We start from the raw sequence: 72,089 nt of genomic DNA, 5'->3' as shown, positions 1-72,089 counted from the left end.
ATGAAGGCGGGGTCCTTGGCGTCGTCGAGCGCCGCCGGGGGCGCCGCCGTGCTGGGCGAGTTCTGGCGCATGCGCTCCCACTCCCCCAGCTTCTCCTGGAACTCCAGACTCAGCTTCTTCTGCAGCTGCTTGTAATTCGCCTGGACCTCCTCCTCGGCGCTCGGGGGCGCCGCGTCCGGCAGGAACGCCTTCTTCACCCGCGTCCACTTGGACACCTGGACGCCGTCCTCGGCGGCCTGGCGGTAGCGCGCCACCACCTCCGGCGGCACGTCGCAGCCCTCCTCGAACACGTTGTCCTCGTCGGAGCAGAGCTCCACGTCGATCTGGACGTCGTCGCTGTGGGCGCTGAGGCGGTGCTTCTTCTTGAAGCTGTTGCGGGTCTGGATGATGTCTTTCATCTTGGCCCATGGTGTTTTATGGGATTTATTTGATTTTTGGGATCCCTCCTAAAACGCGCCGGACTATTGTTTATTATGGTTAGGCTAAAATGAAACAAACCTTGGAATGTGGAATGTAATTATGCGAATGTTCGTCATCTGAGCTCTTGGGGTCCGAGCAGTGGCGTGCGTCTGCAAGGGAAGGGGAGAATTCGCACTCGGGCTATTTTTGCGGTATTTTTAGGCGGCGCGGACGAGGATCGCGGCGTTTTCTATTTTTTACGACGCATGTCACTGAACGAAAGTGTGTTAGGACGAGAATAGGCGCAGTGGCGGCGCGGGGGGCGGGGGACGACGGCGGAATTTCGCCCGCTGGAGAAGAGTTGGGGACTAATCTACATCATTTCGAAATTCTTAATCGAAAAAAAAAAGGGGCAGGTGCAAGCATGCGCGGGTAAACGGTAGGATTAATTTCGACACTGGGGACTTCTCGTCCCGGAAGTGGCACTAGAAGATGAAAATATTTAAGAAGAGGAGGGCAAATTTCTACACAAAATAAACCAACACAGATTCTTTGAAATTAAGAAAAATACCAAGATTTATTTAAATTCATTAAAAAATAAACCAGGGGTCCCCGAGATTTTTATACCTTTCTAAAACATAAGTGGTCCCCAAAATTCTTTTAAATTCCTTAAAAAAATAAATCACTTGGAGCTCAGAGATTCTTTTAAATACTAAAAAAAAGGAAACTTCGTAATTCTTTTCATTTCTTAAAAAAACACCAGTGTTTTCTGAATCCTTTCACAAACAAAACACGAGGGGTCCCTGAGATTTAAAATCTTATAAAATACTAGGAGCTCCCAAAATTCTTTAATTTTTTTTCAGAAGCAAAACACCTCGAGATACTTTTAAATTCATTCAAAAAAGCACTAAGGACTTTGAAATTCTTTTGAACTCTTATAAAAGGCTTCGAACATTCTTTCAAATTTTTAAAAACAAAACAGCAGAGACCTGAAGATTCTTTTTAATTAAAACACTGGGAAATTTATAAATTGTTAAAAAACTTGAAAACACGAGATTCTTTTTAATTTTTTGAAAAAAAAAAACACTTGGAAACCTGGGGTTCCTTTTAATAAAAGAAAAAAACACTCGGAAACCCAAAAATTCTTTCAATTTAAAAAACAATAAAACAACAGGAGCCCTAAGGTTTTTTTAGTTGTTAAAAAAAAGATTCGGGAACGTGACATTCTTTCAAATTCTTTCAAAAATAAGACCTGAGGGATCCCCAAGATCTTTTAAATACTCAAAAATAAATAGACTACGGGTTCCCGAAGTTGTTTAAAATTCTTTCAAATTAAGTATAACAGCGGTGCCGAGATTCTTTTAAATTACAAAAAAAAAAACGCTAGGAGCCCTCGAGATTCTTTTTATTTTTTTGAAAAAACATTTGGAGATCTGGAAGAACCCCCAAGATTCATTTAAATACTTAAAAAAAAAATACGACGGGTTCTCGAAATTCTTTTAAATTTTTAAAAATAAACACTAGGAACCCCAGAAACTCTTCAACATTTTTTCAAAAACAAAACACATTAAAACTCTTGTATGATACTCGTGTGAAAACTCCATTGCATTACTCACTTACATACAGCGCTCGACTGCGTCTCGCGCCGTATTCCCGTTCGTAATGCAATGGACCGTTTTCAACACTTGTAACATAAATAACTATTAAAGTCATTCAAAAAAGCTCTAGAGAAATCTTTTAAACCCTTTAAAAAAAACTAGGCGCCTCCGAGATTCTTTCAAATTTTTCAAAAACAAAACACCAGAGATGTGGAGATTCGTTTTCATTAAAAAACATTGAAAAACCCAAATTATTTTTATAAAAAACACTAGGAAACCCTAAGATTAAAAATAAAATAAATTAAACGTCGTTTTTTCTTCTTTCAAAAAAAAACACTGTACCTGCTAAGATAAAACTGATTTTGGCAAATGACCTACTCTCTAAGAAAATGAAGGGTACAGGCTATACCATTTGGTAAAATCACTCTTATCTAGGCAAGGATTAGCCCCGCCCACCCACCCTTCATTTTCTTCAAAGATATGACATCTGCCAAAACCAGTCTTATTTTGGCAAGTACTAGCCCCACCGTCCTCCCTTTATTTTCTTAAAGGGTATGTTATTTGGCAATATCAGTCTTATGTTGGCAAACAATAGCCGCACCCACTCGCCCTTTTTCTTGGGGGCTTAGTACCTCCTTAGATAAGACTGATTTTAGCAAATGACATATTCACTAAGAAAAGAGAGGGTGGGTGGGCGGGGCTAGTACCTGCTAAGATAAAACTGATTTTTGCAAATGACATATCCTGTAAGAAAAGACAGGGTGGGTGGGCGGTGCTAGTACCTGCTAAGATAAAACTGATTTTGGCAAATGATTTACTCTCTCAGAAAATGAAAGGTAGAGGCTATACCATTTGGCAAAATCACTCTTATCTAAGCAAGGATTAGCCCCGCCCACCCACCCTTTATTTTCTTCAAAGATATAACATCTGCCAAAATCAGTCTTATTTTGGCAAGTACTAGCCTGTGATGCTTTGAATTCTTTCAAATTCTATCAGAAACGAAACACAAGAGATCTCTGATACTTTTCAATTCATTCAAAAAAAAACATCAGAAACCACGAAGTTCTTTTAAACTTTTTAAAAAAACATGAAAGTCCTTAGAGCTAATGATAATAATAAGAGACCTAAAAAGATTCTTTTAAGTTCTTCAAAAACAAAACATTAGTGACCCAAGATTCTTTTAAAATAAAAAAAATACACTTGGAAATCTAATATTTCTTTAATTAGAAAAAAAAAAACACTCAAAAAGCCGAACTTATTTTATATAAAACAAAAACACTAGGAAACCCTAATTCTTAAAAAAAAACTCTCGGAAACTCGAGATTCTTTCAAATTTCTTCGCAAAAAAAAAACACGAGAAATTACAAGATTTTTTTTCATGCTTTTAAGTTCCTTCAAAAAATGAACCTCGCTCCGAGATTTTTTCAAATTTTTCAAAAACAGAACACCAGAGATGTGGAGATTCGCTTTCATTAAAAAACACTGAAAAACCCAAATTGTTTTTATAAAAAACACTAGGAAACCCTAAGATTCTTGCGATTAAAAATAACATAAATAAATAAAACGTCGTTTTTAATTCTTTCAAAAAAAAAAAAAAAACACTTGGATCCCCTGTGATGCTTTGAATTCTTTCAAATTCTATCAGAAACGAAACACAAGAAATCTCTGATACTTTTCAATTCATTCAAAAAAAAACATCAGAAACCACGAAGTCCTTTTAAACTTTTTAAAAAAACATCAAAGTTCTTAGAGCTAATGATAATAATAAGAGACCTAAAAGCGATTCTTTTAAAATAAAAAAAAAAAACACTTGGAAATCTAATATTTCTTTTAATTAGAAAAAAAACACTCAAAAACCCGAAATTATTTTTATATAAAACAAAAACACTCGGAAACCCTAATTCTTAAAAAAAAAGTCTCGGAAACTCGAGATTCTTTCAAATTTCTTAGCAAAAAAAAACACGAGAAATTACAAGATTTTTTTGTATCATGTTTTTAAGTTCCTTCAAAAAATGAACCACTTGGAACCCCCGTGATTTTTTAAATACTTAAAAAGGCGCTAGGGATTCCCGAAATTCTTTCAAATTCTTTCAAAAATATAACATCAGGGGTTCCGAGATTATTTTAAATAAAAAAAGAACGCCAGGAGCTCCACGATTTTTTTAAAAACTTAAAATAGACTAAGGGCAACCGAGGTTATTTTAATTTTTTTGAAAAAGCACTTGGAAACCTGGGATTCCTATTAATTAAAAAAATTCAAAAACCCTCCGAATGTATTAAAAAAAAAACCGAAAACCCTAAGATTCTATCATTAAAAAAAAACAGGAACCCCCAAGACACTTTTTAATTCTCCCAAAAAAAGACCCAGGAACTGTTTTTTTTCCTTTAAAAAATAAACCACTTGGAGATCCACTAAAGGTCCCAAAATTGTTTTTAATTAAAAAAACAAAAACAAACGCTTGTAAACATCTAAAGATCCTTTTTATTTTTTTGAAAAAGGAACACTTAGAAACCTGGGATTCCTTTTAATAAAAAAAAAACCTGGAAAACCTAAGATTCTTTCAATTTAGAACATCAGAAGCCCAAAGTTCATTTAAGTTAAAAAAAAACTCAGGAACTTGAGATTCTTCGAGATTCTTTTAAATTTTTAAAAACAAACACTAAGAACCACCGAAATACTTTAAAACTTTTTCAAAAGCAAAATGCCTTGAAATTCTTTTAAAGTCATTCAAAAAAGCATTAGGGATCTTGAACATTTTTTCAACTCTCAAAAAACACTAGGTCCTTTCCAGATTCTTTAAAATTTTTCAAAAACAAAACATCAGAGACGTAAAGATTCGTTTTCATTAGAAAAAACACTGAAAAAAATCGAATTTATGTAGGTAACCTTAAGATTCCTTCATAAAAAAATAAATAAATAAAACATTGGGAGCTAATAAAGCTAATTCTTTCAAAAAAAAGCCTGGGGAACAAAATCCTTCAAAAACATGATTTTTTAAAATTTTTTCAAAAAATAAACCACTTTGAGCCCACTTTGAGCTCGTGTAATGCTTTTAATTTTTTCAAATTCTTTCAAAAACGAAATACAAGAATTCTCTGAGATTCTTTTAAATTCTGTAAAAAAAAAAAAACGCAGGAACCCGCAAGATTCGTTGAAACAAAATTTCACGTATACTCCTTTTAATTAGAAAAAAAAAAACACTCAAAAATCTGAACTTATTTTTATATAAAGAAAAACACACGGAAATAGTAATTCTTAAAAAAATCTCGGGAAATTAAGCTTCCTTCAAATTTTTACTTAAAAAAAAGTTTTCAAATTCTTCCAGAGGTAATAAGAGATTCTTTTAAAATAAAAAAAAACACAAGCTAATATTCGTTTTAATTAGAAAAAACAACACTCAAAACCCGGATTCATTTACAAAAAAAATTTTAAATTGAAATGTTTTATAACAACAAAACACCAGCAGCCCCTAGGGTTTTTTAATTATTTCAAAATGGGGTTCTTGAGATTCTTTCAAATTCTTTCAAAAACGAAACAGGGGTCTTTGAAATTCTTTTAAATTCTTTAAAAAAGCGCTATCAGCCCCCAAGATTCTTTCAATTTTTTTTAATGAAGCCCGATATTATTTCTAAATTTTTAAAAAACAAAACAAAAGGAACCAGCGAAATGTTTTTAAATAAAAAGACCTCGGAAATTCGAAATTCTTTAATTTTTTTCAATGAAACTACTGTTTATGTTTTGCTGATTCAAGCATGCGTGGGTACCCAGCAACCCAAATAAACATAAACAGTTCTATAGTGATAAATTGATAGCAGTCTAGTACGTACTTATGTTTCACATAAAACACTTAAAACGGAAAATCGGAAAATAGTTCCGCCGCCACTGCGTGAAATTTGGACTTTTCCGGTGTAACTCGACACTGCCGAACTTGCATCCATTTTTACCGTCAAATCGCCGCCCAAAAATAACCCAATGTTTCAGGAAGTGACATTGCTATTGTACCAACATAATTCCGTAACGGAAATTACGCTTTACGACCTTCTATTTAAAGTGCAAAAGCCGCTTTTTGAGCGGTCCTGTTTAGACAACGCCAGAAAAATGTGTCGAACGATCGAACCACGATCGATTTTATTTTTGACGGTGTCAAAGTGTTTGAGTAACCCAATTCCTCCAAGTAATATTCGCGCTTTATAAATACCCCAGATTCAATATTTATGGACTAGTTTCGGTCTTTTTGTCATCGCCTCGGACCGACGCTGATTACGGGTAAAAATAACTAAAATAACTAGGGTCGATTTTTTGTGCATCATCGTTTCATAGTTTGCATCCCGTGGGCTAAATTTAGACGTCGGATGATGAAACGGGTAATATTTTTATGATTTGGCTAGATTATGATTCGAGGTAAATTAATCGGAGTGGTGCAGGGGTTCGATGTCGGACCGGTTTGTTTCGCGTTTTACGTTAATGACGCTCTTACCGCCCCTGTGGAACTCCTCCACCGACGACGCCGCGCTCAGCGTCCCCGGCGTGGACACCTCCGCCGCCCCCGAGTCCCCACTGTGTCCGTGCTCGTCGCACGACGGCACCCTCAGGTACCTCGCCACCTCCAGCGCCGGTCCCACCCCCACGCCCCCGATGCCGCTGTCCTGCGACTTGGCGTCGCTCACGTTCGGCGCCGCCTTCTCCCACTTGAACGCCGCCTTCACCTTCGTCCACTTGGACACCTTCTTCTTGTCGCCGCCCACGCACTCCGACGCGCGCCGGCTCTCCTGGCGGTGGACCGCCGCCACCGACACCGAGCCGCTCCTGTTCCTGCGCATCACGCTCTGGCGCTTCGCCTTCTTCGGCTTGGCCTCCGCCAGGATGGACTCCAGGATGGTCTCGGCGAAGGCCGTGTCCTTGTCCAGCTCGGGGCACTCGGCGCGCTCGTCCAGCTCCTTGTGCATCTTCTCCAGGTTGTTGAGGTGCTCCAGGTCGCGGATGCGCCGGTGGAGGCGGGCGTTCTGCTCGCGCAGCTCGAGCATCTGCTCCATGAGGCGGTAGAGCTTGTCGAGGTGGTCGAAGGCATCCTCGACGGCGGACGTGGAGCGCGAGTAGAGGAGGGTGGACTTCTGCAGGCCGTCGAGGTAGACGAGGAAGTCGTCCTTGTCGGTGGGGTCGGGGGGCGGCGTCGGGAGGCGGCTCACGTCGAGGTGTCTGCGGGACCGCCTGCGAGGTAGTGAAGGAATGTTTTCACTCATCGTCACATGTTGCACGGTTAGACGCACGTCGGGACGCTCGAGAGACTGACCGGAGCGTCGCGACGCCGCCGGAGGGTTATACTTAGCATTGGCACACGGTACTAATGGGCGGCGGCGGGAGGGGGGCCGACAAAATATTAACGAGGGATAGGTAATATTCTCACCTTTAGTTTTTCTTATTTTTCATTTTTAACCTGTGTAAAACGGGTTTTCTCTGGTGATTTTTGATTTACCAAAATTCAAACTTGCCGCCTTAGTCGGGGCCATCTTGTCACGTGCCAACCACGTCACGTGTTGCTTTAAACCCCTGTTTTAAATGTAATTAATTAATAATTCTGTCTGAGTCAATTTTATCTGAAAATAATAAATCATTATTTAAAATTGCCGCCATCCATGCCATCTTGCCACGTAACGTAGTACACACTTTCAGTTGGCAGCCCTGCGCGATCCGCGAAAAGCGAAAATGTCAACGAATCCGCGAACTTTTCCAATTTTCAGAAAATTCTGCCGGAAAACGCGTCGTGAGTGCGTGAAAATGAAAACTGGTGCTCCCTTTTCTTTCTGCGTGCATAAGTTTCAGTTTAGTTTACGTTCCGGGACTTAGGTGACCAGTTTTCGGTATGACGTCATCATGGGTATCCGCGAGCTGGAAGGTCGTTCAAGGAAGTCCAGAATTTTTTAATGTTGAATGCTTAATTTGGGTATGTGATCCGAGATGTTTCTTTGTTGTTTGCATATACACGGTGTCCTAGAAATGGTTGCTATGGTTACCGTGACGTAGTGCAAAATTTCGTTCACTAACTATCTTCAGCATTGTTGTAGTATTTTTTAAATATACAGTGGGATTCATAAATATAAAACGCTTAGGATGAAAGCCTGCGATTTTGCATGAAAATGTAAAAAATGTGGAGGTTGTGATCTATATCTACAGGGTGGTCCATATGTAGATTACAGTTTTTTGTCACAATAAAAAATACTTCTGTTTTTGGATGTAAAAATCAATTTACCAGTCGTCGGTTTTTCAAGCTGAAAAAATTATAATTGCGCTATTTATATAATATACAGTGTGATTCAACTATATAGGCTGATTCGATTTGTTCGTTTTTATTTTCATACAACTCGAAATGTTTTTATTCCAGTTTGAAGAAAAAACTTTAGTTTTAGAAAAAAAAAATGTAAAAAAATGAGGCGATTGATCTATGTCTACAGGGTGATCTATTTATAGACATCTTTCTAAAAAACTATTTTTTCGTTTTTTAAAATGGAGGCCTGTATTGATTTAGCTTTACGAAAATTTTACAATAGTTGGGCATACTATCACAACTTATACAGGGTGTTCGTATTTCTATGTTTGCAGATGGTCTGAGTGTAGAATATATGACTATTTTCGTTTTCAAGTAAGAAAAATATGAAAAACTGAGCATTATTATTATATGAGATAAGCTATTTATACAGAGTGATCCATTTACAAATCGTCAGTTTTTCTGCTTTAAAAGAAAATTTACGGTTTATATATACAGGGCGATTCGGTTTATTCGTTTTTATCTTCGTACAAATCAAAATGTTCTTACTCCAGTTTGAAGGGTGAAGATCTGTCGTTTTACACCAAATTGTAAAAAACTGTGGAGGTTATGATCTATGTCTACAGGGTGATCTATTTATAGACCCCAGTTTTCTCTTACTAAATGACTATTTTTGCGTTTTTAAAAATCTGTATTGATTTGGCTTTACGAAAATCTACAAGGGTTGGGTAAACTATCGCCACTTATACCGGGTGTTCATATTTCTATGTGTACAGGTGATCTCAGTGTAGAATATATAACAATATTTTTGTTTTGGAAGTCTGTGTGGTTTTAGATTTAAAAGAGCATGAAAAACTGAGAAGTTTTATAATGTGCGCTATTTATACAGGGTGATCCATTTACAAATCGTCAGTTTTTCAACCTGAAAAATTTAATATGGAGCTATTTTCAAAATTGAAGTCTGTTATTTTTCAAAAATGTATGTAACTTTACGGTTTATATATACAGGGTGATCCAATTATACAGGCTGATTCGGTTTGTCTTTTATCTTCATGCAGATCAAAGTGTTCTTATTACAGTTTGAAGGATGAAAATCTGCAGTTTTACAAAAAAAAAAAAATGGAAAAAATGTGGAGGTCGATATATATTTATAGGGTGATTTGTTTATAGGTGACAGTTTTCTGTTACGTTTTTAAACATGGAAGTCTGCATTGATTGAGCTTTACGGAAAATCTACAATAGTTACTACAGCCACTTATACAGGGTGTACATATTTTTGTGTATACAGGATGATCTGAGTCTAGAATATATGATTATATTTTCGTTTTCAAGGTGAGAGTCTGTGATTGCTTTAGCTTTACAAAAATATAAATAACTGGGTATATCATATATATCATATACTTATACAGGATGTTTATCCCCATTTTCCACAAAACATTATGCTCAAAACCCTGACTCGTTTCGACTTCAAAAAAATATAAAAACTGAGTAGTATTATAAGATAAGCTATTTATACAGAGTGATCCATTTATAAATCGTCAGTTTTTCGAGTTAAAAAAGTTATAGCCACACCATTTTTAAAATGGAAGTGCGTTATTTTTGAAAATTTTAGCAATTTTACGAACTATATATACAGAGTGATCCAGTTGTACAGGATTTTTCAGTTTTTTCGTTTTTATCTTCATACATTCGATTTTTCGATCTTCAAATTTTACAAAGCAGTTCTACGATTTTCAAATTTTTCAGTTTTTCGATTTTTGAACTTTTGAATGTTTCAGTTTTGGATTTTCAGTTTTCGATTTTTCAAATTCTTCCTATTAAATTTTTCGCTTTTTCAATTTTTCAGGTTCACGATTTTGAGCTTTTCGATTTTTTGGTTTTCTTCATTTTAAAACTTGAATTTTTCAATTTCGCATTTTTAGTTTTACAAATTTACAATTTTTCGATCTTCAAATTTTACAAAGCAGTTGTACGATTTTCAAATTTTTCAGTTTTTCGATTTTTGAACTTTTGAATGTTTCAGTTTTGGATTTTCAATTTCGATTTTTCAGATTCTATTTAATTTTTCGATTTTTCAATTTTTCAGTTTCACGATTTTGAGCTTTTCGGTTTCTGGTTTTCTTCATTTTAAAACTTGAATTTTTCAATTTCCCATTTTTAGTTTTACAAATTACAATTTTTCCATTTTTAGATCTTCAAATTTTACAAAGCAGTTGTACGATCTTCAAATTTTTCAGTTTTTCGATTTTTGAACTTTTGAATTTTTCAGTTTTGGATTTTCAGTTATCGATTTTTCAGATTCTTCTTCTTTAGTTTTTCGATTTTTCAATTTTTCAGTTTCACGATTTTGAGTTTTTCGATTTTTTGGTGTTCTTCATTTTAAAACTTGAATTTTTCAATTTCGCATTTTTAGTTTTACAAATTTACAATTTTTCGATTTTTCGATCTTCAAATTTTACAAAGCAGTTGTACGATTTTCAAATTTTTCAGTTTTTCGATTTTTGAACTTTTGAATGTTTCAGTTTTGGATTTTCAATTTTCGATTTTTCAAATTCTTCCTATTAAATTTTTCGCTTTTTCAATTTTTCAGGTTCACGATTTTGAGTTTTTCGATTTTTTGGTTTTCTTCATTTTAAAACTTGAATTTTTCAATTTCGCATTTTTAGTTTTACAAATTTACAATTTTTCGATCTTCAAATTTTACAAAGCAGTTGTATGATTTTCAAATTTTTCAGTTATTCGATTTTTGAACTTTCGAATTTTTCAGTTTTGGATTTTCAATTTCGATTTTTCAGATTCTTCTCATTTAATTTTTCGATTTTTCAATTTTTCAGTTTCACGATTTTGAGCTTTTCGGTTTCTGGTTTTCTTCATTTTAAAACTTGAATTTTTCAATTTCCCATTTTTAGTTTTACAAATTACAATTTTTCGATCTTCAAATTTTACAAAGTAGTTCTACGATTTTCAAATTTTTCAGTTTTTCGATTTTTGAACTTTTGAATTTTTCAGTTTTGGATTTTCAATTTTAGATTTTTCAGATTCTTCTTCTTTAGTTTTTCGATTTTTCAATTTTTCAGTTTCACGACTTTGAGCTTTTCAATTTTTTGGTTTACTTCATTTTAAAACCTGAATTTTTTAATTTCGCATTTTTAGTTTTACAAATTTACAATTTTTCGATTTTTCGATCTTCAAATTTTACAAAGTAGTTCTACGATTTTCAAATTTTTCAGTTTTTCGATTTTTGAACTTTTGAATTTTTCAGTTTTGGATTTTCAATTTTAGATTTTTCAGATTCTTCTCATTTAATTTTTCGATTTTTCAATTTTTCAGTTTCACGATTTTGAGCTTTTCGATTTTTTGGTTTACTTCATTTTAAAATTTCAATTTTTCAATTTCGCATTTTTAGGTTTACAAATTTACAATTTTTCGATTTTTCGATCTTCAAATTTTACGATTTCAGTTCTACGATTTCAAAAATTTTTCAGTTTTTCGATTTTTGAACTCTTGAATTTTTCAGTTTTGGATTTTCAATTTTCGATTTTTCATATTCTTATTTAATTTTTCGATTTTTCAATTTTTCAGTTTCACGATTTTGAGTTTTTCGCTTTTTTGGTTTTCTTCATTTTAAAACTTGAATTTTTCAATTTCCCATTTTTAGTTTTACAAATTACAATTTTTCCATTTTTAGATCTTCAAATTTTACAAAGCAGTTCTACGATTTTCAAATTTTTCAGTTTTTCGATTTTTGAACTTTTGAATTTTTCAGTTTTGGATTTTCAGTTATCGATTTTTCAGATTCTTCTTTAGTTTTTCGATTTTTCAATTTTTCAGTTTCACGATTTTGAGTTTTTCGATTTTTTGGTTTTCTTCATTTTAAAACTTGAATTTTTCAATTTCGCATTTTTAGTTTTACAAATTTACAATTTTTCGATTTTTCGATCTTCAAATTTTACAAAGCAGTTGTACGATTTTCAAATTTTTCAGTTATTCGATTTTTGAACTTGTGAATTTTTCAGTTTTGGATTTTCAATTTAGATTTTTCAGATTTTTCTCATTTAATTTTTCGATTTTTCAATTTTTCAGTTTCACGATTTTGAGCTTTTCGATTTTTTGGTTTACTTCATTTTAAAATTTCAATTTTTCAATTTCGCATTTTTAGGTTTACAAATTTACAATTTTTCGATTTTTCGATCTTCAAATTTTACGATTTCAGTTCTACGATTTCAAAAATTTTTGGTTTATCGATTTTTAAACTTTCAAATTTTTCAATTTTTTGAATTTTCACATTATCCATTTTTATCTTTCACTTAACTTGAATTTCCCATTTTTAGTTTCACAATTTTATAACTTTTTGAGTGTTAAACTTAACATTTTTCAGTTTTTCGACTTTGAGAAACTTCTGAATTTTTAAATTTTTTCATTTTTTAAAATGTTATAATTTTTTTTCGATAGTTTATTTTATTTATACAGAGTGATCCATTTACAAATCGTCAGTTTTTCGAGTTAAAAAAGTTGTAGTCATACCATTTTTAAAATGGAAGTGCGTTATTTTTGAAAATTTTAGCAATTTTACGAACTATATATACAGAGTGATCCAGTTGTACAGGATTTTTCAGTTTTTTCGTTTTTATCTTCATACATTCGATTTTCCGATCTTCAAATTTTACAAAGCAGTTCTACGATTTTCAAATTTTTCAGTTTTTCGATTTTTGAACTTTTGAATGTTTCAGTTTTGGATTTTCAATTTTCGATTTTTCAAATTCTTCCTATTAAATTTTTCGCTTTTTCAATTTTTCAGTTTCACGATTTTGAGTTTTTCGATTTTTTGGTTTTCTTCATTTTAAAACTTGAATTTTTCAATTTCGCATTTTTAGTTTTACAAATTTACAATTTTTCGATTTTTCGATTTTCAAATTTTACAAAGCAGTTGTACGATTTTCAAATTTTTCAGTTTTTCGATTTTTGAACTTTTGAATTTTTCAGTTTTGGATTTTCAATTTTCGATTTTTCATATTCTTATTTAATTTTTCGATTTTTCAATTTTTCAGTTTCACGATTTTGAGTTTTTCGTTTTTTTGGTTTTCTTCATTTTAAAACTTGAATTTTTCAATTTCCCATTTTTAGTTTTACAAATTACAATTTTTCCATTTTTAGATCTTCAAATTTTACAAAGCAGTTCTACGATTTTCAAATTTTTCAGTTATTCGATTTTTGAACTTGTGAATTTTTCAGTTTTGGATTTTCAATTTTAGATTTTTCAGAGTCTTCTTATTTCATTTTTCGATTTTTCAATTTTTCAGTTTCACGACTTTGAGCTTTTCGATTTTTTGGTTTACTTCATTTTAAAACCTGCATTTTTTAATTTCGCATTTTTAGTTTTACAAATTTACGATTTTTCGATTTTTCGATCTTCAAATTTTACAAAGCAGTTCTACGATTTTCAAATTTTTCAGTTTTTCGATTTTTGAACTTTTGAATTTTTCAGTTTTGGATTTTCAGTTATCGATTTTTCAGATTCTTCTTTAGTTTTTCGAGTTTTCAATTTTTCAGTTTCACGATTTTGAGTTTTTCGATTTTTTGGTTTTCTTCATTTTAAAACTTGAATTTTTCAATTTCGCATTTTTAGTTTTACAAATTTACGATTTTTCGATTTTTCGATCTTCAAATTTTACAAAGCAGTTGTACGATTTTCAAATTTTTCAGTTATTCGATTTTTGAACTTTTGAATTTTTCAGTTTTGGATTTTCAATTTTCGATTTTTCATATTCTTATTTAATTTTTCGATTTTTCAATTTTTCAGTTTCACGATTTTGAGTTTTTCGCTTTTTTGGTTTTCTTCATTTTAAAACTTGAATTTTTCAATTTCCCATTTTTAGTTTTACAAATTACAATTTTTCCATTTTTAGATCTTCAAATTTTACAAAGCAGTTCTACGATTTTCAAATTTTTCAGTTATTCGATTTTTGAACTTGTGAATTTTTCAGTTTTGGATTTTCAATTTAGATTTTTCAGATTTTTCTCATTTAATTTTTCGATTTTTCAATTTTTCAGTTTCACGATTTTGAGCTTTTCGATTTTTTGGTTTACTTCATTTTAAAATTTCAATTTTTCAATTTCCCATTTTTAGGTTTACAAATTTACAATTTTTCGATTTTTCGATCTTCAAATTTTACGATTTCAGTTCTACGATTTCAAAAATTTTTGGTTTATCGATTTTTAAACTTTCAAATTTTTCAATTTTTTGAATTTTCACATTATCCATTTTTATCTTTCACTTAACTTGAATTTCCCATTTTTAGTTTCACAATTTTATAACTTTTTGAGTGTTAAACTTAACATTTTTCAGTTTTTCGACTTTGAGAAACTTCTGAATTTTTAAATTTTTTCATTTTTTAAAATGTTATAATTTTTTTTCGATAGTTTATTTTATTTATACAGAGTGATCCATTTACAAATCGTCAGTTTTTCGAGTTAAAAAAGTTGTAGTCATACCATTTTTAAAATGGAAGTGCGTTATTTTTGAAAATTTTAGCAATTTTACGAACTATATATACAGAGTGATCCAGTTGTACAGGATTTTTCAGTTTTTTCGTTTTTATCTTCATACATTCGATTTTCCGATCTTCAAATTTTACAAAGCAGTTCTACGATTTTCAAATTTTTCAGTTTTTCGATTTTTGAACTTTTGAATGTTTCAGTTTTGGATTTTCAATTTTCGATTTTTCAAATTCTTCCTATTAAATTTTTCGCTTTTTCAATTTTTCAGTTTCACGATTTTGAGTTTTTCGATTTTTTGGTTTTCTTCATTTTAAAACTTGAATTTTTCAATTTCGCATTTTTAGTTTTACAAATTTACAATTTTTCGATTTTTCGATCTTCAAATTTTACAAAGCAGTTGTACGATTTTCAAATTTTTCAGTTATTCGATTTTTGAACTTGTGAATTTTTCAGTTTTGGATTTTCAATTTAGATTTTTCAGATTTTTCTCATTTAATTTTTCGATTTTTCAATTTTTCAGTTTCACGATTTTGAGCTTTTCGATTTTTTGGTTTACTTCATTTTAAAATTTCAATTTTTCAATTTCGCATTTTTAGGTTTACAAATTTACAATTTTTCGATTTTTCGATCTTCAAATTTTACGATTTCAGTTCTACGATTTCAAAAATTTTTGGTTTATCGATTTTTAAACTTTCAAATTTTTCAATTTTTTGAATTTTCACATTATTCATTTTTATCTTTCACTTAACTTGAATTTCCTTTTTAGTTTCACAATTTTATAACTTTTTAGTGTTAAACTTAACATTTTTCAGTTTTTCGACTTTGAGAAACTTCTGAATTTTTAAATTTTTTCATTTTTTAAAATGTTATAATTTTTTTTCGATAGTTTATTTTATTTATACAGATTGATCCATTTATAAATCGTCAGTTTTTCGAGTTAAAAAAGTTGTAGTCACACCATTTTTAAAATGCAAGTGCGTTATTTTTGAAAATTCTAGCAATTTTACCAACTATATATACAGAGTGATCCAGTTGTACAGGATTTTTCAGTTTTTTCGTTTTTATCTTCATACATATCAAAATGTTCTTACTCCATTTTGAACGATGAAAATCTGTAATTTTACACAAAAATGTAAAAAATATACAGAGTGATCTATTTATAAATCTTAGTGATCCCTTATTACAATTATAATTTTTCAGTTTTTGAGGATACAAGTGTGCGAATTTGCTCCAAACTTAAAACATCACCAATTTTCGGGTTTTTTTTTTAATTAATTAATTTCGTTTTTATGACAAGAAAAAAATTAAACCTGACGTTCGGTACACTTGTTCTAGAACAGAAAAATATTTTTTTAACTATCAGTGATTTGTTTTTACAACGGAATTCTCGCTAAAAACAAAAAAACATTTCCGTAGCACAACACAAAATTTACTGGAGTTACTAAATTTAGTTGTGTGTATTTGAGAGGAGCGGTGTTTACTATACGAGGAGATACGTCATTTACAATAGAAAATCAAACGACAAATGTTTATGTGGTCATTCCTTCGTGATTGACGTGCGCCGTGTTGCAGGTAATCAGTTCGAAATTTATTTGAACTTCTCTGTCGACACTCGCGAAAAAATTCCTCTTCAACTTATCGAAAATAATGAGTCATATTCCGAGTCCTATTTTACTGCCGGCCATGTGTTTTCCATTTAACTCGTGTTTATTTACTCTGCATAGTTTAAAATTTGTCGGTGTAAAATATGGAATTTGTATTTAGTTATTGATCGCTGACGTCGATCGTAATAAAACAAATTCGATACTCTCTAAATTTAAACCCAAACACTCTCAAAGAACTTAAAATTTTATTTCTCCTTAGCCCAAAAGGCGATTCTTCTTCGTCGTCGCTCATTCCATCATGGGCCTTCCTCGCATTTCCGGCACGAAGCAAGCCAGCAAAGAACTTCCTGCGAACAAATTCTTCGAGTTATTCTTGTAACATATCGCCAGTACCATCGTCCATTGCAACAAGAGCACGTGCATTCGTAAAAATAGATTTTGGGTGTTTATATCGGGAAATTTTATACTCTTAACGATTTCAAAATGGTTTGGATTATTTTACTGTTGTGGTCGTGTTTGTGTGTTTATGAAATTGGGAGGGGCGTACCGAAGAATACGGCGGCGAGGATGGCGAGGAAGCTCTGGCTGCTGATGTTGAGGGCGTAGTAGCAGATGCAGGAGGTTACGTAGGTGTAGAAGCAGACGACGCCCATGGCGGTGCCCCTGCAAAATCGAAAAAAATGGTCAATTTGAGTCGAGATATACTGGGTTTACCGAACAGATGGAGTTGGAGAAGTGCTGATCTTCACGTGAATTTTTAAAGCTATGATGTTTTTGGTTGGGAAAATTTCGTGGTTGAATGGGGCAGGGTAGGACAGGTCTGGTCAGAAACAGTTAAGACAGGTTAGGTCAGGTCAGGTCTCGCCAAATGTAAAATTAGAAAACGGTCAGATCTGGTCAAATCTAATTTTTGGATTTATAAATTCCTTCATTTTGAATATTTCAATTTCTCGATTTTGAATTGTTCAAATACCCGTTTTTTACAATTTTGCGTTTCTTTGTAATTTTTTTAGTTTTCAATTGTTAGTTTGTCAATGTATCAATTTTTAGATATTGTAATTTTCGATTTGTTCGATTTCTCATTCCTCGATTATTAGTTTTTCAATTTTTCGTTTCGGTTTTTCAAGTTTTCCGATTTTTTAATTATCTTTTTTTATTTTTTGTTTTTACAATTTATCCATTCGATTACTACTTTTGGATCCATTCTATCATTTTTCGATTTTTTTGATTTTTTCATCGGTCTAATTTTAGATTTTTATTTTCCAATTTTTCAAGTTTTCGATTTCCAATTTCTTGGAAATTTAAAAAAACGAGAGACTGAAGAAACGAAAGTTTCAGTTTGTCGTTTTCTTAATTTTTCGATTTACAATTTTTCTAGTTTTCAATTTTATGTTTCTCAGATATTTTAATTTTCGATGTGTCAATTTTTCGATTTTGTTCCTTTATAATTTTCCAATTGTTCGATTTTTCAGATTTTCTTTTCCTTAATTTTTGGATTTGTGGTTTTCAATTTCTTCATTTATTAATTTTTCAATTTGTCAACGTTCCAGAATTAGTTTTCCATTTTTTTAATAATCTTATTTTTTATTTTTTCAATTAGTTCTCGATTTTTTCATTTTATAATTTTGAAATTTTTGGATTTTTGAATGCTGTGAACTTTTGACCGTTAGTTCCGCTATGTTTTAATTATTCTATTTTAAATTTTTCAGTTTTTCGATATTTATTTTGAAATCTTTTGTTTTTAAAACTTTTAAATATTTTAATTTTTGATTTTCTTCAATTAGTCCTCTATTTTTCAATTTTTCCATTTTATAATTTTGCAATTTTTCGATTTTTCAATTTTTAAAACTTTCCATTTTTTCCGATTCAATTGTTAAAATTTTAAATTTTTTGATTTTTCAAATGCGAAATTTTTCAGTTTCGACTTTTCGATTTGTAATTTTTTGCAATTGTTCGATTTCTCAATTTTTCTTTTCTTTAATTTTTGGATCTGTGGTTTTCAATTTCTTCATTTATTAATTTTTCAATTTTGATCTTCCTGATTTTTTAACTCCGTTTTTGTCTTTTTTTGTGTTTAGATTTTTAGTTTGCAATTTCCCAGTTTTTCGATTTTTCATTTTGAAGTTTTTATATTTTTCAACGTTCCAGAATTAGTTTTCCATTTTTTTAATAACCTTATTTTTTATTTGTTCAATTAGTCCTCGATTATTCAATTTTTTCTTTTTATAATTATGCAATTTTTGGATTTTCTAATTTTGAAATTTTTGGATTTTGAAATGCTGTGAATGTTTCAATTCCTGGATTTCTTAATTATCCTATTTTAAATTTTTCTGTTTTTCGATATTTATTTTGAAATTTTTGGTTTTAAAACATTTAAAAATTTTTATATTTGATTTTTTTCAATTAGTCCTCAATTTTTCAATTTTCCCATTTTATAATTTTGCAATTGTTCGAATTTTCAATTTTTCTTTCCTATAATTTTTGGATTTGGGGTTTTCATTTATTGATTTTTCAATTTTGATCTTCCTGATTTTTTACCTCCGTATTTGTTTTTTTATGTGTTTAGATTTTTAGTTTGCAATTTCTCAGTTTTTCCATTTTTCAATTTCAAGTTTTTTGATTTTTCAACGTTCCAGACTTGGTTTTCCATTTTTTTTTAATAATCTCATTTTTTTTTCAATTACTGCTCGATTATTCAATTTTTCGATTATTTCATTTTATAATTTTGCAATTTTTGGATTTTCCAATTTTGAAAATTTTGGATTTCTCAATGCTGTGAATGTTTGAATTTCTAGATTTTTAGTTCCCCGATTTTTTAATTATTCTATTTTAAATTTTTCAGTTTTTCGATATTCATTTTGAAATCTTTTGTTTTTAAAACATTTAAATATATTAATTTTTGATTTTTTCAATTCCTCTCCGATTTTTCAATTTTTCCATTTTATAATTTTGTAATTTTTCGATTTTTCAATCTCCATTTTTTCCGATTTAAGTCTTCAAATTTCAAATTTTTTGATTTTTCAAGTGCGAAATTTTTTACTTTCGAATTTTCGATTTTTCGTTACTTCAATTTTTCGACTTTTTCATCTTATAATTTTGCAATTTTTGGATGTTCCAATTTTGAAATGTTTGGATTTTTTAATGCTGTGAATTTTTGGATTTCTAGATTTTTAATTCCTCGATTTTTTAATTATTCTATTTAAAATTTTTCAGTTTCTCGATATTTATTTTGAAATTTTTTGTGTTTAAAACTTTTAAACATTTTAATTTTGTATTTTTTTCAATTAGTCCCCTATTTTTCAATTTTTCCATTTTATAATTTTGCAATTTTTCGTTTTTTCAATTTTTAAAACTTTCCACTTTTTCCGATTAAATTCTTCAAATTTTAAATCTTTTGATTTTACAAATGCGAAATTTTTCAATTTCGACTTTTCAATTTTTCGATTATTTCATTTTATAATTCTGCAATTTTTGGATTTTCCAATTTTGAAATTTTTGGATTTCTCAATGCTGTGAATGTTTGAATTTCTACATTTTCAGTTCCTAGATTTTTTAATTATTCTATTTTAAGTTTTTCAGTTTTTCCATTTTTATTTTGAAATTTTTTGGTTTTAAAACATTTAAATATATTAATTTTTGATTTTTTCAATTACTCTCCGATTTTTCAATTTCTCCATTTTATAATTTTGTAATTTTTCGATTTTTCAATCTCCATTTTTCCGATTTTAGTCTTCAAATTTCAAATTTTTTACTTTCGACTTTTCGATTTTTCGTGACTTCAATTTTTCGACTTTTTCATCTTATAATTTTGCAATTTTTGGATGTTCCAATTTTGAAATGTTTATTTTTCAGTTTTCCGATATTTATTTTGAAATTTTTTGTTTTTAAAACTTTTAAACATTTTAATTTTGGATTTTTTTCAATTAGTCCCCTATTTTTCAATTTTTCCAGTTTATAAATTTGCAATTTCTCGATTTTTCAAATTTTAAAACTTTCCACTTTTTCGATTAAATTCTTCAAATTTTAAATTTTTTGATTTTTCAAATGCGAAATTTTTCAGTTTCGACTTTTCAAGTTTTCGATTTTTTTTAAATCTTTCGTCTTTCTTATTTTTTTTATTCCATTTTTTGTTTTTAAAGTTTCGATCTTTACTTTGCAATTTTTTTATCAAATCAGGTCAGGTCTGATCACGTTAAATCAGAAAACAGTCAAATCTGATCTGGTCAGATCGGATTAGGTCAGGAACTGGTCAGGTCTGATCAAGTTATCTAAGAAATCGATCAGGTCAGATCAGGCCAGTCAAATTTGATCTAGTCAGGCCAAATTAGAAAACGGTCAAGGCAAGTCAGATCTAATCAGGAAGCAGTCAGGTCTGATCAAGTCATTTTAGGAAACAGTTAGGTTTTGAGCAGGTCAGATCGGGTCAGGTAATATCAGGAAATGATCAGGTCAGGTCAAGTCAAATCATAGTATGATCGCATCACGTCACGCCAAGAACCGGTCAGATCTGGTCTGGTCAAATCACGTCACGTCAGGTCAGGTCAGGTCAGGTCAGGTCAGGTCAATTAGTCCTTTATTTTTCAATTTTTCTATTTTATAATTTTGCAATTTTTCGATTTTTTAATTTTTAAAACTTTCCATTTTTTCCGATTCAATTCTTCAAATTTTAAATTTTTTGATTTTTCAAATGCGAAATTTTTCAGTTTCGACTTTTCGATTTGTAATTTTTTGCAATTGTTCGATTTCTCAATTTTTCTTTTCTTTAATTTTTGGATTTGTGGTTTTCAATTTCTTAATTTATTAATTTTTCAGTTTTGATCTTTCTAATTTTTTAACTCCGTTTTTGTTTTTTTTGTGTTTAGATTTTTAGTTTGCAATTTCTCAGTTTTTCGATTTTTCATTTTGAAGTTTTTATATTTTTCAACGTTCCAGAATTAGTTTTCCATATTTTTAATAACCTTATTTTTTATTTGTTCAATTAGTCCTCGATTATTCAATTTTTTGATTTTTTCTTTTTATAATTATGCAATTTTTGGATTTTCTAATTTTGAAATTTTTGGATTTTGAAATGCTGTGGATGTTTCAATTGCTGGATTTTTTAATTATCCTATTTTAAATTTTTCAGTTTTTCGATATTTATTTTGAAATTTTTTGGTTTTAAAACGTTTAAAAATTTTTATATTTGATTTTTTTTAAATAGCCCTCGATTTTTCAATTTTTCCATTTTATAATTTTGCAATTGTTCGAATTTTCAATTTTTCTTTCCTATAATTTTTGGATTTGGGGTTTTCATTTATTGATTTTTCAATTTTGATCTTCCTGATTTTTTACCTCCGTATTTGTTTTTTTATGTGTTTAGATTTTTAGTTTGCAATTTCTCAGTTTTTCGACTTTTCAATTTCAAGTTTTTTGATTTTTCAACGTTCCAGACTTGGTTTTCCATTTTTTTTAATAATCTTATTTTTTATTTTTTCAATTACTGCTCGATTATTCAATTTTTCGATTAGTTCATTTTATAATTTTGCAATTTTTGGATTTTCCAATTTTGAAAATTTTGGATTTCTCGATGCTGTGAATGTTTGAATTTCTAGATTTTTAGTTCCCCGATTTTTTTATTATTATATTTTAAATTTTTCAGTTTTTCCATTTTCATTTTGAAATTTTTTGGTTTAAAAACATTTAAATATTTTAATTTTTGATTTTTTCGATTACTCTCCGATTTTTCAATTTTCCCATCTTATAATTTTGTAATTTTTCGATTTTTCAATTTCCATTTTTTCCGATTTAAGTCTTCAAATTTCAAATTTTTTGATTTTTCAAGTGCGAAATTTTTTACTTTCGAATTTTCGATTTTTCGTTACTTCAATTTTTCGACTTATTCATCTTATAATTTTGCAATTTTTGGATGTTCCAATTTTGAAATGTTTGGATTTTTTAATGCTGTGAATTTTTGGTTTTCTAGATTTTCAATTTCTCGATTTTTTACTTATTCTATTCAAAATTTTTCAGTTTTTCGATATTTATTTTGAAATTTTTTGTTTTTAAAACTTTTAAACATTTTAATTTTGGATTTTTTTCAATTAGTTCCCTATTTTTCAATTTTCCCAGTTTACAAATTTGCAATTTCTCGATTTTTCAATTTTTAAAACTTTCCACTTTTTCCGATTAAATTCTTCAAATTTTAAATCTTTTGATTTTTCAAATGCGAAATTTTTCAGTTTCGACTTTTCAATTTTTCGATTATTTCATTTTATAATTTTGCAATTTTTTGGATTTTCCAATTTTGAAATTTTTGGATTTCTCAATTCTGTGAACTTTTGAATTTTTAGACCGTTAGTTACTCTATTTTTTCATTATTCTTTTTTAAATTTTTCAGGTTTTCGATATTTATTTTGAAATCTTTTGTTTTTAAAACTTTTAAATATTTTAATTTTTGATTTTTTTCAATTAATCCTTTATTTTTCAATTTTTCTATTTTATAATTTTGCAATTTTTCGTTTTTTCAATTTTTAAAACTTTCCATTTTTTCCGATTCAATTGTTCAAATTTTAAATTTTTTGATTTTTCAAATGCGAAATTTTTCAGTTTCGACTTTTGGATTTTTGTAATTTTTTCCAATTGTTCGATTTTTCAGTTTTTCTTTTCTTTAATTTTTGGATTTGTGGTTTTCAATTTCTTCATTTATTAATTTTTCAATTTTGATCTTTCTGATTTTTTAACTCCGTTTTTGTTTTTTTTTTGTGTTTAGATTTTTAGTTTGCAATTTCTCAGTTTTTCGATTTTTCAGTTTCAAGTTTTTTGATTTTTCAACGTTCCAGACTTAGTTTTCCATTTTTTTTATAATCTTATTTTTTATTTTTTCAATTACTGCTCGATTATTTCATTTTATAATTTTGCAATTTTTGGATTTTCCAATTTTGAAATTTTTGGATTTCTCAATGCTGTGTATGTTTGAATTTCTAGATTTTTACTTCCTCGATATTTTAATTATTCTATTTTAAGTTTTTCAGTTTTTCCTTTTATTTTGAAATTTTTTGGTTTTAAAACATTTAAATATTTTAATTTTTGATTTTTTCAATTACTCTCCGATTTTTCAATTTTTATTTTTTATAATTTAGCAATTTTTCGATTTTTCAATTTCCATTTTTTCCGATTTAAGTCTTCAAATTTCAATTTTTTTTATTTTTCAAGTGCGAATTTTTTAGTTTCGAGTTTTCGATTTTTCGTTACTTCAATTTTTCGACTTTTTCATCTTATAATTTTGCAATTTTTGGATGTTCCAATTTTGAAATGTTTATTTTTCAGTTTTCCGATATTTATTTTGAAATTTTTTGTTTTTAAAACTTTTAAACATTTTAATTTTGGATTTTTTTCAATTAGTCCCCTATTTTTCAATTTTTCCAGTTTATAAATTTGCAATTTCTCGATTTTTCAAATTTTAAAACTTTCCACTTTTTCCGATTAAATTCTTCAAATTATACGAAATTTTTCAGTTTAGACTTTTCAATTTTTCGATTTTTTTTAATCTCTCGTCTTACTCATTTTTTTAATTCTATTTTTTGTTTTTAGAGTTTCGATCTTTACTTTGCAATTTTTTATCAAATCAGGTCAGGTCTGATCACGTTAAATCAGAAAACAGTCAAATCTGATCTGGTCAGATCGGATTAGGTCAGGAAATGGTCAGGTCTGATCACCTTATCTAAGAAATCGATTACGTCAGATCGGGCCAGTCAAATTTGATCTGGTCAGGCCATATTAGGAAACGGTCAAGGCAAGTCAGATCTAATCAGGAAGCAGTCAGGTCTGATCAGGTCATTTTAGGAAACAGTCAGGTTTTGAGCAGGTCAGATCGGGTCAGGTAATATCAGGAAATGATCAGGTCAGGTCAAGTCAAATCATAGTATGATCGCATCACGTCACGCCAAGAACCGGTCAGATCTAGTCTGGTCAATCACGTCACGTCAGGTCAGGTCAGATCTCGGCGCGTCAGGTCATACTAGGAAAGGTCAGTTCTGCCAGAAGGTCATGTCAGAAAACGCTTATATCAGATTATAAAATGGTCAAGTCAGCTCAGGTCATGTTAGGAAACGGTTAGGTCTAGTCAGGTTATATCAGGAAAGAGTGAGATCTGCTTATGTTAAATGAGGTCAGCTCTGGTCAGGTTATTTTAGGAAATGATCATGTTTGGTCAAGTTACATCAGAAAATGATCAGGTCAGGTCCGGTCAGGTCATTTTAGAAAACGGTTAAGTTTGATCAGGGAAGTTCGGAACAGCCCAGGAAATGGTGAGGTTCAGTCAAGTTACATTCGAAAACGATCAGGTCAGGTCAGATCTGTTTTGGTCAGGTCATATCAGGAAACGGCTAGATCTGGTCAGGTCATATTAGGAAAAAGTGAGGGTTGATCAAGTCAGATCATTTTAGGAAACGGTCAGGTTTGATCAGGTCACGTCGGGTCAGGAAATATCAGGAAACGATCCGGTCAGGTCAGGTCATATATTATAAAGTGGTCAGGTCTGGTCAGGTCTAATCGGGAAACAATTAGGTCTGACTAGGGGAGGTAGATTGGAAAACGATCAAATCGGCTGAGGTTACGTCGGGTCAGGTATGTTCTGGTCTGGTCAGGTCATATCAACAACCGAGCGGGTTTGTTCTGGTCAGGTTAGGTTATATCATGAAAGAGTGAAGTCTGATTAGGTCAAATCAGGTTAGCTCTATCCGGTCATTTCAGAAAACGGCAAATCCAATCTGGTCAGGTCGGATCAGGTCAGGAACTGGTCAGGTCGAGTCAGGTCTGTCCTGTGAGGTCTTCTCAGGGAAAAGTGAAGTTTGATCAGGTCAGATCAAGTCAGTTTTAGTTTTATTCCAGCGTATTCTGGGTTTCTGCTATAACTATCAGTACCGGATCATCCGCAAAACCTATCTGGGTCACTCCAGGGATCTTGAGCCTTAGTAGATTGTCGTAGACCATCCAAAGCAACGGTCCAAGGACTGAGCCCTGAACTGACCCGACCCGACCTGACCTGACCTGATTAGAGATGACTCTAATTAGTTTGACCATTTTTGAAGCGAAAGAAACGGAAGAAAAAGCTTTTCGATTTCTAAATGAAAAAAAATCATACCTTACTGCAGTGGGAAAGGATTCGATCACGACCACGTAAATCGTCGACTCGACAAAAGTCAAACCAAAAATAAAAATCGACGACGCCACTGCCATCACAGTAAAATTTCGACTAAACGCCAAGATCAAACTTGTCAAACAACACGACGTGAGACCTGCAACTAAAAAAATCGTGAATTGTCAGTTTTCGAACGTAGTATCTTTTCGGAAGTTTATAAGTTTCGAGTTTATAGAAAATCAGTTCATATAAGCAAAAATCCTGGAAGCCCAGTCCGTTCATCATCTAATAGACTCGCGAAAGCCTGGAACTCATCCAGGCCATAACGTCTGTTTGTTTTTCTCCACTCCGCACAATTCCATTATCATTCTCCCATTTTCGCGGCCAATAAATCCCCATCTAGTATCTTACGAGCTATCAAACGCTCATTAGAATTCTTCCACAGTTAACGAAAACACTTAACTCCGCTCGTTTATAGCTCGCACACAGTGCAAATGTGCTAAAATATATCGCCGAACATTCGCACTCAAATTTCCAGAAGCGTTTATTTTACCGGCTATTTATAAACGTCGAAAACATACTAGTCCTGTGTACTTACAAATGGGAAATTTACGTCCGAATTTATCGATTATGCACACCAGGATTATTTGAGCTAATAAAATGTTTATGGAGATTAAGAGGAAGTACTCCAGTTGGGTTTCTTCCAGCGAGGTCGTGCAGTTCTTCTCGGTGACGAGGTTCAAGTGGATGAAACTGACACCAGTGATGGTCTGATTCGCATTAGTGAGGAGCTGCGACAGGAAAATCGTCGTCCCGGAAAGACTAAAATTTCGGTCAATCGTTAACCAACTACTTGTGGTACTACCAAAAGAGGGTTGGCAACTTTGCGACGCTCACAGTGACGACGGTACGAAAAAAAGGTTGCCGAAGCAAGAGACGCAGCAGGCGGATCATGACCTTGATCATAACGACGGTCTGCTGCACCATACCAACCGGTTCTGGGTCCAGGTTAATGTTATAGTCGGAGATTAAGTCCACGAGTTGCTGTGAGTGTATCTACAAAGAGCGATTTTTCGAAAAACTGTCAAAAGTGGTACTCACATCGAACGTCTCGCTATATTTCGACTTATTAATGGCGTAAAACTGCTTCAAGATGAGACTAGCCGTGATGATTCGTCGCCGAAAAAGCAAAAACCGAGGGCTTAGTTCCAAAAGTGCCGACGAACACCCCATGGTGATGCACAACCCTCCACCAATAGCGAATATTATTCGCCAAGAGGTCAACCTCATATCCATCCCTTGGTGTTCATTTACGTGACTACTAGTAGTACCGAAGTAGTAAATAAAAACTGAAACGACAAACATCTAGTTGCGGTTTTTGCAAAATCGGTGTAGTACTAGAGGTCGAAAAGTACCCAGCCGTCCAAAACAAGTCAGGTAGTACCGTATAGAACCCTCGTCTGTCTATTGGAAGAATCTCCGCCAGATAAATCTTGACCGAGACGATGTTAGCTTGAAGTCTAAAAGGACAAAGATATAAAAAGACAAACAAAAGAGAAGTTTCTTCACCCAGAACCTAGGAAAAATGCCGCCAGGTAGAGGGTGTACATGTTATGAGAGAACGCAGACACAAAACAGCTACCAAAAGTGATGATCAAGCTTTTCGAAATCATGCACCTTTTCCCGGTACTGTCTGATATGCTGCACAATAAAAACCCCCCGATGGCTTTACCTGTAGTCAAAATTTGGCGATTTTTCCAAAGAAGGTACTCACTCACCCGTCACGAAGCAGACGTAGATGTTAACTATGTCTTCCTGGGTCAAGCCGGTGTCGCAAGCTGATAAAGGAAGAGCGAAGTGGAGGCATAGGAGGACGAAGCCGTTTGTGAATAAGTTGGCCATTGAAAAGCCCACGAGGAATTTGTAGTAGAGCCCCCATCCTACAAGGCAAAATTAGCGGTTTGGAAAATTGCGGAAGTGGTACCTGTTTTTTGGAGGGCGTCTTCTAAATAGAGCAAACGTGACACTACGGGGCGAATTTGCGACATTTTTGACAAGTGTGACGCTTTGTCACTACTAAAAAATAGGTATCAAGAACTTATGCAGTACCTACTTCCCTCACACTTATTGGAGCGCTGGTCAAACTGATTTATTAATTCCTCGGACTTTTTCAGTTTTGTAATTTTTCGACTTATCTCACTGTCTCGATTTTCCGATTTTTCAACTTTTCGATTCCAGGATTTCTGATTTTTTCGATTTTTCGATTTATAATTTTTTGATTTTTCAATTTTTAATTTTCTTATTTTTGTTTTTAAAGTCGAAAGATCCAGAAATTGCAAAATCGAAAAGTCGAAAAATAGAAAAATCCAGAAATTCAAAAATTGCTAAGCCTAAAAATTGAAAAATCGAGAAATTGATGGAATTTTCGATTTCTCTATTTTTCAATTATCCAAATTTTCAATGTATCGATTTTTCACTTTTTCGCTTGTTCAATTATTCGTTGTCCTGGTTTTTTATTTTTTCCATTTTCCTAGTTTTACCTGATTATATAGATTTTTTCGATTTGTTAATTTTTAGATTTTTCAACTTCCCGAATTTTTGATTTTTTGATCATTCTTTTCCTCGATTTTTCGATTTATCGATTTCTTAATTCTTCCATCTTTCAACTTTTAGCAGTTTTTTAATTTTTCGAGTTTTAATTTTTTTGGTTTTTCGATTTTTCAATTTATTCGACTTTCCAATCTCCCGATTTTTCAAACTTATGGTTTGTTTATTTCCCGATTTCTAAATTTTTTGGTTTTCAGATTTTTATATTTTTAAATTTTTCAAAAAGTCGAAAAATCGAGACATTGAAAAATCGGGAAATTGAAGTTTGCGATTTTTCAGTTTCTCGATTTCGGTTTTTCACTTTATTGATTTTTTAATCTTTTTACTTTCCAGTTTTTTGTTTTTTTCAATGTTTAGACTTTCAGTTTCTCGAATTTTTACTTTCTCGGTATTTCGACACTATGATTTCTGATTTTTTCGATTTTTTGATTTTTAGATTTTTCGGTTCTTCGATTTATTAATTTTTCAATTTTTCACAACACATTGAAAAATCGAAAAGTCGAAAGATTAAAAAAATCCAAAAATTGAAAAACCGCCAAACTTAAAATTTGCAAAATCGGGAAATTGAAAATTGGGATTTTTCAATTTCTCCATTCTTCAATTATTCGTTTTCTCGGTTTGTTAATTTTTCCATTCCCAACTTTTCGATTGTACAAATTTTCGACTTTTAAATTTTTTGATTTGATTATTGTTGATATTTTAGTTTTCGATTTTCTGTACATCGATTTATTAATTTTTCCACTTTTCAGTTTTCGGTTTTTCAAATTTTTAAGTTTCCAGTTTCTCAAATTTTTTTGGTATTTCAAATTCTTGATTTTTTGATTTCTCGATTTTTCGACTTTTCCATTTTATGATTTCTCATTTTTTTCGACTTTTTGGTTTTCAGATTTTTCGGTTTTTCAATTTATAGATTTTTCAATTTTTCAATAAGTCGAAAAACCAAAAATTTTAAAATCCACAAATTGAAAAACCGCAAAATATAAAAATTAAAAAATCCAGAAATTGAAATTTGTTATTTTTCAATTTCTTGATTCTTCAATTATACAAATTTTCAGTTTTTATCCATTTGTTAATTGTTCGACTATTCGATCTTTTGACTTGTCAGTTTTTTGATTTTTCAATTATTATATTTTCGGCTTTTTTTTATATTTTTTGGATTTTTTTTTTGAATTTTTGATATTTCAGTTTTCGAATTTCTAAATTTTTGACTTTCCCATTTCTCCATTTCTCGAATTTTCAAAATTTTCAGGTTTGTCTTATTCGTTCTCGATTTTTCGATTCATTTGTTTTTCAGTTATTCAAATTTTAAATTGTTCATTTTTCAGTTTTTCTTTTTTTCGATTATAAAAAAATTTTCGATTTTTTAATTTTTAGATCTTTTAATTTCTCGAATTTTCATTTTTTTGATATTTCAGTCCCTGGATTTGTCGAGTTATCGATTTTTCAATTTTTCCACAATTTTTAGATTTTCAGTTTCTCGAATTTTCAATTTTTCGAAATTTCAATCTCTGAATTTTTCTATTTCCTGATTTTTCAAATTTTCCATTTTATAATTTGACTTTTTCGATTTTTTGGTTTTTGGATTTTTCGGATTTTCGATTTATCAATTTTCCAATTTTTAGATTTTTCAGTTTTCCAAAAAGTCGAAAAATCAAGACTTTCAAAAAACTAAAAGTCGAAAAATCCAAAAATCCAGATAATGAAAAACCGCAGAACCTAAGAATTGGAAAATCGAAAAATTGAAACTTCTTTATTCTTCAATTATCACTGGTCAACAAAATTTAATTTTTTCTCTCTAACTTTGACATAATTGTAATGTTTTCGTTCAATTTGTCTCTGTGTTTGTAACAAAGAGCATAAATCTTATAACTTAGCTCAATTAAAAAAAATATGCATATTTGATGTTAGAAACACAAAATCAGGTAAAACAATTTAATTTTTGTATCTTTAACGGCAAAAAGTGTAGTATTAACAAAAGAACAACCATAAATAAGAAAAAAAACAACGAATGTAGTTGAAAAAACGAAAAAAACAAAAGAAACAGCGAAGACCGACGTTTTTTCGGTTGCCTCCTATAGATTTTATTGGAGATCTCTCGCTTGATGGTCCCGCAGTATTCTGCGAGCATTTAGGGGTTCCATTGATCTTGGTAACGTTTTTCTATCGACAAAATGCCCAGATGGATGCGTTCTCTATGATGGTCACTCACGTCGTCACAATTTTTGGGGAAAAAATCAAGGTGCGAGTGTATAAAATGCACTTTTAAGAATATGTTAATTTTAAATTTTTTATATGATGATAACATGTCTTCTACTTACTAAAAGTAGTTTTCTTATTGTTTCCCAAGAAGTTTGTAGCAATTTGATTACAAAAAAATACACCTTATAGAAAGTTTCCTATTACTTAATAGTACGATTTTTGTATTTTTCAAGGATAATATTTTAAAATTACTTTTAAATGAGAGCTAAGTTTTGGCTTAGCCCTTTATAATATCATTTAAAATTGCTAATTAAATAATAATTGACTGCTATAATAAAAGTTAGAGCTTAGCTGTTGACCAGTGATTGTTGTCTCCTAGATTTTTTAAATATCGATTTATTAATTTTTCCACTTTTCAGTTTCCAGTTTCTCGAATTTTTTAGGTATTTCAAATTCTTGATTTTTTGATTTCTCGATTTTTCCACTTTTCTCTTTTATGATTTCTCATTTTTTTCGACTTTTTGGTTTTTAGATTTTTCGTTTTTTCAATTTATAGATTTTTCAATTTTTCAAAAAGTCTAAAAATCAAGACATTGAAAACTCGAAAAGCCAAAAAATTTAAAAATCCACAAATTGAAAAACCGCAAAATATAAAAATTAAAAAATCCAGAAATTGAAATTTGTTGTTTTTATACAAATTTTCAGTTTTTGGATAATTCATTTCCTCTATTTTTCGATTTATCCATTTGTTAATTTTTCGACTATTCCATCTTTGGACTTGTCAGTTTTTTGATTTTTCAATTATTATATTTTCGATTTATCCATTTTTGTATTTTTTTTGAATTTTTGATTTTTCGGTTTCCGATTTTCTAAATTTTTGACTTTCCCATTTCTCGATTTCTCGAATTTTCAAAATTTTCGATTTTGTCTTACTCGCCGATTTTTCGATTTCTTTGTTTTTCAGTTATTCAAATTTTAAATTGTTCATTTTTCAGTTTTTCTTTTTTTCGATTATAAAAAAAAATCGATTTTTTAATTTTTAGATCTTTTAATTTCTCGAATTTTCATTTTTTGATATTTCAGTCCCTGGATTTGTCGAGTTATCGATTTTTCAATTTTTCCACAATTTTTAGATTTTTTAGTTTTCCAAAAACTCGAAAAATCAAGACATACAAAAAACAAAAAGTCGAAAAATCCAAAAATCCAAAAATTGAAAAACAGCAAATTTAGAATTGAAAAATCGCAAAACTGAAATATCGGACAGTTGAAGAAAAAAAAAATTAAAAACTGAGAAACTGAAAATTCGAAAATTTGAATAACCCAAAGATCCCTTAAAAAAATTGGTAAAATATATTTAAAGCAAATAACCAATAGGATAAAATGTCCTCTCAGCACTAAAAACAAGCTTAACTTTAACTTTTTCGATTCTTCAAATTATTCGTGAGGTTCGTTTTTTAGTTTTTTTATTTCCCAATTTTTCGACTATTCGAGTTTTCGATTTTTGAGTTTTTCGATGTATCGATCTTTCAGATTTTTCGGTTGTCAAATCTTCGATTGTTGATGTTTTTGGGTTTGTTCAATTTTTTTAAAAGTCAAAAAGTCGAAAAATCCAGAAGTTGAAAAAACTTAAAAATTGAATTGAATCGAAATTGAATAAGAAATTGAAAAATCGAAAATTTGAATTACACAAAAATCCCTAAAAAATTGGGAAAATAGATTTGAAGCAGATAACCAACAGGATAAAATGTACTCTCAGCACTAATAACAAGTGTTTATGTTTATACATCGAAAGAATGTCACGTAGAAATTAGTTTGATTTTTATTATACTGTGATAATTTTTTTGCGAAAATTTTGACGTTTATGGAAAAAACACAAATCGGATCCGTACACCACAAGCATAGAAGTATTTTGTTGTATAATATTTAAACTACATTTTATTGCTAATATACATACAAAATTTGAGATAAATACAGAAGCTAGACAGACAGACAGACAGACGGACAGACGGAAAAGGAGATCACTTTTTCGTACTAGGCTACGGTCGAGAAGTAAAAATCGATGGGTGCCAGATGTTTCGCGCGTGTCCACCTTCAAGTCGTTCCACGCTGTCGAGTACCAGCGGTACCATCAAACCCGACGGTGGTCCCGCTAACGACAAATGGACGTTAGGAAACCGCGTAATTAAATCTAGATCTGCATCGTCATTACCGACGGTAATCAGCAAACCAAGTATGGTAATTTTTGATTTCTGGATGCCGGGATCCATGTCATGCTGTCATTATCGACATTTAAAGTGACATAAAAAGTTGGATGTGTCTTGTGAGAACCGAGCTTCTGTTGTGCATAATAATGATTCGTATGGAAGGGTGACTTGTTGGGTAATTAATGAGCGGGATGAGAGAGGTCGGGTAATGATGGGTTGCCGGTACGACCCACAGGGGGCAGAAAGTACTGCCGACACTTAGTCGTTTTTATGGCGATAAAACGTGATTTTAAAAAGTGGAATACGTGGTTCAGTTAGCGAGATTGTTATTATTATTAACGAAGCGGCTTTTCATGTTGATCAAAACGGAACCGACGGCGTAGATTTGTTTTCCCACCTAGGTACGACAAGATTTTTATTTATTTTTGGAGGGAAAATCACTTACGTCGACTCCCAGCTGGAAGTTGATGCTGTGGCTCAAGAATTTCACTCGGTACGACTGCATGCTGTTGATCAGGACGATGAGGTACAGTTTTTGGTTAGGGGCGTCGAGGAAGTACCATTCGATGTCACTCACGGTCTCACTTATTTGGTCGATCTTGAAAAAAAAATGGGCAAAGTTTATTTCGACAGAACTTCCCTTGCCTTGAAGGGCAGCTTTTTTGACTTGAATGTTTCAGTTTTTTTTAGTTTTTTCAGTTCTTCGATTTGCAGTTTTTCGACTTCACAACTTTCAATTTTCCAGTTTTTAAATTTATCAATTTTTGAATTTTTAATTTTTAGATAATTTAGCAATTTTTTTCTTTTTTCAAATTTATTTTTTAAGTTTTGCAGTTTCTCAATTTGAATTTTTCGAGTTTTCAATTTTTAATTTTCCCATTTTTACATTTACAATTTTTTGTTTCGGTTTTTATTTTCATTATTTTTTCAGTTTTTTAGTTTGCAATTTTTCGACTTTAATTTTTCGATTTTTCAACTTTTACATTTTATAATTTTTTTTTCTTCAATTTAAAACTTTTCAGATTTCCGATTTTCAATTTTTTGTTTCTTCAATTTTTGTTTTACAATTTTTCGACTTTTGAATTTTTCAATTTTTATATTTTGCAATTTGTCAATTTGAGTTACTCGAGTTTCCAATTCTTAAATTTTCAATTTTTCCATTTGCACTTTTTCGTTTGGGTTTTAATTTTCATAATTTTTTCAATTTTTCGGTTTTTCAATTTTCTGATTTTGTAATTTTTGCCTTTTTTCAATGTGAAAATTGTCGATTTTTCAATTTTTTAATTTGCAATTATTCGGTTTCAATTTTTCGATTTTTCAACTTTTGATTTTAAAATTTATCGTGTTTTCAATTTTGAATTTTTCCGATTTTCAACTTTTCGGATTTGAGGATTTTGATGTTTTGACGATTTGAGGATGTTGGTGTTTTGAGGATTTGAGAATTCTGGTGTTTTTGAGGATTTGGAGATTTTGGAGTTTTGAGGATTTTTGTGTTTTGAAGATTGGGGATTGGAGTTTTGAATATTTTAGTGTTGTGGGGATTTTGAGGATTTGACGATTTTAGTGTCTGAATGAAGTTTAAATTTTTTAGTTTTTCAGTTTTCCAACTTTTGAATTTTTCAATTTTTAGATTTTCCAGTTTGTCTATTTGAGTTTCTTAAGTTCTCAATTTTTAATTTTTTACTTTTTGGATTTTCAGTTTTTCGTTTCTGTTTTAATAATTTTTTCAATTTTTCGATTCTTCAGTGTTCTGATTTTATAATTTTTCTTTCTTCAATGTGAAATTTTTCATGTTTTCGATTTTTCAATTTTTTAATTTGCAATTTATCGATTTTTCAAATTTTGGATTTTATAATTTTTCGTTTTTTCAATTTTGAACTGTGCAGATTTTCGATTTTCTATTTTTTGTTTCTTCAATTTTTGTTTTCCAACTTTTCAACTTTTCGGATTTGAGGATTTAGGTGTTCTGAAGATCTGAGGATTTTGGTGTTTTGAGGATTTCAGTATTTTGATGATCTGAGAATTTTGGTGTTTTGAGGATTTGAAGATTTTGGTGTTTTGAGGATTTGAGGATTTCGGTATTTTGAGGATATGAGGTTTGGAAATTGGAAATTTTGAAATTTTGAGGATTTTTGTGTTTTGATGATTTGAGGATTTTGGTGTTTTGAGGATTTGGGGATTTTCGTGTTTTGAGGATTTGGAGATTTTGAAGTTTTGAGGATTTGAGAATTTTGGTGTTTTGTAGATCTGGGGAGTTCGTTGTTTTGAGGATTTGGAGATTTTCGTGTTTTGAGGATCTGGGGATTTTGGTGTTTTGGGGAATTGGGGAAACTGTAGTTTTGAGGATTTGAGAATTTTGGTGTTTTGAGGATTTGGGGATTTTGACTTTTTGAGGACTTGGGGACTTCGGTGATATGAAGATTTGAGGATTTTGGTGTTATGGGAATTTGAAGATTTGAGGATTTTGGTATCTTACGGATTAAGTGTCAATTTTTTAGTTTTTCAGGTTTCCAACTTTTGAATTTTTCAATTTTTAGATTTTCCAGTTTGTCTATTTGAGTTTCTTAAGTTCTCAATTTTTAATTTTTTACTTTTTTGATTTTCAGTTTTTCGTTTCTGTTTTGATTATTTTTTCAATTTTTCGATTCTTCAATGTTCTGATTTTATAATTTTTCTTTCTTCAATGTGAAATTTTTCATGTTTTCGATTTTTCAATTTTTTAATTTGCAATTTTTCGAATTTCCAAATTTTGGATTTTATAATTTTTCGTTTTTTCAATTTTGAACTGTTCAGATTTTCGATTTTCTATTTTTTGTTTCTTCAATTTTTGTTTTGCAATTTTTCAACGTTTCGGATTTGAGGATTTAGGTGTTCTGAAGATCTGAGGATTTTTGTGTTTTGATGATTTGAGGATTTTGGTGTTTTGAGGATTTGAGGATTTTCGTGTTTTGAGGATTTGGAGATTTTGAAGTTTTGAGGATTTGAGAATTTTGGTGTGTTGTGGATCTGGGGAGTTTGGTGCTTTGAGGATTTGGAGATTTTCGTGTTTTGAGGATCTGGGGATTTTGGTGTTTTGGGGATTTGGGGAAACTGTAGTTTTGAGGATTAAGTGTCAATTTTTAGTTTTTCAGGTTTCCAACCTTTGAATTTTTCAATTTTTAGATTTTCCAGTTTGTCTATTTGAGTTTCTTAAGTTCTCAATTTTAAATTTTTTACTTTTTTGATTTTCGGTTTTTCGTTTCTGTTTTAGTTATTTTTTCAATTTTTCGATTCTTCAATGTTCTGATTTTATAATTTTTCTTTCTTCAATGTGAAATTTTTCATGTTTTCGATTTTTCAATTTTTTAATTTGCAATTTTTCGATTTTTCAAATTTTGGATTTTATAATCTTTCGTTTTTTCAGTTTTGAACTATTCAGATTTTCGATTTTCTATTTTTTGTTTCTTCAATTTTTGTTTTGCAATTTTCCAACGTTTCGGATTTGAGGATTTAGGTGTTCTGAAGATCTGAGGATTTTGGTGTTTTGAGGATTTCAGTATTTTGAAGATATGAGAATTTTGGTGTTTTGAGGATTTGAAGATTTTGGTGTTTTGAGGATTTGAGGATTTCGGTATTTTGAGGATATGAGGTTTGGAAATTGGAAATTTTAAAGTTTTGAGGATTTTTGTGTTTTGATGATTTGAGGATTTTGGTGTTTTGAGGATTTGGGGATTTTCGTGTTTTGAGGATTTGGAGATTTTGAAATTTTAAGGATTTGAGAATTTTGGTGTGTTGTGGATCTGGGGAGTTTGGTGCTTTGAGGATTTGGAGATTTTCGTGTTTTGAGGATCTGGGGATTTTGGTGTTTTGAGGATTTGGGGAAACTGTAGTTTTGAGGATTTGAGAATTTAGGTGTTTTGAGGATTTGGAGATTTTGATTTTTTGAGGACTTGGGGACTTCGGTGATATGAAGATTTAAGGATTTTAGTGTTATGGGAATTTGAAGATTTCAGGATTTTGGTGTTTTGAGGATTTGGGGATTTTCGTGTTTTGAGGATTTGAAGATTTTGAAGTTTTGAGGATTTAAGAATTTTGGTGTGTTGTGGATCTGGGGAGTTTGGTGCTTTGAGGATTTGGAGGTTTTCGTGTTTTGAGGATCTGGGGATTTTGGTGTTTTGGGGATTTGGGGAAACTGTAGTTTTGAGGATTTGAGAATTTTGGTGTTTTGAGGATTTGGGGATTTTGATTTTTTGAGGACTTGGGGATTTCGGTGATATGAAGATTTAAAGATTTTAGTGTTATGGGAATTAAGTTTCAATTTTTTAGTTTTTCAATTTTCCAACTTTTCAAATGTTTTCTGATTTTAACTGTAATTTTTTTCTTTTTTCAATGTGAAATTTTTCAATTTTTCGATTTTTCTATTTTTCAATTTGCCATTTTTCAGCTTTCAATTTTTCGTTTTTTCAGTTTTAGATTTTTCAGTTTCCCGATTTTTCATTTTTTGATCTGCATTTTTTTAGTTTTCAATGTGTAATAATAATAATTTAAAAAAAATTCCAATTTTTCAACTTTACGATTGTAGAATTTTTCCATTTTTTAATTACTGAATTTTAAAACTTTTTATTTATTCGATTTTTCAGTTTTTCGATTTTCAATTTTTCAACTTCTCCATATTTAATTTTTCAATTTTACGATCTTTCAATGTTACAGTTTTTGGACTTTACCATTTTGACGATTCTATAATTTTTATGTTTTCTAAGTTTAGGGTTTTCCAATTTTTTGATTCGATTCGTTTTTTCTTCTTTCCCAATCTTTCGATTCATTAATTTTTTGCGATTTTTAGGTTCAATGTTTCAATTTTTCGTTTCTTCAGTTTTTCGATTTCTCACTTTTTCCAATTTGCAATTTTTTTGTTTTTCAATTTTTCAACTTCTCCAATCAAAAAATTAAAATACGGAAAAGCATAAAACGAAAACTTTAAAAAATCTAAAAATTGTGAATCAAGAACTTGAAAAATTGATAGACGAATTATTGCAAGATCGAAATAGTGGAAATCAAAAATTGAATAATTGAGAAATCCAAAAATTGCGAATGAAAACCTGGAAAATCGAACAATTAATAAAATTAAGGAAATGAAAAAACGAAATATTGTGATATAAAATCGTCAAAATAAAAATTAAAAAATCGAGAAAATGAAAAATAAAATTAAAGAACTTGAAAAATTCAAGAAACGAAAAAAGATTGATATATATCGAAAAATTAAAAATTGAAGAAATGAAAAATTATGAAGCTGAAACATTGAAAAATGGAATAACTGAAAAACCTAAAAATTGTGGTATCAGAAAATTAGTCGGCTGAGAAGTCAACACGAATTGGTACACCACAAATGCAGAGGTATCTTAATTTTAATAAAATTAAAATCAAATTTTGGAGATTTTGGAAATGACTTTATCCAATTGATGGTGGGGATGACTGGCCAAATTTTGATTAGCATTTTACCATTTGGATGATAGTCCAATATACTTGCAAAATTTGACAATAAACGGGGGAGCACTTTTTTCGTACTCTAGGGGTTATGAAACATCATAAAAGTGCCAAGTCAAAGAAAAAATTGTAAGAATTACCATTCTTTACATACTTCGTTTTCCAATGCTTGTCCTGACAAGAACAAAATAGCGAAGTAAAACCCGACCAAGACTCCTAGCACAGTCATGCGTATCATCATTATCGTCTCGTGGAAAATCACATCCTAGGAAATTTCGGTTACTCTAAATTTCTTTAGGGTTAATTACGTACCCAGAACATCATGGTAAAAAGTATCACTGAAATCCCCACAGCACAACCAGCTAGAGCATAAAATCCAAACACAGCAGCCAGTTCGTTTTCTATCTTCTTGCAGAGGCTAAAAGAGTCATTACTTCATTATTTTTATCCCCACCAATAATTTGGTACCTACCGGAGGAATAGAACCTGTCTCTTTACACAAAAAATCATTTTGGTGCGAATCTCCCTCTGGAAAGTTTCGTTGATTGGCAAATTTTCTAAGTCACTTTCGTTTCTCCCTCTATCCAACAAACGCCGTGTGTGCCTATTCAACATGATTAGCTGATATCTGACGTGACAAGTGCAGTACATGAACATAACACAAGGTGCTATGCCAGAGTGAACCATCATGGGCATAGTGAGTTTATATAAGTACGTCAGAAAGGTACTACATTTCGGACAGTGGTCGCGTACCAGTTTGATAAAAAAAAATCTTTGGTAGTCAATACTAGTTGGCAAAATGGTGAGACAACCAGCGAGCATCGACAACCAAAAAAAGATTTCCATGACGAAATTTATCACTCTCACTTCTGTTTTTATGGATCGATACATTTCTGGGTCAATTTTCCACATATCTAATTCTTCTGGGAGACGGCTGTAAGCATGCTGTTTAAAAAGAATCGTCACGACGCCTCCCAAGGCCTGAAATAAATTTTTAGACCAACAGAACCAGTATTGCAAAATTTACGATTTACGAAAAAGGATGCGAAGAACAAAGGTCCATATGAGGCGAATTCTCGGCTACCGAATACATACATCATGAAATATGTCTGTACTAGCCCTATTCCACCGTGGAAGATTAAAAGAGTCCAAAGAACTATTTTTAAAATAAAGGTGTTGAAAATGTCGCAATAGTATAGTTTAACTTTCGCGAAAAAGTCGTCTAGAATGGTACTAGTGTTATTTTTTGTGATTGGAATTTTGGCTTACCTTTTATGGCAGGATTTTGTTGATCACCCATGGTCAAGACTGCAAAGGATGTACTGAGTGGAACTGGGACACAATAACGTCATGGGATGGAAAAAGTTGAGCAAAAAGTGCACCACGAAGTCATTTTTGCATTAATTATTAGTTAGGTAATTACGAGTTGCTTTTATCGACTGGAAAGTTGACAGCATCGATTATTTCAAGTTGATTATTTTTTGGACCACTACGAATGTCAGGTTGAAGTCAGAAATATAAAAAGTTAGAACATGTTTCTTGAGAGAACAGCATTTAATTAGTTTAAAATTAAAGTATGAAAAGTTTCTGAAGAAGGTATTAAGTATTCTTGAAAGTGTTCAATTTATTCAAGTGAATGTTAATGGAACATTGTACTGAGAGTAAAGTTTGCTGCTTCATTATTATTCACAATAAATGGAATTTTCGGGTCATGGAAATACCAATTAAAGAAAAGTTGAAGGCCGGAGTACTTTATTTTCGTTCTTTAATTTTTTGGTCGTTAATATTGTCTGTCTCGACAGATTAACTAAATGAGTCGCCGTTATCATACTCGTTTAGAACTATTCTAAACATTTTCTTTTGTAAATGTGTTCAGTTTTTTTTAACGACTAGTGAAATCCATTGCTGCTTTAAAAAAAGTTTGTAGTTTTGAAACTAAAAGTTTGGAAACAATTTTACATTCCAGCCGTAAATGAGTTTTATTAATTTAGAATTGAACACCAACTGCAGTTTTTTAATATATTTTTAAATTAAAAATTGTTTATTTAGTTTTCCCAAAATTCTGGGCAAGTGGTGGAAAAAATTGTCAAAGAAAAAATGCATCGAGTGACGCTGACTGACCTGAGTCTACTTGTAATTTCTGAATTTTTCATTTTTAGATTGTTCAATTTTGACTCAAATTTTGTTTTACAATTTTCCGATTTTCCAATTTTCGTTTCGGAAATTTTCCAATTTTACGGTTTTTCGATTTTTCAATTTCTCGTTTCGACAATTTTTCGATTTTTCACCTTTTAAATTTTTTAGTATTTTGTTTCTTGAATTCTTCAATTTGCAATTTTTTCAGTTCAGTCTACTTTAAATGTCTCAATTCTGCCATTTGCAATTTTCATAATGTACGATTTTTAAATTTCTTAATTTTTACATATTGTTACGTGGAACGGGTGAATAAAATCGGCGTGGGTTAAACTCAACAATTTATTTCTCAATAACTCGGATTTACACGACTAATTACAGAGGGATTATGTACAAACTAATTCCGACGCAACTTGACTGGCTCTTCTTAATATTCGCTGGACTCGTGGTTCGACTGAATAATCTCGTTCCCGAAGGTGCCCTCCATTTACACCCATATTCCCTTCTCGATGTTTCGCAATTGATCTTTCGATCGGCCGATGAGTCATACTACATACTAGAAGACCCATAGGCGTCGTACTGGGGTCGCGTATGAGTTTATTTCGTAACACTATTTTATTTTTTTAATTTTTTGATTTTTTATTTTTTCGATTTACCAGTTTTTGTTTTTACTATTTTTCGACTTGTAAGTTTTCGATTTTTCAATTTTCGTTTCGGAAAAATTTTTTGCTCTTTAATTTTTAAATTTTTTATTTTTCGATTTGCCATTTTTTGTTTCTTCAATTTTTCGAGTTGTAATTTCTCGATTTTTCAAATTTTAGATTTTTCAACTTTTTTTTTCAATTTTTCAATTTTCGTTTCTGAAATTTTCCAATTTTACAGATTTTCGATTTTTCAACTTGTAAATTTTCTAATTTTTCGAATTTTGGGATATAAATTTTCAGTTTTTCGATTTTTCGAGGCTTGAGTTTTTAGATTTTTCAATTTCCACTCAACTTTTGTTTTTCAATTTTCCGATTTTCCAATTTTCGTTTCTGCAAATTTTCAAATTTTTGGAGTTTTGAAATTTAAATTTTCAATTATTCGATTTTTAATTCTGACATTTGCAATTTTCATAATTTACAACATTCAACTTTTTTATTTTTTTGCTCTTTAATTTTTTCAGATTTTTCAATTTTCGTTTCTGCAATTTTCCGATTTTACAAGTTTTCGATTTTTCAACTTTAAATTTTCTAATTTTTCGAATTTTGGAATATAAATTTTCAATTTTCGATTTTTCCACGCTTGAGTTTTTCGATTTTTCAATTTAACCATTTGCAATTTTCATAGTTTACGACTTTTAAATCTCTTAATTTTCATGTTCTAATTCTTTTCTCTTAAATTTTTCGATTTGCCGTTTTTTATTTCCTCGATTTTTCGACTTGTAATTTCTCGTTTTCTTAGTATTTAGATTTTTCAATTTTCGCTCAACTTTCGTTTTACAATTTTTCGATTTTCCAGTTTTCGTTTCTACAATTTTCCCATTTTTTAGATTTTCGATTTTTCAACTTTTGAATTTTTCAATTTTTCCATTTTTAGATTTTTCAATTTTCCCTCAATTTTTGTTGTTCAATTTTTCGATTTTCTAATTTTCGTTTCTGAAATTTTCCAATTTTACAGTTTTTCCATTTTTCAACTTTTGAATTTTTTAATTTTTCGTGTTTTGAAATTTAAATTTTCATTTTTTCGATTTTGTGACTTCTGAATTTTTTGATTTTTCAATTTTGCCCTTTGCAATTTTCGTAATTTACGATTTTTAAGTTTCTTATATTTACATATGTATTTTAATTTTTTGCTGTTTAATTTTCCGATTTTTTATTTTTTCGATTTGCAATTTTTGTTTCTTCAATTTTTTGACTTGTAATTTTACGATTTTTCAGTTTTTCATCTTGACAACTTTTCGATTTTTCACCTTTTAAATTTCTCAGTATTTCGTTTCTTGAATTCTTTAATTCGTAATTTTTCGAGTTCTACTTTAAATTTTTCAATTTTTCGTTAGTTTTTAAAATTTTAGATATTTTAATTTTTCGATTTTTCAATTGTGCATTTTTTTTATTTTTCCAATTACTTCAAGTTTTTTTTTTAATTTTTGTAATGTTCACTGCTGCTTTAAAAAAAAATATCAAATAGTTTTCCCAAAATTCTGAGTTTTTCAATTTTCCGTTCCTTCAATTTTACGATTTTTAATTTTTCGGTTTTTCTGTTATAGATTTCATATTTTCTCAATTTTTTATTTTTCGATTTTTCAATTTTTTATTATTTCGTCAATTTGTAGATTTTTCAATTTTCACATAACTTAATATTTTGTTTTTCAATTTTTCGATTTTCCAATTTTTTTTTATGCGGTTTTCCGATGTTACAATTTTTCGTTTCTCCCGTCGAAAAAAAAACTGAAAAATCTAAACGTCCAAAAATCAAGAAATTACAAACATTTGCTTCAAATTAAAAAATTCAAAAATCTAAAAGTCGAAATACGAAAAATTGAAAAATTTAAAACTGAAAACGCTGAAAGTTAACAAATCGAAAAATTGCAGATTATTAAGTAAAATTTAAAAATTAAAAACTTAAGAATCTAAAAGATGGTTGAGAAATCAAAAAATTGTGAAATTGAAAAACTAAAAAAAATGTAAAATAGAAAAATCATAAAATTGAAACATCAAACATTGAAAAATCGACAAAGTGAAAAAACGATAAAGTGTGATCATTTAAAAAAATAAAAATCGAGAAATTGAGAAGGCGAAACATTGAAAAATTACACAATCTCAAAACTGGAACACTGAAATCGAAAAATCGAGAAATGAAAAAGTTTAAGATTGAAAAATCGAAAAATTGTAAAATTCAAAAACTGAAAAATCGAAAACTGACCTACATTATAAAATCTAACGTTGAAAGCTGATATTCTTAAAATTCAAGTTTTAATTCTTTGTCTTTAATTTTTCGATTTTTTACTTTTGCGATTTGCCGTTTTTCGATTTTTCGACTTGTAATTTCTCGTTTTTTCAGTATTTAGATTTTACAATTTTCACTCAACTTTTGCTTTACATTCTTTCGATTTTTTAGATTTTCGATTTTTCAACTTTTGAATTTTTCAATTTTCCCATTTTTAGATTTTTCATTTTCCCTCAACTTTTGTTGTTCAATTTTGCGATTTTCCAATTTTCGTTTCTGAAATTTTAGAGTTGTTCCATTTTTCATTTTTTCGATTTTGCGACTTGTGAATTTTTTGATATTTCAATTTTGCCATTTGCAATTTTCGTAATTTACGATTTTTAAGTTTCTTATATTTACATATTTTAAATTTTTGCTGGTTAATTTTCCGATTTTTTAATTTTTCGATTTGCCAATTTTTGTTTCTTCAATTTTTTGACTTGTAATTTTTCGATTTTTCAATTTTTCATTTTGACAATTTTTCAATTTTTCGTTACAGTTTTCAAAATTGTACATATTTTAATTTCTTTTAATTTTTCGATTTCTCAATTTTGCAGTTTTTTTATTTTTCCAATTTCTTCAAGTTTTTTTTTTAATTTTTGTAATCTTCACTGCTGCTTTAAAAAAAAATTCCGTGCCTTCAATTTTACGATTTTTAATTTTTCGGTTTTTCTGTTATAGATTTCATATTTTCTCAATTTTTTATTTTTCGATTTTTCAATTTTTTATTATTTCTTCAATTTGTAGATTTTTCAATTTTCACATAACTTAATATTTTGTTTTTCAATTTTTCGATTTTCCAATTTATTTTTATGCAGTTTTCCGATTTTACAATTTTTCGTTTCTTCTAAAAGATGGTTGAGAACTCAAAAAATTGTGAAATTGAAAAACTAAAAAAAATGTAAAATAGAAAAATCAAAAAATTTTAACATCAAACACTGAAAAATCGACAAACCGAAAAAATGATAAATTGTGATCATTTAAAAAAATAAAAATCGAGAAATTGAGAAGGCGAAACATTGAAAAATTACGCAATCTCAAAACTGGAACACTGAAATCGAAAAATCGAGAAGTGAAAAAGTTTAAGATTGAAAAATGGAAAAATTGAAAAATCGAAAAATTGTAAAATTCAAAAACTGAAAAATCGAAAACTGACCTACATTATAAAATCTGATGTCGAAAACTGATATTCTAACTCTTCGCTGTACCTTCTCCAAACACCGCCGTATTCGAAATTAAATCGAATTCGAAAATTGATTTCGCTGGAACTTCGCCCCCCACAAACCAACCAAATCCCAAAAAACAAACCCCGACCCGAATCCATTAATAAAATCTATTAAACCGAAATTCGACTTACCGTCCGAAAGAAGTTTTGAAATTTAAATTTTCAATTTTTCGATTTTTATTTTGACGTTTGCAATTTTCATAATTTACAACATTCAAATTTTTTAATTTTTTTAGATTTGCCAATTTTTGTATCTTCAATTTTTCGAAATGTAATTTCTGCATTTTTCAATTTTTAGATTTTTCAATTTTCGTTTCTGCAATTTTCCGATTTTACAGATTTTCGATTTTTCAACTTTTAAATTTTCTTATTTTTCAAATTTTGGAATTTAATTTTCAATTTTTCGATTTTTCGACGCTTGAGTTTTTCGCCTTTTCAATTTTACCATTTGCAATTTTCATAGTTTACGACTTTTAAATCTCTTAATTTTCATGTTTTAATTAATTTTATTCTCTTTCATTTTTCGATTTTTTACTTTTTCGATTTGCCGTTTTTTATTTCTTCGATTTTTCGACTTGTAATTTCTCGTATTTAGATTTTTCAATTTTCACTCGACTTTTGTTGTTCAATTTTTCGATTTTCCAATTTTCGTTTCTGAAATTTTCCAATTTTACAGTTTTTCGATTTTTCAATTTTTGAATTTCTCAGTTTTTCTAGTTTTGAAATTTAAATTTACGATTTTTCGATTTTTCAGTTTTGCTATTTGCAATTTTCATAATTTACGACTTCTAGATTGCTTAGTTTTTTCATGTTTTAATTTTTTTCTCTTTTAGATTTTTCAACTTCCACTCAACTTTTGTTTTTCAATTTTTCGATTTTCCAATTTTCGTTTCTGCAAATTTCCGAAATTTACAGATTTTGGATTTTTCAGCTTTTGAATTTTTCAATTTTTGGACTTTTGAATTTTAAATTTTCAATTTTTCGATTTTTGAATTTTGACATTTGCAATTTTCATAATTTACAACATTCAAATTTTTTAATTTTTTGTTCTTAAATTTTCTTAGATTTTCCAATTTTTGTTTCTTCAGTTTTTCGACATGTAATTTCTGCATTTTTCAATTTTTAGATTTTTCAGTTTTCGTTTCTGCAATTTTCCGATTTTACAGATTTTCGATTTTTCAACTTTTAAATTTTCTAATTTTTCGAATTTTGGAATATAAATTTTTCGATTTTTCGACGCTTGAGTTTTTCGATTTTTCAATTTTACCATTTGCAATTTTCATAATTTACGAATTTTAAATCTCTTAATTTTCATATTTTAATTCTTTTCTCTTTAATTTTTCGATTTTTTACTTTTTCGATTTGCCGTTTTTTATTTCTTCGATTTTTCGACTTGTAATTTCTCGTTTTTCAGTATTTCAATTTTCACTCAACTTTTGTTTTACAATTTTTCGATTTTCCAATTTTCGTTTCTACAATTTTCCGATTTTTTAGATTTTCGATTTTTCAATTTTTGAATTTTTCAATTTTTCCATTTTTAGATTTTTCAATTTTCCCTCAACTTTTGTTGTTCAATTTTTCGATTTTCCAATTTTCGTTTCTGAAATTTTCTAATTTTACAGTTTTTCCATTTTTCAACTTTTGAATTTTTCAATTTTTCGAGTTTTGAAATTTAAATTTTCATTTTTTTGATTTTGCGACTCGTGAATTTTTTAATTCTTCAATTTTGCCAATTGCAATTTTCGTAATTTACCATTTTTAAGTTTCTTTTATTTACATACTTCAATTTTTTGCTGTTTAATTTTCCGATTTTTTATTTTTTCGATTTTCCAATTTTTGTTTCTTCAATTTTTTGACTTGTAATTTTTCGATTTTTCAATTTTTCATTTTGACAACTTTTCGATTTTTCACCTTTTAAATTTCTCAGTATTTCGTTTCTTGAATTCTTTAATTCGTAATTTTTCGAGTTCTACTTTAAATTTTTCAATTTTTCGTTACAGTTTTTAAAATTTTAGATATTTTAATTTTTCGATTTTTCAATTTTGCAGTTTTTTTTATTTTTCCAATTTCTTCAAGTTTTTTTAAAATTTTTGTAATGTTCACTGCTGCTTTAAAAAAAATTATCAAATAATTTATCAAATTTTTCCTTGCTTCAATTTTACGATTTTTAATTTTTCGGTTTTTCTGTTTTAGATTTCATATTTTCTCAATTTTTTATATTTCGATTTTTCAATTTTTCATTATTTGTTCAACTTGTAGATTTTTCAATTTTCACATAACTTTTCACATTTTTCAACTTATGAATTTTCGTTTTGTGTATTTCAAATTTGGATTTTTCGAAAAAAGAAAAAATTCGCTTCTTCCGTTGAAAAAAACTGAAAAGTCTAAACGTCGAAAAATCAAAAAATTACAAACATTTACTTCAAATTGAAAAATAAAAATTCAACAATCTAAAAGTCGAAATACGAAAAATTGAAAAATTTAAAACTGAAAATGCTAAAAGTTGACAAATCAAAAAATTCCAGATTAATAAGTAAAATTGAAAAATTAAAAACTTCAAAATCTAAAACATAGGTAATTGAGAAATCAAAAAATTGTAAAATTGAAAAATCGAGATATTTAAAACATAAAATCCCAGAATTGAAAAATTGAGAAAACGGAAAATTGAAAACTTTTGATTGTAAAATCGAGAAATCTAACATTTAATCTACGTAGAAACTAAAACCTTAAAAATCGGGAAATTTAAAAATAAAAAATCGAAAATGAAAAATTTATGATTTCAATTTTACCATTTGCAATTTTCATAGTTTACGACTTTTAATCTCTTAATTTTAATGTTTTAATTTTATTCTCTTTAATTTTTCGATTTTTTATTTTTTCGATTTGCCATTTTTTGTTTCAATTTTTCGAGAAAAAGTAGTTTCTCGATTTTTCAAATTTTAGATTTTTCAACTTTTTTTTCAATTTTTCAATTTTCGTTTCTGAAATTAATAAATTATCCAATTTTACAGTTTTTCGATTTTTGAATTTTTTGGATTTTTCAATTTTTCTAGTTTTGAAATTTTAAATTTACGATTTTTCGATTTTTCAGTTTTGCTATTTGCAATTTTCATAATTTACAACATTCAAATATTTTAATTTTTTGCTGTTTAATTTTTTTAGATTTTTCAATTTTCGTTTCTGCAATTTTCCGATTTTACAGACTTTCGATTTTTCAACTTTTAAATTTTCTAATTTTTCGAATTTTGGAATATAAATTTTCAATTTTTCAAATTTTCAATTTTTCAAATTTTCGACGCTTGAGTTTTTAGATTTTTCAATTTCCACTCAATTGTTTATCAATTTTTCGATTTTCCAATTTTTGTTTCTGCAAATTTCCGAGCTTTGCAGATTTTGGATTTTTCAGCTTTTGAATTTTCAAATTTTTGGAGTTTTGAAATTTAAATTTTCAATTTTTCTATTTTAAAATTTGACATTTGCAATTTTCATAATTTACATTAAATTTTTTAAATTTTTTGCTCTTTAATTTTTTTTTGATTTTCCAATTTTTGTTTCTTTAATTTTTCGACATGTAATTTCTGCATTTTTCAATTTTTAGATTTTTCAATTTTGGTTTCTGCAATTTTCCGATTTTACAGATTTTCGATTTTTTAACTTTTAAATTTTCTAATTTTTCAAATTTTGGAATTTAATTTTCAATTTTTCGATTTTTCGACGCTTGAGTTTTTCGATTTTTCAATTTTACCATTTGCAATTTTCATAGTTTACGACTTTTAAATATCTCTTAATTTTAATGTTTTAATTTTATTCTCTTTAATTTTTCGATTTTTTACTTTTTCGATTTGCCATTTTTTGTTTCTTCAATTTTTCGAGAAAAAGTAGTTTCTCGTTTTTTCAAATTTTAGATTTTTCAAATTTTTTTTTCAATTTTTCAATTTTCGTTTCTGAGATTATCCAATTTTACAGTTTTTCGATTTTTGAATTTTTGAATGTTTCAATTTTTCTAGTTTTGAAATTTAAATTTACGATTTTTCGATTTTCTAATTTTTCGAATTTTGGAATATAAATTTTCATTTTTTCGATTTTTTGACGCTTGAGTTTTTAGATTTTTCAATTTCCACTCAACTTTTGTTTTTCAATTTTTCGATTTTCCAATTTTCGTTTTTGCAAATTTCCGAAATTTGCAGATTTTGGATTTTTCAGCTTTTGAATTTTCAAATTTTTGAAGTTTTGAAATTTAAATTTTCAATTTTTCGACGCTTGGTGTTTTTCGATTTTTCAATTTTACCATTTGCAATTTTCATAATTTACGACTTTTAAATCTCTTAATTTTCATGTTTTAATTCTTTTCTCTTTAATTTTTCGATTTTTGACTTTTTCGATTTGCCGTTTTTTATTTCTTCGATATTTCGACTTGTAAATTCTCGTTTTTTCAGAATTTGGATTTTTCAATTTTCACTCAACTTTTGTTTTACAATTTTCCGATTTTTTAGATTTTCGATTTTTCAACTTCTGAATTTTTCAATTTTTCCATTTTTAGATTTTTCAACTTTCCCTCAACTTTTGTTGTTCAATTTTTCGATTTTCCAATTTTCGTTTCTGAAATTTTCCAATTTTACAGTTTTTCCATTTTTCAACTTTTGAATTTTTCGAGTTTTGAAATTTAAATTTAAATTTTTTCGAGATTGCACCTTGTGAATTTTTTGATTTTTCAATTTTGCCATTTGCAATTTTTGTAATTTACGATTTTTAAGTTTCTTATATCTACATATTTTAATTTTTTTGCTGTTTAATTTTCCGATTTTTTATTTTTTCGATTTGCCAATTTTTGTTTCTTCAATTTTTTGACTTGTAATTTTTCGATTTTTCAATTTTTCATTTTGGCAATTTTTCGATTTTTCACCTTTTGAATTTGTCAGTATTTCGTTTCTTGAATCCTTTCATTTGTAATTTTTCGAGTTCTGCTTAGATTTTTCAATTTTTCGTTACAGTTTTTAAAATTTTAGATATTTTAATTTCTTTTTAATTTTTCGATTTCTCATTTTTGCAGTTTCTTCATTTTTCCAATTTCTTCAAGTTTTTTTAAAATTTTTGTAATGTTCACTGCTGCTTTAAAAAAAATATATCAAATAGTTTATCAAATTTTCACAAAATTCTGATTTTTTCAATTTTCCGTTCCTTCAATTTTACGATTTTTAATTTTTCGGTTTTTCTGTTTTAGATTTCACATTTTCTCAATTTTTTATTTTTCGATTTTTCAATTTTTCATCATTTCTTCAATTTGTAGATTTTTCAATTTTCACATAACTTAATATTTTGTTTTTCAATTTTTTGATTTTCCAATTTTTGTTTATGCAGTTTTCCGATTTTACAATTTATCAATTTTGGATTTTTCGAAAAAAGAAAAAAATGCGTTTCTTCCATTGAAAAAAACTGAAAAATCTAAACGTCGAAAAATCAAAAAATTACAAACATTTACTTCAAATTGAAAAATTAAAAATTCAAGAATCTAACAGTCGAAATACGAAAAATTGAAAAATTAAAAACTTAAGAATCTAAAACATGATGGAGAAATCAAAAAATTGTAAAATTGAAAAATCGAGATATTAAAAACATAAAATCCCAGAATTGAAAAATTGAGAAAACGGAAAATTGAAAACTTTTGATTGTAAAATCGAGAAATCTAACATTTAATCTACGTAGAAACTAAAACATTAAAAATCGAGAAATTTAAAAATAAAAAATCGAAAATGAAAAATTTATTATTGAAAAACTGAGAAATTAAAAAAATTAATCATTTAAAAATCGAAAAACCAAGAAAAATGTAAAATAGAAAAATCATAAAATTGAAACATCAAACATTGAAAAATCGAGAAACCGAAAAAACGATAAATTGTGATCATTTAAAAAAAATCGAGAAATTGAGAAGGCGAAACATTGAAAAATTACACAATCTCAAAACTGGAACACTGAAATCGAAAAATTGAAAAATGAACACGTTTGAGATTTAAAAATCGAAAAACTGATATTCTATCTCTTCATTGTACCTTCTCCAAACACCGCCGTATTCGAAATTAAATCGAAATCGAAAATTGATTTCGCTGGAACTTCGCCCCCCACAAACCAACCAAATCCCAAAAAACAAACCCCGACCCGAATCCATTAATAAAATCTATTAAACCGAAATTCGACTTACCGTCCGAAAGATTTATAAACACTTAATAAAAGCCTCGTCCAGTGGGTGTGTTTGGGACATCGATCAATCATACATTAACTCTTCAAAGCTCATAAATAATTCATGAACGCATTACTCAAAATAGATAACTCAATTAAACCCCTCTCCTCGCAAAAATGCCCCACACCAAACCCCTAATTACGTTCAGACCACGAGAGGGGTGGCGGCGTTTAGCGCCACCCCCATCATTTTCCCTTTCGTTCTTTAACGACGTGCCATTATCGCTACGTCAAAAATATTAATAACGCAACAGGTTGATATTATCGTATCACTTTCGCAAAAAGCTCGCGAGATAGTCCGATTCCTGCTTTAATTACAGTGATCGGAATACCGCCGTTTAAAGCCTTTTAAGTAATTGATGGCTTTCAGCTTGGACAATCCATGGTACGGATGGGCGGAGATGGATCGAACTTGATCCGAAAATTGCGCGAGCCAAATTTTTTATTCAGGTGGCCAACTAGGGCAAAGGGGAGTCGGATACCTAAGATAATTGCAGGGTAGAGCTTGGACGGGGGGCGGCGGCTTGATTAATTTTTTGACATTCCGCATTTAGTTGAAAATTTAGTGAACATTGTTTTACAATTGCGACTCCACAAGTTACTCGCAATTTGTCAAAGCCATTGTGGATTTCGGGCCCATAATTAATAATTTCGTGCGGATATGCGGTAGGTTAATTTTTCTTTTAAAAAACCAAGCTATCACCACCCAGCTGCCGCCTCTCGTAAAACAAAGCGAGATTCTTTTATTTTGGATTCGGCACGAATTCGGGGCTTCACGTGTGTTCTTTCATGTTGGTGCGATTTTGGTGTGACTGGGGCGAAACTCGCCAGGGGGTTATTCGATGCTTAATGGATTCAGTTTTGGCGCATTAGAGAGGATGTTTTGTTGATTAATTCCATTCGCAAAAAATACCGAAAACACCACTCAAAACTATTCAGAAACCCCTTCGAAAGCCACTTTGTCAACGTGGTTGACATGCGACGTGTCCACCCTGTGTTTACAACACTCGAGTCGGCTCGTTGTCGATGATTGATCAGAAAGCGATCAAAGGGTTGGACGTTAATAAGCCGTGATTAATTCCGGGGAGGTTTAATTTGTGTCGGAAAGTGTGATAAATCGCACAATTTTTTTTTTTTTTGATTAACTAAAGCCGACTTATATTAGTTAGTTAAGGGTGGGCATAAAAAGCGTGGACTTCGTTATGAAATCTGGCGCGTCGGAATGAAAATAAAAGGCAAGTGGTCGACCGGAAGAGGGATGTAATAACAACCCTTTATAAACCATATGCGCCACAAAAAGTCCCAAACCCATTTATTTTATAAACACCAATTAAATAGTCTGTTTGAATTCATTAGTTATATAAGTTTTGGAAGAATTTCAAGCTCAAGCATTCTAAGTAGGTTATCGCAGGCCTCCCTTTCATGTATCCACACAATCTAGAGCGTAAAAAGGCAATTTGCTCCCGTGAGCACGGTAATTTTTAATAAGCTCTTCTCCCAGGTAAAAGAGGAGATGATTGATGCTGCTTTGTAATAAGTGAAGTAACTTTTTCAATTTTATCAATATCCGGTCTTCGGAGTCTCGTTATGTGGCATTAGTTACATAAAGGAGCAAATCCACCCAAAACGGGATACTACCATTGTTGGTTGTCACGCAAATGGTAAATGGTAGACCGCAAACATCTTAACAATATCCGTCCGGTCTCTTATTCTTGTAATTGGGTGAGATAACGCTCCTATTTGTACAACCCCGTCGAATTTAATCAAGGACCTTGGACGAGTTGTCGCTACTCGTCGTTAGATGGCAATCGTCCATAAATATTTTTTTCCGCACCCATGCCGACCTATCGCAATAATTGTTTACATTTTTCATTTGTTCAGTTCAAATTTAATATAGTTCAAATTTAATTTTATTTCAAATCGTTTCGCTGCAGAAATATCGTTTTTCTGCACTCATTTTATAAATAGGTTTATTTAAATAATTTTCTCGCTCTTAGTGGTATGATCAGATTATATCAAGTCAAGTCAGACAAGTTTGGTTCAGATCAGGTCACGTTAGCTCAAGTCAGGTCAGATCACAATTTCTCGATTTTTAAAATTTTCAGCTTTTAGGTTTTTCAATTATTCGATTTTTCATTTTTCAGTATTTCAATGTTTCAATATTCTAGTATTTCAATTTTTAAATTTCTCGATTTTTTATTTTTAACTTTGTTGATGTTTCAATTTTTCTATTTTGCAATGTTTCAATTTTTAAATTCGTTTTTTTTAATTTCAATCTTTTTTTTCAAATTTTCAAAATTTAAATTTTTTAATTTCACAATTATTCACTTTTTCAGTTTTGATTTTTCAGTTTCTGATGTCTAAATTTCCTGATTTGTCAATTTTACAAATTTTGAAATTTTTTGGCTTTCAACTTTTACATTCCTGAATTTTAAATTTTTCAATATTATGTAACTGCAATTTTTCGTCTTTTCGACCTTTAGGTTTCTCCGTTTTTAAATTTTCCATTTCTTACTGATCCAGTTTGTCAAATTTCGTTTTTTAAATGATTTCCTAATTTTTCAGTCTTTACGTTCAATTTTTCGATTTTTACGTATTAAATTTTTCGACTTTTAATGGATCATTTTTTCGATTCAGTGTTAATTTTTCAGTGTCTCAATTTTTAATATTTCAGTTTTTTCAATTTTCGTATTATTTGATTTTGCAATTTTATATTTTTCGATTTTACAATAATTGTCATTTTTCTGTTTCTCAATTTCTCGATTTCTCAATTGCTTGAGTTTTAATTTTTCACTTTCTCGATGTTTAAATTGCCAATTTTTTTACGTGTACAATTTTACGTACTTACAGTTTTTAGATTTGTCAACTTCTAGATTTTTCAGTTCCTCATTGGTAAGTTTTTCATTTTTTAACTTTTTAGTTGTTGAATTTATAGATTTTTCATGCACTTAATCAATTCTAATTTTTCACTTTTTCGATTATTAATATTTAAAATTTTCAATTTTTTAAGTTTTCAATTTTTTGATTTTTTATTTTTGATTTTCCCGATTTTCAATATTTCATTTTCCCAACTTATCGATTTTTCAGTTTTTAATGTTCCAATTATTCAATTTTGTAGTTTTTCGATTTCTAAACAATAACATTTTTTCATATCCAGTTTTTTCAGTTCAGTTTCCGAATTTTAAAATTTTTCAATCTTTTTCATTTCTTCAATTTTTGAATTTTTTGATTTTGCAAATTTTCCATTCTTTTTCTTTTCGATGGTTCAGTTATAATTTTTGATCTTACAATTTTTAGATTTCTAAATTATTCGATTTTTAACTTCTGGTTTCTTCTTTTATTTCAATTCTATGTTACAATTTTTCGATTTTTCAATATTTTGGTTTTTAGATTTCTCGATTTTTTATTTTTCACTTTCTCGATATATAATTTTCCAATTTCTCAGTGTGGCAATTTCTGATTTGAACTTTTTTGATTTTTTAATTTTCAAAATTTTCAATTATTCTACTTTTCAATTTATTAATTTTGCAATTTTTCCGTTTTAAATGAGCAGTTTTTTGTGTCAAAAGGTCTATTTTTAGGAATTTCAATTTGTCGATCTCTAATTTTTAAAAACACGATTTTTAATGTTTTATTTTTCGACCCAATGTTACAATTTTCCAATATTTCGATTTCTTGATATTCCTTTTCAATTTTTCGCTGTTGCATTGTTAGAATTTTTCGATATCACAATTAATGGTTGTTTTCAATTTGCCGAATTTTCAATTTCTGATGTTTCAATTTTATGATTTTTTTATTTTACAAATTTTGTATTTTTCAATTTTTCAATCATCCGATTTTTCAATTTCCCTATTTTCCAATGTTTCGCCTTCTAAGTTTTTTCGGTTTTGCAATTTTGATTTTTTCAATTCAGTTTTGAATTACCTACTTGATTTTGCAATTTTTCCATTTTTTCTAAATTTTAAAATTTCCAACTTTTAGATTTATTTTTTAATTTTTCGGGATTTCAATATTCCAGTTTTGCGATTATACAATTTTTCAATTTTTCGCTTCTCAATTTCTGGATTTTTACTTTTTTACGTTCTCGATGTTACATTTTTCAGTTTTTCGATGGTTCAGTAAAATTATTATTTTTTGATTTTACAATTTTTCCATTTCTAAATTATTCGATTTTTTAATTTCTTTATTTTCTTCTCTTATTTCGATTCAAAGCTACAATTTTTCGGTTTTTCAATATTTCGATTTGTAGATTACTGGATTTTTAATTTTTCAATTTCTCGATTTTTAATTTTTCAATTTCTCGATTTTTCATTTTTCACTTTCTCGATATATAATTTTCCAATTTCTCAGTGTGACAATTTCTGATTTGAACTTTTTTGATTTTTTAATTTTCAAAATTTTCAATTATTCTATTTTTCAATTTATTAATTTTGCAATTTTTCCGTTTTAAATGAGCAGTTTTTTTTGTCAAAATGTCTATTTTTAGGAATTTCAATTTGTCGATCTCTAATTTTTAAAAACACGATTTTCAATGTTTTATTTTTCGACCCAATGTTACAATTTTCCAATATTTCGATTTCTCGATTTTCCTTTTCAATTTTTCGCTGTTGCATTGTTTGAATTTTTCGCTATCACAATTAATGGTTGTTTTCAGTTTGCCGATTTTTCAATTTCTGATTTTTTTATTTTACATATTTTGTATTTTTCGATTTTTCAATCATACGATTTTTCAATTTCCCTATTTTCCAATGTTTCGCCTTTTAAGATTTTTCGGTTTTGCAATTTTGAAAGTTTTCGTTTTCCAGTTTTTTGATTCTGGAATTTTTAGTTTTTCAATTTTATAGCTTTTAGATTTTTCAGTTTTTAACTTTTGACTTCTTCATTATTCGATTTTTAAACAATTAGATTCCTTAATTTGTCAGTTTTTCAATGTTAACATTGTTCAGTGTTTCGATTTTTAATTTTTTTAATTTTTCATATTTTCAATTTTTTCATTTGTCAACTTTCGATTTTTCAGTTTATTGTACATAATTTTTGATTTTTGGATTTTCGAAACTTTCTTTTTTTTTCAATTCGTTAAGGTTTCAATGTTTCAGTTTTCAATTCAGTTTTGAATTATCTACTTGATTTTGCAATGTTTTCATTTTTTTCTAAATTTTAAAATTTTCAGCTTTTAAATTTATTAATATTTCGATTTGTTCATTTTTCAATTTTTCGGGATTTCAGTATTCCAGTTTTTTCGCTTCTCAATTTCTCGATTTTTACTTTTTTACTTTCTCGATCTTACATTTTTCAGTTTTTCGATGGTTCAGTATTATAATCTTTTGATATTACAATTTTTACATTTCTAAATTATTCGATTTTTTAATTTCTTTATTTTCTTCTCTTATTTCGATTCAATGCTACAAATTTTCGATTTTACAATATTTCGATTTTTAGATTCCTCGATTTTTAATTTTTCAATTTTTCGATGTTTGAATGTTAGGATTTTTGATTTTTCAATTTCTCGATTTTTAATTATACAATTCATTCCTCTATTTTTCAATTTTTCGATTTTTTATCTTTCGCTTTCTCGATGTATAATTTTTCAAATTCTCACTGTTACAATTTCTGACTTGGAGTTTTTTGATTTTTAAATTTTCGACTTTCAGTTTTTTTACTTCTAAGATTTTTCGATTTTGCAATTTTGAAAGTTTTCGTCTTTCAGTTTTTTGATTCTTGAATTTTTAGTTTTTCAATTTTACAGCTTTTTGATTTCTCCGTCATTCGATTTTTAAATAATTAGATTCCTTAATTTCTCAGTTTTTCGATTTTTCATTTTTTTAATTTTTCATATTTTGAATTTTTTCATTTGTCAACTTTCGATTTTTCAGTTTATTGTAGATCATTTTTCATTTTTGGATTTTCGAAATTTTCTTTTTTTTTCAATTTCTTAAGGTTTCAATGTTTAAGTTTTCAATTCAGTTTTGAATTATCTACTTGATTTTGCAATTTTTCCATTTTTTTCTAAATTTTAAAATTTTCAGCTTTTAAATTTATTAATATTTCGATTTGTTCATTTTTCAATTTTTCGGGATTTCAATATTCCAGTTTTGCAATTATACAATTTTTCAATTTTTCGCTTCTCAATTTCTCGATTTTTACTTTATTACTTTCTCGATGTTACATTTTTCAGTTTTTCGATGGTTCAGTATTATAATTTTTTGATTTTACAATTTTTCCATTTCTAAATTATTTGATTTTTTAATTTCTTAATTTTTTTCTCTTATTTTCGATTTTTCAATATTTCGATTTGTAGATTCCTCGATTTTTAATTTTTCAATTTTTCGATGTTTGAATGTAAGGATTTTTGGTTTTTCAATTTTTGGATTTTTGAATTTTGGGATTTTTCAATATTTCGAATTTGGAATTTTTCAATTTCTCGATTTTTAATTATACAAATCCTCTATTTTTCAATTTTTCGATTTTTTATTTTTCGCTTTCTCGATGTATAATTTTCCAATTTCTCAGTGTTACAATTTCTGACTCCAAATTTTTCGATTTTTAGTTTTTTCACTTCTAAGGTTTTCCGATTTTGCAGTTTTTAAATTTTTCGTCTTTCAGTTTTTAGATTCTTGAATTTTTAGTTTTTCAATTTTACGTATTTGCAATATTTTGGCTTTTAGATTTTTCAGTTTTTAACTTTTCGAAGTCTCCATCATTCGATTTTTCAATTTTCGACTTTTAAATGATTAGATTTTCTAATTGTCAATTTTTCAATGTTAACATTTTTCAGTTTTTCGATTTTTTTTTTTAAGTTTCTCGTTTTTTGATGTTTCAATTTTTAGATTCAATGTTATATTTTTTCGGTTTGACAATCTAAATTTTTCAATTTTTGGATTTTTCAATGTAACATTTTTCCGATATCACAATTTTTGATTTTACAATTTTTTCATTCTTCGATTTTTGAATTTTTTGATTTTGCAATTTTTTTTTTCTTTTCGATGGTTCAGTTATAATTTTTGATCTTACAATTTTTAGATTTCTAAATTACTCGATTTTTAACTTCTGGTATCTTCTTTTATTCTTCAATTCCATGTTACAATTTTTCGATTTTTCAATATTGTGATTTTTAGATTTCTCGATTTTTTATTGTTCACTTTCTCGATATATAACTTTCCAATTTATCAGTGTGACAATTTCTGATTTGAACTTTGTTGATTTTTTAATTTTCAAAATTTTCAATTATTCTATTTTTCAGTTTATTAATTTTGCAATTTTTCCATTTTAAATGAGCAGTTTTTTTTGTCAAAAGGTCTATTTTTAGGAATTTCAATTTGTCGATCTCTAATTTTTAAAAACACGATTTTTATTAATGTTTTATTTTTCGACCCAATGTTACAATTTTCCAATATTTCGATTTCTTGATATTCCTTTTCAATTTTTCGCTGTTGCGTTGTTAGAATTTTTCGATATCACAATTAATGGTTGTTTTCAGTTTGCCGATTTTTCAATTTCTGATGTGTCAATTTCATGATTTTTTATTTTACAAATTTTGTATTTTTCGATTTTTCAATCATCCGATTTTTCAATTTCCCTATTTTCTAATGTTTCGCCATTTAAAATTTTTCGGTTTTGCAATTTGGAAAGTTTTCGTCTTCCAGATTTTTGATTCTTGAATTTTTAGTTTTTCAATTTTACAGCTTTTAGATTTTTCAGTCTTTAACTTCTGATTTCTCGATCATTCGATTTTTAAATAATTAGATGCCTTAATTTGTCAGTTTTTCAATGTCAACACTTTTCAGTTTTTCGATTTTTCATTTTTTCAATTTTTTTATTTGTCAACTTTCGATTTTTCAGTTTATTGTACATAATTTGTTTTTCTAAATTTTCTTTTTTTTCAATTTCTTAAGATTTCAATGTTTGAGTTTTCAATTCAGTTTTGAATTACCTACTTGTTTTTGCAATTTTTCCATTTTTTTCTAAATTTTAAAATTTTCAACTTTTAGAAATATTAATAAATTTCGATTTGTTCATTTTTCAATTTTTCGGGATTTCAATATTCCAGTTTTGCGATTATACAATTTTTCAATTTTTCGCTTCTCAATGTCTCGATTTTTACTTTTTTACTTTTTCGATGTTACATTTTTCAGTTTTTCGATGGTTCAGTATTATAATTTTTTGATTTTACAAATTTTTCATTTCTAAATTATTCGATTTTTTAATTTCTTTATTTTCTTCTCTTATTTCGATTCAATGCTACAATTTTTCGATTTTACAATATTTCGATTTTTAGATTCCTCGATTTTTAATTTTTTAATTTTTCGATGTTTTATTTTAGGATTTTTGGTTTTTCAATTTCTCGATTTTTAATTATATAATTCATTCCTCTATTTTTCAATTTTTCGATTTTTTGTTTTTCGCTTTCTCGATGTATAAGTTTTCAAATTCTCAGTGTTACAATTTCTGACTTGAAATTTTTTGATTTTTAATTTTTCGACTATCAGTTTTTTCACTTCTAAGATTTCCCGATTTTGTAATTTTGAAAGTTTTCGTCTTTTAGTTTTTACATTCTTGAATTTTTAGTTTTTCAATTTTACGTATTTGCAATATTTTGGCTTTTTCGATTTTTCAAATTTTCAGCTTTTAGGTTTTTCAATTATTTGATTTTTCATTTTTCAGTATTTCAATGTTTGAATATTGTAGTTTTTCAAATTTTAAATTTCTCGATTTTTTATTTTTAACTTTGTTGATGTTTCAATTTTTAAATTCGTTTTTTTTTTTTAAATTTCAATAATTTTTTCAATTTTTCAAAATTTAAATTTTCAATGTTTCGGTCCTTCGATTTCTCGAATTTTAATTTTTTTTTCAGCCATGTAATGAAATTTTTAATTTCACAATTATTCACTTTTTCAGTTTTGATTTTTCAGTTTCCCATGTCTAAATTTCCTGATTTTACAAAATTTTCAAATTTTTTGGCTTTCAACTTTTACATTCCTGAATTTTAATTTTTCAATATTATGTAACTGCAATTTTTCGTCTTTTCGAACTTTAGGTTTCTCCGTTTTTAAATTTTCCATTTCTCACTAATACAGTTTGTCAAATTTCGTTTTTTAAATGATTTCCTAATTTTAGAGTCTTTACGTTCTTCAATTTTTCGATTTTTACGTATTAAATTTTTCGACTTTTAATTGATTACTTTTTCGATTCAGTGTTAATTTTTCTGTGTCTCAATTTTTAATATTTCAGTTTTTTCAATTTTCGTATTATTTGATTTTGCAATTTTATATTTTTCGATTTTACAATAATTGTCATTTTTCGGTTTTTCAATTTCTCGATTTCTCAATTTCTTGAGTTTTAATTTTCACTTTCTCGATTGCCAATTTTTTTTACGTGTACAATTTTACGTACTTACAATTTTTAGATTTGCCAACTTTTAGATTTTTCAGGTTAGTTTTTCATTTTTTAACTTTTTAGTTGTTGAATTTATAGATTTTTCATGCACTTAATCAATTCAAAATTTTCATTTTTTCGATTATTAATATTTAAAATTTTCAATTTTTTGAGTTTTCAATTTTTTTATTTTTTATTTTAAATTTTCCAGATTTTCAATATTTCATGTTCCCAACTTATCGATTTTTCAGTTTTTAATGTGCCAGTTATTGGATTTTGCAGTTTTTCGATTTCTAAACAATAACATTTTTTCATTTCAAGTTCTTCAGTTTTTTAATTCAAGTTCAGTTTCCGAATTTTACAATTTTTCAATTTTTAATCCTTTTCATTTCTTCGATTTTTGATTTTTTTGATTTTGGAATTTTTCCATTCTTTTTTCTTTTCGATGGTTCAGTTACAATTTTTTATCTTACAATTTTTAGATTTCTAAATTATTCGATTTTTTAACTTCTGCTTTCTTCTTTTATTTCAATTCTATGTTACAATTTTTAGATTTTTCAATATTTTGATTTTTAGATTTCTCGATTTTTAACTTTTCAGTTTTTCGATGTTTGTATGTTACAATTTTTGGTTTTTCAATTTTTAGATTTTACAATTTTTCGTTTTTAATTTTTCAATTTCTCGATTTTTTATTTTCCACTTTCTCGATATATAATTTTCCAATTTCTCAGTGTGACAATTTCTGATTTGTGTTTTTTGATTTTTTATTTTTCAAAATTTTCAATTATTCTATGTTTCAATTTATAGATTTTGCAATTTTTCCATTTTAAAACCGCAGTTTTTTTGTCAAAATGTCAATTTTTAGGAATTTCAATTTGTCGATCTTTAATTTTTAAAAATCATGATTTTCAATGTTTCATTTTTCGACCCAATGTTACAATTTTTCGATGTACGATCTTTAAATTTTCCAATATTTCGATTTCTCGATTTTGATTTACAATTTTTCACTGTTGCATTGTTAGAATTTTTGGATATCACAATTAATGGTTGGTTTCAGTTTGTCGATTTTTCAATTTTTGATGTTTCAAATTTATGATTTTGTATTTTTCGATTTTTCAATCATCCGATTTTTCAATTTCCCTATTTTCCAATGTTTCGCCTTTTAAGATTTTTCGGTTTTGCAATTTTGAAAATTTTCGTCTTTCAGTTTTTTGATTCTTGAATTTTTAGGTTTTCAATTTTACAGCTTTTAGATTTTTCGGTTTTTAACTTTTGATTTCTTCATCATTTGATTTTTAAATATTAGATTCCTTAATTTGTCGTTTTTCAATGTTACCCAGTTTTCAGTTTTTCGATTTTTCATTTTTTTAATTTTTTATATTTTCAATTTTTTCATTTGTCAATTTTCGATTTTTCAATTTATTGTACATGATTTTTGATTTTTGGATTTTCGAATTTTTTTTTTTTTTCAATTTGTTAAAATTTCAATGTTTCAGTTTTCAATTCAGTTTTGAATTACCTACTTGAATTTGCAATTTTTCAATTTTTTTTTTAATTTTAAAATTTTCAACTTTTAGATTTTTAATTATAAAAAATCCTCTATTTTTCAATTTTTCGATTTTTTATTTTTCGCTTTCTCGATGTATAATTTTCCAAATTCTCAGTGTTACAATTTCTGACTTGAAGTTTTTTGATTTTCAATTTTTAGATTTTTAGTTTTTAGATTCTTGAATTTTTAGTTTTTCAATTCTACGTATTTGCAATATTTTGGCTTTTAGATTTTTCAGTTTTTAACTTTTCGAAGTCTCCATCATTCGATTTTTCAATTTTCGACTTTTAAATGATTAGGTAGATGTTCTAATTTGTGAATTTTTCAATGTTAACATTTTTCAGTTTTTCGATTTTTATTTTTTAAGTTTCCCGTTTTTTGATGTTTCAATTTTTAGATTCAATGTTATATTTTTGCGGTTTTGCAATCTAAATTTTTCAATTTTTGGATTTTTCAATGCTAACATTTTTCAGATTTTCGATTTTTAATTATTCAATTTTTAGATTCAATGTTACAATTGCTCGATTTTACAATCTAAATTTTTAATTTTTTGGATTTTTGAATTTCTTGATTTCCATATTTTTTAAATTTTTCAAAATTTCAATTTTTAATTATGCAGTTTTACCTATTTTTTGCAATGTTTCGATTTGTCGACTTTTAGCATTTTCATTTTTAAATTTTTCAATTTTCCGATTTCGCAGTTTCCAGTTCTGAATTTTTCAATTTTTTGATTTTTAGATTCTTGAATTTCTAATACATACTTATTTCAGTTTGAAGTAAATGTTTTCTTCTATTTTTGAACGTTTAGATTTTGTTTTTGGTTTCTCAACTTTTCAAATACATATTCTAATTTAATTTTTTAGTTTTTCGCAGGAAGAATTTAAAAATTCTAAAATTAAATAATCCAAAATTGCAAGTCAAAAATTGAAGAAACCGAAAAGTGAATGTGTCAGAACAGATTTTTGACATTTTTAAACATGTTTTATTTATCTCTATAACTGATACAAATTCGTCTCGACCATGTAAGTACCTCTTTGAATTTCGCCGATGTTGTTCTTCCGGAGACATCCAGTCCCAAACACCCCGAAGTCGCCAAACTTCCACCTGATTACCCCAAGATTTATGGTCCCCATGACGTGCGGCAGACACAAAGCCGAATAATTGCAAGTTGTTATTAGAAGGAGCCGAATTAACAAATTACCTGTGTAATGACACGTCTAATACTAATCAAGAGAGTGACCACGACCACGCCGAGCCACCCATCGAGCAGACCATCGTTTTAGGCGGCCGCTGACCACAAAGCGCGTTGACAACTCTAATCACATGCTTAGCGCTACTTACCTGCTAGTTAGCGCATTATTGCTGTCTTTGTGTCGCCCGCACACGAACCCGAAGTGCATCCAACTGCAAAAAATTCCGGCCTGAATTTCGCGCCACCTAGCGCCCGGTAGCGCGATCAATCGCACTAACTTTGATCAAGCGTGCGCTGAGTTCACACAACTAAGAAACCGAAAATTAGAGAAATAATGTTTAAAAAACTGTTTCGAGTGCGGAAATGGCCACTTCCTCGTTCCAGCCCACCCCGCTCCATGATTACGTTTTTCTCGTAAATATTATGAGTACCTTGGTTGTTTACGGAATTTTTGCGGCTACAAGCCATAAAATCATCACCATCCCATAATCATCCTCGTTCCGTTACTCTCCTGCGTTTCTAATAATAAAGCACACGCACGAAATTGCGCTTTTTCGATTGTCCATTACCATTTCTTAAAAGTCGCTTACGGTGAATTACTTGCATTCAAGGTGGCGAAAAAGCGGCCCCGAGATCGTCATTATCGAGCGAAAAAGCGCGCTTTTTGAGATAACAGTAAGTCAGCTTCAGCCCGATGCCTCCCATTGGTGGCGTCTTTTTTCGGAGATTAAAGTCGCATTACGCGGGAAAAACGCGAAAAATTAAAAGTGAAACTAGACACTGGAGAAAAAATTGTGTTAGCGTATGCCTCGCATTTCTTTGGTTGTTTTTTCTTTGGGAGATTAAAGTCGCATTATAACGTCGCCGTATGCGATATGTGGTAATAACACAGTGCCAAAACCGTAATGAGTGGATTTCGGTGACCCAATTAGAGAGTGGGGTGGATTCGGGGGTGGCTACGCCTGCCAACTGTGTTTCCCCTCTTTTCCCGGTAGCGCGTGCCGTGCAGGTGGCTCGGAGACAGCCCCATGTGGCATGTGTGCCGGGTATGGGCATTCGAACACTCCAGGATGATTGGACGAGGAATAACGAATTTCGAGAGGAAGGGGGGACACAATTGTACCCAGAGGTGATTAATTTTTTGCCACCAACTTGACAGAAAACTGACCTCCTTTAACTGCAGGATCGTGAAAATGCTGCTGACAGCTTATACTTTCTAGATAACCAAATTGCAACAAATGCTCAGCTGGATATTATTGACTACTAACAACAGAATGCTAAACAAATTTTTTTTCGTAAAACCCATAGCATCAGTAATTAACGATATTTCGTGCCACAAGGGTCGGTTTTGGGTCCCGTTTTTTTCATCATATATGTGAATGATCTTGTACGTTACCTGAGTTCTAGTTATGGGTATCAGTTTGCAGATGACATTTCCTGCACAATAATAACATTTCTAATAATAATAATAGTTATTGGTTGTTTATGGTGGTTGATGGATTTTTGGAAGGTAACTCTTCAAAAACCCTAAATGAGGAAATTTAAGATTCTCTCAATCCGCATGATTCTGCTTAGCATGCATTAATTTCAGCAGTCACAATGATGTACAGTTGCGGCCCCTCAAAAGTGCAGGATAATTTTCTCTATTGTAAATGTATCTTCAAATCATGGGCGCTCGAATAACAAAATTTGTCAAACTTGACATTTTATTTATTCAAAAATGCTGCGCCACTGGTAATAGCCAGACTTACATTAATTTGAAAATTCAAAAAATTCCATGACAACGAAAAATCGTGGAGTTTTGGGGGGGCGCAACTGTATACCCAGTTTTTCAGCTTGTGGATTTTTCATTTTTCGACTTGAAACTTCTCAATTTTACAATTTTTCGAGTTCGTGACTTTTGAACTTTTTGTGTTTTCAATTTGATTAAAATTAGTTTTTTGTTTTTTCATTTCTTCCGTTTTTATATTTGCAATTTTTATGTAGATTTTTCAATTTATATACCGGGTGTCTGGAAAATGGCGGATTAACTCTCCGCTACGCTCTTAACAATCAACTGGGGACTCTGGGAAAAATAGTAAAAAAATCCTTCCCACATTTTGATGGAGTTATAATGATTTTGGTTCTTTTGCTACGTTTAACAACTAAACAACTCATTCATTATCACAATAACTAGTAATAAAACTTTTAGTTAATATTTTTCTCGCCCATGACCATGTTTAATTACCATTTCAGTTAGGATGCACAAAGATATGGATGTGTTGTTTTTGTAATAATTTGATAAAATTCCATTTGACAACAATGTTTGCCTGATATAAAGCGAAGGTGGATTTCAGTCACCATCGTTACTAAGAAACCAGAAAGTAATCCGGAGGTATTCACGCATTAGGTGTGTGCTGTGTTGCCAATTTTGCTTTTATAAAATCACGTTTTTTTCGTAATCTACATCATAAAGAATGTTTTTATTATTTTTTAGGGGCTCCCGAAACTGCCGTATATAACGTACTGAAGAGTTAATCAGCCATTTTCCAGACACGCGGTATATGTATATATTTTTTAATTTTTCGATAATTCAAGTTTTTTGTTTCTTTAGTTTTTCGATTAAAATTTCTCAGCTTTACAATTTTTCGAGTTTTTGACTTTTGAATTTTTTGATTTTTCAATTTGATTAGTTTGATTTTTTTTTTTTGTTTTAATGAGTTTTTTTTTTGGTTTTATTCTTGTTAATACTTTATCTTGGATAGCCTATATAGAGCATGATATTGAAGATATTACGGAAATTTGACGATCTTTATTTTATTTTTTCGATTTTTCAGTTTTGCGTTTCTTCAATTTTTTTATTTGCAATTTTTATGTTTTAGAATTTTTATATTTTTCAACTTCCGAATTTATTGAAATTTCAATTTTTGTTTTTTGAATTTATCCATTTGTGCTTTTTATATATTTCCTATTCTTCGACTCTTGAATTTTTCGACTTTTCCATTTTTCCGTTTAGAATTTTTTTATTTGGTAATTTTTACATATTTTAATTTTTTGTTTTTTAATTTTCCGATTTTTGATTTTTTTGATTTTTCAATTTTTTTCTTCAGTTTTACATCTTAAATTTTTCGATTTTTTAGTTTTTCGTTCCTTCAGTTTTTCGAGTTTGCAATTTTATATCTTCAATATTTACATTTTTCGACTTTTGAATTCTTCGACCTTTATATTTTTCCATTTGTAATTTTTAAACTTCACAATTTGTTGGTTTTCTAAATTTTACCTAGTATTTCAATTTATTGCTTTTCAATTTTCCAATTTTTTTATTTTTTCAATTTTTCGATTTTTTTACTTTTGAATTTTTTAAATTGTCAATTTTTAGTTTCAAATTTTAGATTTTTACATATTTCAATTTTTTGTTTTTTTCAATTTTCCTATTTGCACTTTTTATATATTTCTACTCATATATACTTTAATATTTTCGCTTTTTAATTTTCCAATTTGTTTCTTTAATTTTTCGATTTTTCAACTCTCTTTCTTAAATTTTTGGAGTTTGCAATTTTAAATTTTCAATTTTCCCACTCTCGATTCTTGCATTTTTCGATTTTTCCGTTTATAATTTTCATATTTGGTAATTTTTACATATTTTAATTTTTTGTTTTTTAATTTTCCGATTTTTTATATTTTTGATTTTTCAGATTTTGTTTCTTCAGTTGTAGAACTTTCTTTTTTCGATTTTTCGGTTTTTCGTTTCTACATTTTTTCGATTTGCAATTTTAGGAATTATCAGTGTTTCGTTTGTTCACTTTTTCTATTTGCAATTTTTCGAATTTTCGGTTTTAAATTTTTATGTTTTTAAAGTTTTTAATTTTTCGATTTTTTTGTTGTTCAGTTATTTTGTATTTTTTTGATTTCTCAGTTTTCGATTTTTTAATTTTTCAATTTTTCACATCGAAATTCTGGACCAGGAAAAATAATCCAAAATTTTCAAGTTTATAATTCTTCAAAAATTTGAATAATAAAAAATCGGAAAATAAAAAATTAAGCAAACAATCGAGACTTGAAAAATTGTAAAGCCGAAAATTGCATAATAAAATTGTAAAATTGAAAGATTAAGAATAAAAAAACTGAAAATCTAAAATTTGAAAAATCGCAAAATCGTAAAACAGAAAACCGAAAAGTTGAAAAATTATGGAAAAACTAAAAATCGGAGAATCGAAAAATCAAAAATCGAGAATAGTAGGTATATAATAAGTGGAATATTGATAAAACGAAAGATTGTAAAATCGCAACAACGAAAAATTTCGCTGTTAAAACATCGAAAAATTGAAAAATCTAACGAATAAAAATTCCAAAATTATTAAAATTGAAACAAAAAATTAAAAATTGAAAAATTAAAAAAAGCGAAATCGTAAATCTGAAAAAATTAATAAATGTTGAATATTCAGAAAATTGAAAAAATCAAAATTAAAGAAACGAAAAATTAAAAATCGAAAAATTAATAGTTGAAAACTAGAACAATTGTAGAAATACAATCTTTTTGACAATGGAAAACTGTAACTTTGAAAAAGAAAAAGTGAAAAATTAAAAATCCGAAACACGAAAATTATAAATTTTGCAAAATCGAATAAATCCGAAATAGCAAAACAGAAAAAAATGAAAATTTAAAAAAGTTGAAGAAAAAATGTAATTGGAAAATTTAATATTGAAGACTAGAAAACTGAAGAAACGAAACAGTGAAAAATCGAAAAATCAAAGCTGTAACACCGAAATTAAATCGAAAACTTGAAAATTTGAAAGTTGAATAATTAAAAATCTAGTGATTGAGAAACTGAAAAATTTCGAAATTGAAAAATTAAAACATCGAAAAATCGGAAATTTAAAAATCGAAATATGAATTGAAAAACCGAAAAATTGTAAAATCGCAACAAGGAAAAATTTCGCAATTGAAAAATCGAAATATTGAACAATCTAGCGAATGAAGGTTCCAAAAATATTAACAATGAAAAATTGAAAAATCGAAACACTGCGAAATCGTATATCCGAAAAAATTAAATGTTAAGAAGTCGAAAAATTGAAAAAGATGAAACATTAAAACTCGGAAAAATAGAACTAGGTATGTATTGCGAAATCTTAAAATAGGAAAAATAAAAACTTGAAAGTTGAAAAATTGGAAATGTAAATTGTAAATCAGATAATTAAAAACGGAAAATAACTAAAACTCAAAAAACCAAAAATGGAAATATGTAATACATAATTGAAAAATCGGAAAAGTCGAGGTATCAAAAATTAAGAACCGAAAAATCGAAGAATTGAAAAATCTAAAAATTGATAAATCGAAAAATTGTAAAATTGAAAAATTTAAATATCGAAAAACTGCAATACTGAAACATCGAAAAATTGAAAATAACAAATCTAGTATATGTGAAAAATCGAAAAATTGAAAAAAATTAAAAATTAAAAATCGAAAAATTGAAAAATAAATCTAAAACCTTGAAAAATCTAAAAGTTGAAACATTTAAATATTTAATAATCATGAAAAATTTGCAAATTCCAAAACATGAAAAATTCAGAATTCAATCAAAATTCAGAACTGTAAAAAATTTATTAAAAATTGAAAAACGAAATTCTAAGACCGGTTTATAGAAGCCCAATTTGATTGTGATTAAATTTTAGCAGGGCGTTAAAGTACCACGTGACCGATTCTATGCCAATCAAACGTCGCTAAACGCCTTGTTAAATATGTGATTAACTTAATCTCAATTAAAATATTTTATAAACTGGCCCCTTATATTGACCATTGAAAAAATTGTCAATTGGGTGATCTTAACTTCTGAGGTGAATACTTGAAATGCTAGTGAAAGATGTGCTCACCAATGAGAATTATTATTATTATTCTTATTGATTGTATTAATTAAAAAACTAAAAAATTAAAAATGGAGAAATTGTAAAATCGAAGAACTGAAAAGTCTAAAATTTGAAAAATCCAAAAATTGTTACACCTAAAAATTGAAAAATTGAAAATACGATAAAATTGACAATGGAGAAACTATAACTTTGAAAAAGAAAAACTAAAAAACTAAAAATCCCAAACACGAAAATTCTAAAAATTGAAAAATCGAAAAAATCCGAAATCGTAAAACAAAAATTAAAAAAGGCAGAAAAAAAATTAAACCGTAAAATTTAATATTGGAAACTAGAAAAATTGCAAATCTTTAATTAAGAAACGAAAATTTGTAAAAAGCTGAAAAAGCTGTAACCCCGAAAACTTTAAAAATTAAAAATGAACATATCTAAAAATAAACCGAAAACTTTAATAATCAAAAAGCTAGTAACTGAGAAATTGAAAAATCTCGAAATCGAAAAATTAAAAAAATCGAAAAACCGGAAATTTAAAGAGCGAGAAACGAAAAATTGTAGAGATGTACCGACTACAGTCGGCCGACTGTTTATAAATGCAACAGACAGTGGTTTTTTTTTTCTATTTCTCTGACTACCTTAAAAACTTGTTTTATTTTAATAAAAGGAATAACTGAAGTTTCTTTTTTTTCCAAAAAATGTGTTAAATTTTTTTGGATAATTTTAACATTTAATTTTTTGTAGTAATTCAGTATAAAAATAAAGAATAACACAATTTAGGGCTGTTTATACAATACTTAACCAATTTTAACCACTTTTTTGGAAAATTTTTGGAAATTTTGAATTCGCTTTGCGTGTTTATTGGACCATATATCGTGACGGCGATTTCAGAATCGTAACTAACGGAAGATTATCTACACTTTGACACCAATTTTCGGTCGATTAAACTAATTTTAACCGGTTTTGACAAAGCCGACTAGTCGGCCGACTGTAGTCGGTACATCTCTAAAAAATTGCAAAAAAAAATCGAAATACTGTCAAAAAAACACCGAAGTTATCTACGTTGAAAAATTGTGAAAATCGAAAAATTGAAAACATACACAATCATAGAACTTTATTCATGTTAAAAAAAAACCAACCCGAAAACTTAAAACAGTATAGAGCAGCCAGTATCTTATCTAAAAACTCGAAATTTTATATAATGTACTTACTTATAGATCACGTTAGTCTGTAGGTTTGCACAAGCAGATCAGAAGTGTGCGCCCATATTATTATTATTATTATTAGGACCCACCACTGACCCGGAAATGACCGGTATTCAAGTAAGACTTCTAGCATTACGGGTACTAAGACCAAGTAAGGATATGCATTATTATTATTATTATTAATTATTATTATTTTTATTAGAAGTCTTCTCTGAATGTCGTTCATTTGTGGACTTGTGGTGGATCTAAAAAACGATAACAATAATTTTTTGACGTGACGTCACCGCCTTCTCGGAAGGGATGAGCGATTGCCGCAGCAAGTGCAGCGTAATTTTTCTCGTCTCGTGCGCTCTCCGTCCACCGGCCTCGTTTTTTCCATCAAAAACGCTCTCCCAAACCCAGAACCGGTCTCCCCATTTCCATTCCTCCTCGACCGCATCTATTGTTTAAACGAAAAAATTGCAACTCGCGCAATTCCACGAAACTCGGACCGCTCTTGCGGTCTCCTCGGGCCCTCGGGTCCCAGCAAGTCGTTTCGTGTTGTATCAGTAGCGCTATTACGGAAATATCAATTACACAAACAGACGTGAACCCTCTTTGAGCGACACGCGCATCGTCACGCGTTACCAGAGGCCCGACGACGCCTAACAATGCCTTATTTATTACCGTGCATGGTAAAACAGTGGCGGCGCACGTGCCGCCACTGAGCGCTACATTTATGAATCAATTTTAAAACTATGGAGCGAGTTTGCTCCGATTGAAAAGTATCTGTTTGAGTTGGCCGAGTGTTTGCTCAAAAGACAAAAGAGTCGGTGGAGTGTTTGCGTATTGCATGTAGGGATTTCAATTGATCCAATTAGTGGGGTATTTACATGAGATGATTGGGGTATTTTTAGAGCAGGGGGCTGGATTTTGCTTGTTTTTACTGCCTGAGTTCGTCCGGCGATTTGCCATTTTTATGTTTTTTAAGCGTTTCCGTCGGTCTGTCGTCTGTATGTCTGTCCGTCCGTGTGTCTGTCTGTTTCGTTTTTTTTAACTGAAACTGCAAGACTGAATACTCTGAAATCTAGCAAACGTTTTAAGGCTAATCAAAATTTAATCGTTCGTTTATCCACTTACCTCATCTGGATTTATTTATCTTCGATTTTACAATTTTTATTTTCAGAATCTCTCGTTCTTTCATTTTCTTTTATTTTTCAATTTGTCAATTTCTCGACTTCCAATTTTCTCGATTTTATGTAACAAATTTTGAAAGTTGAAAATTTTCAAAATCGTGAAAGTAAAAAAAATGTACAAAAACTTCTTAGAATTGAACATCGATCAGTTTTCAATTCTGGCGTTCCGCAAGGGTTCGCACTCAGCACACTCCCTTTCCCAAGTTTCGCGACCGACCTCCACACTCCAAATTCAGCTCTTTCGCTCTGTCTCCGCACTAATGCTCACCTGCCATCGTTAGCACAACGCCACCCGTGATTGACCCTGCCGCCTCCCATTTGCATAATAACCAATCGTTATCTAATCGATCAAATCATCCGTTCTCTCCCATAAACGTCGGCGTTTTTTTCCAAACGAAATAGTTGTGGGCACGCGAACTGACCCATATCTGTGCACGTGTGTGCCGCTCGGGGACAAACGGGCCAGACTAGACGAGTGACAGCCCGGCGTGCCGCAGCGCGCACTTCGCGTACCCGTCTTTTGCGTATAGACTTTCTTTCCCAAGGGTTCACGACTCCTGCTGGTAATTATAGACAACAAACTGCGCCGTGTGGTACTACTGATCGGGTAATTGCGATTTGGCGGTCCGGCGATCGTGCAGTATCGGCTGACTGCATAATTCGGCGGTGCACGCGATCGCCGAAAGTGATGGGTCGATGGGTGTCGGCGAATTGGGATGGTCTCCCACGCAATCACCCCATGGGGGCAATTTTCATACATTATCGCTCTGGAGAAGATCGCTCTACCCTTTCGTAGGTCGCTGGTCGTCGAAAATCCGAATTGGCCGATTACGCGCCCCATACCGGACGGATGCGAGCAATATTTGCTTTAAAAATCATAATTGGTTCTGGGCTACCCCAATTAGCTAAATATAAGTATAGGTCTGGGGGGATATAATTCGGGGATTAGTTATTGAACCATTATCGGTGATCGAAGGCGCCTGGGTTCCACACTTGTTCATCATAGAGCACACCTCTGGTCCCAAGGAGCCGCTCGAACAACACTTATCTTGGCATCTTTACCCTTCTTGAGTAAATATAGCCTGCACGAATTCCTTATCGATTCGCCTATCGCACGATAAATTATCCCGAAAATTATAGGCATTAGAGAATTTTTCGATTTGCTTATGTATTTTTTACTTTTGCTCTCGTGGGACTAATGAATGTGTGTTTGCGGTCGGGGTGCAAAAAATTGGGAGTTCGTTGTGCG

General features: G+C 29.3%; 3 protein-coding genes across 3 annotated transcripts in view; all 3 read right to left on the bottom strand.

The window, feature by feature from the left end:
* Positions 1-7,267, bottom strand: part of LOC135125355 (putative leucine-rich repeat-containing protein DDB_G0290503) — a 14,426-nt gene extending 7,159 nt beyond the window's left edge. The window contains exons 1-3 of the mRNA XM_064050877.1: positions 6,476-7,267; positions 499-569; positions 1-446 (exon numbers count right to left, since the gene is read on the bottom strand). The exon at positions 1-446 is cut by the window's left edge and continues 951 nt beyond it. Of these exons, the coding sequence (XP_063906947.1) occupies positions 1-446; positions 499-569; positions 6,476-7,238 (1,280 nt within the window). The 5' untranslated portion in view covers positions 7,239-7,267. The remainder of the gene's footprint in view (positions 447-498; positions 570-6,475) is intronic.
* Positions 7,268-16,619: 9,352 nt separating this feature from the next.
* On the bottom strand, positions 16,620-27,534 carry LOC135124873 (uncharacterized). Its single transcript, XM_064050096.1, has 10 exons — positions 27,465-27,534; positions 27,259-27,420; positions 27,050-27,212; positions 26,879-27,000; positions 26,582-26,829; positions 26,346-26,536; positions 26,079-26,302; positions 25,484-25,643; positions 16,910-17,025; positions 16,620-16,709 (listed from the first exon to the last, which is right to left on the bottom strand). Exons 1-10 carry the CDS (start codon positions 27,526-27,528, stop codon positions 16,651-16,653), a joined length of 1,509 nt encoding a protein of 502 aa, XP_063906166.1. The 5' UTR covers positions 27,529-27,534; the 3' UTR covers positions 16,620-16,650.
* A 5,239-nt stretch (positions 27,535-32,773) lies between these two features.
* Positions 32,774-38,328, bottom strand: LOC135124872 (uncharacterized). The gene is made up of 4 exons (XM_064050095.1): positions 38,266-38,328; positions 38,108-38,218; positions 32,936-33,088; positions 32,774-32,887 (listed from the first exon to the last, which is right to left on the bottom strand). Exons 1-4 carry the CDS (start codon positions 38,275-38,277, stop codon positions 32,801-32,803), a joined length of 363 nt encoding a protein of 120 aa, XP_063906165.1. The 5' UTR covers positions 38,278-38,328; the 3' UTR covers positions 32,774-32,800.
* Between the last annotated feature and the right edge of the window lie 33,761 nt (positions 38,329-72,089).

Source organism: Zophobas morio, unplaced genomic scaffold (assembly GCF_036711695.1).
Source record: "Zophobas morio isolate AGI-343-1 ecotype UQ-CSIRO unplaced genomic scaffold, CSIRO_AGI_Zmor_V1 ptg000008l, whole genome shotgun sequence".
Lineage (NCBI taxonomy): Eukaryota > Metazoa > Arthropoda > Insecta > Coleoptera > Tenebrionidae > Zophobas > Zophobas morio.
This window is presented reverse-complemented; position numbering and strand designations above follow the sequence as displayed.

Excerpts from the sequence above, each read along its gene's own strand:
- LOC135124873 (XM_064050096.1), bottom strand. The coding sequence starts at position 27,528 with ATGTCGCAAATTCGCCCCGTAGTGTCACGTTTGCTCTATTTAGAAGAC. Across the intron at positions 27,421-27,464 it reads AGACGCCCTCCAAAAAACAG|GATGGGGGCTCTACTACAAA; the intron begins GTACCACTTCCG and ends TTTGCCTTGTAG. Across the intron at positions 27,213-27,258 it reads CTACGTCTGCTTCGTGACGG|GTAAAGCCATCGGGGGGTTT; the intron begins GTGAGTGAGTAC and ends TTTTGACTACAG.
- LOC135124872 (XM_064050095.1), bottom strand. Across the intron at positions 33,089-38,107 it reads GACAAGCATTGGAAAACGAA|ATCGACCAAATAAGTGAGAC; the intron begins GTATGTAAAGAA and ends TTTTTTTTCAAG. Across the intron at positions 32,888-32,935 it reads ACTTCCAGCTGGGAGTCGAC|GTGGGAAAACAAATCTACGC; the intron begins GTAAGTGATTTT and ends TGTCGTACCTAG.